Genomic DNA, 70,657 nt, shown 5'->3' with positions numbered 1-70,657 from the left:
AAAAAAAAACCCAATTGAAAAACAAGGCTTGAATAGACACTTCTCCAAAGAAAATAATACAATGGCCAATAAGCACATGGAAAGATGCTCAATATCACTAATCATTAGGGATATTCAATCAAAACTACAATGAGATAGTACTCCACACCCATTTGGATGGCTAGTATAAAAAGCAAAATCAAAACAGAAAACAACAAGTTTTAGAGAGGATGTGGAGAAATTGGAAAGCTTGTGCATTGCTGGTGGGCATGTAAAATGGTACAGCCACTGTGGAAGACTGTATGGTAGTTCCTTAAAAATTAAACATCAAATTACCATATAATTTAGCAATTCCACTTCTAGGCATATACCCGAAAGAATTGGAAGCAGGGACTTGAACAGCTATTTGTACCCCAATGATCATAGCAGCATTCTTTATTATAGCCAAAAGGAAGAAACAATTCAAATGCCCATTTAGGAATGGATGGGTACACAAAATGTGGTATATGCATAGAATGGAATATTAATCAGCATTAAAAAGGAATGAAATTTTGATAAATGCCACAACGTGAACATACCTTGAAAACACTATGCTAAGTGAAATGAGCCAGACACAGGACGAATATTATATGATTCAATGCATTTGAGATACCTGGAATAGTCAGATTTATAAAGAAAGAAAGTAGAAGGGTGGTTACCAGGGGTTGGGGGAAGGTGGGAATGGGGAGTTATTGTTTAATGAGTACAGAGTTTCAGTTTGGGATGATGAAAAATTTCTGAAGATGAATAGTGCTGGTGGTTGCACAATGATGTGAATGTGCTTTATGCTGCTGAATTGTACACTTAAAATGGTTATAATGGTAAATTTTATGTTATGTATATTTTATTACAATTTAAAGCATCTTCCATGAGCAACAAGAAAAAAGGGAATCAATATGAATTTTTTCAATATTAATTTCTTGATTTCAGTAATGCTACTGTGGGTTAGGACTCCACGCTCTCACTGCCGAGAGCCCAGGTTCAGTCCCTGGTTGGGGAACTAAGATCTCACAAGCCGCGCAGTGCAGCACACACACACACAAAATCTACTGTGGTTGTAAGAAAACATTAAAATGGGAAAACTCCTAGTGGTTGAAAGGGAATTAAAAAGCATTTAAAACAGAGTTTATTTTAACTTACTTATAGTCCTCTTACTTTATAAGAAGGGAATAATTAATATAATTAATGTCTTAAGAATTTTTTTTACATTTCCCTTCTTGGGCTTTCTTCCTCTTTCTCCCTTTATTCATTCCATTCTGACTATCTTACACCACCAAAGCTTACATTCAAGAACTGGTAATATTTCAAGGTCCTCTTTAATCCTGGGAATTAGTGCTCTGGGCACAGTTGTGCTGTAGGCAAACTTGTTGGTTGATTTCCTTCACCCAACCTTCCTTGTGTATTGCCCTGCTTGCAGCTAGCAGCTATGGTTTCCAGGGACACCAGCTTCAGGTTGATGAGATGGTGGGAGATGGACAAAACTTGGGGCCCTGACAATATTGCTGAGCTGCTAAACTAACCATTCCTAAATTCCGTGCTACCCTAGGACTTCCTATCATGTGAGCTAATGGATTTCCACATTGTTTATCCATTGCTATGGTGTTTTGGCTACTTTCAGTCTAGTGTATGCTAACTGATTCAGATCCATTTTTGGCCAAAGGATTGGGGTGAATTCTGATCAAGCTTTGGAGGATGAGTAGCTCACTGGGTAGAAGGTGGGGAAGAGTAATCTGGGTGAGGAAAAGATGTGAGCAAACTCAGAGAGGTGTGAAAATGCTTAACGTGATTGGATGACTTGGATGAGATGGAGTAAAGGACAACTGGGGTCAGGTAATAAGAGAGGAAGTAGATAGGCTGGGGCCAGTTTCTTGAAAAAGGTAGAATTTTTCCCTGTGGGCAGTGGAGCAATATCAAAGGTTTTTTATTTTTTATTTTTATTTTTTTAATATCAAAGGTTTTTAATCAGGGAAATGACTTGATCAGATCAGTCTTTGAGTACAAACGTAGTCGCCACTCCTCCTTTCTAAGATTCTAGCAATGAGAGTGCAAGTAAGAAAACAAGCAGTAGAAGAACTAATGTAAGTGAATATAGTGTTATACTTCCCTATAACCTTACACAGGCAATATACTAACACACACAGATATACACACATATGGAGAGTATATGTATACAGTTATATAAATATATATAACTGTGTGTGTGTCATTTGTGCATTTATATAGACAGAGAATGCAGCTTTGGATTATCCTATATATTTAATTCAGTCCTGGTTGGTTGGTTGCTTACCTCATGGTAAGAACCTGTAAGCTGGTGCTGTCGTTATTTTGACAAGCATCTTCCTGATTCCACAATGGAAAATCACTGATTTTCTGAGCTGTGAGTTCTGAATTCTGATGCCACTTCTATTATTAACTGTTTGAAATTAGAATTGAACCTTAGTTTACCTTACATAAAATGAGTGATCTAGGTTAGATGATCTCCAGGTCTGAAATATGTTAAACACCATATTACTTCATTGTGCTATAGTGACTTGCTTTCCTCCCTCCCTCCCTTCTTCTTCTTCTTGGCGGGGGGGATTGTCCATTAGGAATTTCTTTGAGACTCTGAATAAAGTTCTAAACAGTCACCTCGGAAAAAGTCACATATACTCTGTGTCAGCTAGAAATGTGTATTGAACTACAAGTAAAAGAATACCCAATGGTGGTGCCATAATCAAATGTGGGTTTACTTTACTCCCATTACAAGAAGTCTCAAGGTAAAGGGTTGCTGGCATTGTGTGATGGTTAATTTTATGTCAACTTGACTGGGCTAAGGGACACCCAGATAGCTGGTAAAGCATTATTTCTAGGTGTGTCTGTGAGGGTATTTCCGGGAGAGATTAGGATTTGAATCAGTATACTGAGTAGAGAAGACCATCCAATCTGTTGAGGGCCTGAATAGAACAAAAAGGAGAAGGAAGGATGAACTCCCTCTTCCTTCTGCCCTCAGACATCAGCACTCTTGGTTCTCAGGCCTCTGGACTCAGACTGAATTATTTCACCAGCTTTCCTGATTCTCTAGCTTGCAGATAATGGGACTTCTCAATTTCTATAATCACATGAGCCAATTCCTATAATAAATCTCCTCATCTATATCTATATAGATCCTATGGGTTCTGTTTCTCTGGAGAGCCCTGACTAATAAACATTGGTTCAGGGGCTTGACCACATCAAGGCCAGCATTTCTGAAACTGTGACATTTCCCTCGTACTTGTCACCCCTTGAGTGTAAAATGTCTGAAATAAGAGGGAATTGTGGCACCAGGGCAGCTGCTCCCTTTCATTAGGAAGGCAAAAATTTTTCCAGAACCATCTCCTCTCTCCCCATCAGCATTCCTCCACTTAATGTTTCAATGTCCAGAGAGTGTCATGAGACCAGTTCAGCATCAAAATCAAACATGAAAGAAAAAAAAAAAAAAAGGCAAAATAATGAAAGGAGAAAAAAAAAAAAAAGAGAGAGTCTGCCTGTCAGAGATTTTTGAACTCAATTTTGCATACAATTTAGGGAATTCAAAAATCTTCTGAAGCCCATTGTAGCCAGCTTCAGAATCCCTGATTTAACAAGTGGGTCACACTATCTCTGAGCCTCAGCTTTCAGATCCTCACTCCTCAAAGAAAAACTGAAGAGATATCTCACTATCTGGTTTGAAGCAGCAATGTGTTTAAAGGCCGGAGAATCAAATAAGATAATGTATTATGAAGTGTTTTGTAAACTGTAAAGCTCTGCTTCATTTTAAGGCATAGTTCTATTGTGAGAATTTTCTTTGTTACCCGTAGATCATACACCTTGATTTCCACGTGCATCTTGTGTGTATGTGTGTGTGTGAGTGTATAAATAAAATAATAAATGTAGGACAAAAAGGAAAAACACAAGCAAACCATTGCCAGGAAAACAGAAAATATTTTATTACTTTCCAGATTGAGAAATGATGAACTTATTTCAGTAGAAATCTATGACTCTCCTCAAGGAGCCCACTTCAGCATTCATGGCCCCCCAGTCATGGTAGCGCCTGTACTCCCCCGGCCTCAGCAGATACTGCCTTCCCCGGTAGTTGGGCAACTCATAGAGGACCCAGGAGCCCTCCAGCACATTGAGAGAGTAAATCTCATTGAAGTGGAAGCGGTCCTGAAGAGAGGAGCAGTCCTCAGTGATCTCTATCATCTGGCCTCTGTAATCTTCCCTCTCATAAAGTCTGATCCTGTGAGAGCCAGCCTGGCCCATCCGGAGGTGGAAAGAGGAGAAAAGCAAACCATGAAATGATTCCAACACATTCATGCCATTCAGTTTGGTGAGGACCAGCTCAAGCCATTTTCAAATATATGGTAAAAATGCATTATTTCTGAATCTTTGTATACTCTTCATTTTTAAAGGTGGAGATTCAGTACCTTTCCAAGATCATAAAGTATGACTAAAAATTAAGAAGGAAATCTCACTCTTTAATATATTCAGATATTTCCCAGGATGAACTGTTAACCACGCTCAGGACACTGTACCATAGAGAAACCCAAATCTTTAACAGCTTATTACTGTTTTTGCCATTTTGAAGAATTACTTTAAATTTTCAAGCATGTGTCTTTGAACAGTAAAGTCAGTTTATGAAATGAATTACTCTACATTGAGTTTAACATAAATCTTGGAAAAATCACCAAGGACTTAGATGCTTTTGTTTCTGTGGAAAGCAAAGTGAAACATCTGAAGTCTCTCAGTTACATACTTGATTTTCATTTAGTAATTTATGAATAGAATGAGGAAAAATGGGAAAGAAAAATGAGTAAGCCCAAGGACTAACTTTTAAAAAACCTTAGTGTTTTAAGACACGTATGAATTATATGTAGCCTGTGTGTAAAATCTCTGCATTGCTCTCTACTGAGAAAAAGTACTTTTTTATTTGTACAGGTGGGGAAAACCAAAACATGCAATTGAGAGGCAAAAAGGGGAAAGAGTCTTACAAGAATTAACCCTTGTAAAATTTTCCTTTTCAACTCCTGTCTGCTCAGAAACTAACTAGCACCTAATTATTTTTCTGTTGGATATTAGTGGTTTTTCTACAACTCCACTGTAAATGATTCCAGGTCAGGACCTCTATTTTATACGTGCCCGGGGCAGCCGATACATTCTTACTCAATAAATATTTGTTGATTAACTGGTACCTGGGCAACACTTTACTTTTGTTCAAGGCAAATTATATTGAACTAATATACCATAGCTTACCTTTTCCCCAAACTCTCAATTATTCTAAACGATCACTACTGCAAATGTTTAACCTTTGCTTGAAACTATCCATTCTGGGTCCAAAGTGAACCAGAATGATATGGAACTGGACTCACGTGGGGGATGAGGCGGCAGGAGCGGACGGAGTCGTTGAAGCCCATCCACTGCTGGTAGTCGGGGTAGTCGCCGCGCCGCAGGAAGTACTGGCTGCCCAGGTAGTTGGGCTGCTCATAGATCATCCAGCAGCCGCTGTCCACGCGCACTGAGTTGCAGCGGCCCAAGTAAGGCTGCAGGTTGGAGTGGTCGCTGCTGCACTCGTAGTGGCGGCCCTGGAAGCCCCGGTCCTCGTAGAAGGTGATCTGCAGGGAAGGGAAGGACAGGGCTCAGAGGCCTGGCCTCCAGCCCGGCTGCGGGCCCCTCCCGCCGGCGCGGGGCTCACCTTCCCCATGGCTGCTGGATGCGGCGATGCGAGTTCAGTGCGGAGGGGCGGGCGCGCGGGTCTATATAGCAGGAGGGCTGCTGCGTTGGCAGGAACGACACAAAAGGGGCCCCCGGGTGAGGAGGGGATTTTCGTGTTCTCTTTTTTCTCTTTGCTGTCAGAGTCCGTGGGGCTCATTGTGGGTTTTGGTCCCATTCTCTCTGGAGTTTCTATCACTAGCTGATGCTATTGAGACAGTTTGGGAAAAAAAAAAAAAGTAATTTGGGACATTGTCTATTTAATAATAGAAGTAGAGCTTCAGCCATTTCATATATATAGTCCACTCTTTTATTTGTACGGGTTGGGGAAAAACAAAAAAATATAAGCGGTGGAGCAAAAAAGTCAGAGTCTTAATATAGCAAATATAAATTAATCTGTAAGAAGTATACACCATAATATTGAATACTAATGGTTAATAAGGAAATGACCTGTACTGAATACTGAAAATTTCAAATTAGTCTTTTAAGAGAGCTTCCTCATTAAAGGGTGTAAGAAATTGGAATGTTTTACCAAGAAGGTTCACAAAATTTCAAACTTTCAGTGTGGTAAAAAAACAAAAACAGCAAACGCAGATCTTTAGTATTTGGTCTGATTTTGTTGCAGTCATACTTGGAAGTAGACTGAAGATTGGATGTTTTATCTTGCCTACTTGTAATTCAAAAGGGAGAATAGTTTTAAGATGATTCATTTCAGAAAGAAGAACTAAAAGGGAAATTTCTAAAAGCTTAAGGAAATAAGAAAAAGTAATACTTTAAAATTCAAAACCAGATTACCTCTTAGGTTATTATAAAAGAAAACCAAATTCCTAAGAAACCCATTTCTGGTAGGATCTAGATATACCTTTGTTCTACGGGGAACAAGAGTACACAGAGCTTTTGACTTAGAGGAAATTAATTGCACGAACACAAAGAGGAGCTATAGCTGGAATGGTGTAGGGAGAGGGAGGAATAAATATCTAGAAGCTTGGACTCTAGGAAGGCTTTAGACAGTATTTATCAGCCTGGAAGAGGATAGTCTGTAGGACTGAAAGAGCACTGGAGGGGAAGATGACCTACGCCTTTAGCCTCTTTGATGTTCAAAGAATTAGTCCCAGTCCTATGTTGACTCATTGAAATGCTTTGTCTTTACTTTGGGTCATAAATCTTTGTAAGTTGATATTTATCAATTAGACACCAACTCTGTATAATATGATGTTTCAGTTCTTGTTATCCAGTATGTAAAGGCATGTATTTGCAGAGTGACTTATGTTAGCCTAGTGGAATATATGCAGCCAGAATCTAAAGAATAAAAATCATTTTAATTAAAAATGAAAAAAATAAGAATGAAAAATAATAATAAATTTTAAAAAACCATCATTTTGCTCAGAGCTGTTTCTGTGGGGAGAGTGTTGATAGGTGAAAACAGTAAAACATGAGAACCCTAATGCAGAGTCCCAGAGAGCGTCTAGAGGAGCAGCATGGGGATGTCAGTGGCGACCACCACTTCAGCTGACATGCGGCTACAGCTGAAATTTAGGATCCAACTGGAGGACCAAAACAAGGGCACTTTGGGCTTGGCTTTTTCATTAAATGGGAAGAGGGAAGGCTTTATTTCTGCCTGGGGGAAGAAATAGGGAAAACCCCCTACACTTCTCATAGAATTGAAATGTGAATGCTGTGGGCCAAAAGGTGGCTTAATTACAATGCGCTACAGAAAATTCTGGGAGTGACAAATGTGTATAAAACCTAAGTCTCAAACTGTACTTAGTGTGCTAAGTGAGCATAGGTTAAGACCTGAGACTCCTTGCACCTGTGGCACAGAAGCAGAGCTCTACACCAGTTGCCTGGAATGAATGATGGCAATTGTCTTTGGAGGGAGAACAAGAGAGAAGAAACACCCTGTTGTCCTGAGCTCTGGTCCAGGAAGTAACCCTTTGTCACTCTATAAATATTCACATGGTTTCAAACAAAAGTGAAGAAAAAAGAGACTAGTTCAGGTTCAGATTTTGCTGCATGCAGGGTTAATGATTTGTGTAGCTAGTGTAAATAGTCTACAAAATGAAGTATATAAGAAATACCACTTTCCTTATTTTCTGTAACTCAGAATATTTTATGAATCTAAGTCTCATTCCACTGCGATGGAGAGAAAATGTAACTTTAGTCATTGTTGGGATTTCCTCTCCTCACTTACCCAGGCTCTATGGTTGGGTTTTGAGGGCTTACATGGTACCAAGGAGTTTCATGGTGGGGGAGGATTCACTGGAAACTACTGTGATGTCCATTGTTGGTGGCTCTCCCCAGCTTTCACACCAATGTGGAAATAAGAACAGCCTGAGGGCTGTGGACTTGGAGATGTATTTCGCTTGGCTGACACAGTGTTTAGATGTTTTTGGTGATGCTTTAGGTTGGTTCATTCTTTCCACAGTTCACCATACTACCCATTACTCCTTGTCATCTTAAAGAAGGTTGTTTCACTTACAGGTATACCTCATTTTATTGTGCGTTGCTTTATTGAGTTTTGCAGATACTGTGTTTTTTACAAATTGAACACTTGTGGCAGCCCTGCATCGAGCAAGTCTAGCAGGGTCATTTTTCCAACAGCATTTGCTCATTTAGAGTCTCTGTATCACATTTTGGTAATTCTCACAATATTTCAAACTTTTTCATCATAATTATATTTGTTATGGTGATCTGTGATCAGTGATCTTTGATGTTATTATTGTAATTGCTTTGGGGCACCATGAACTGCACCTATATAAGACAGTGAACTTAATCCACAAATGTTGTGTGTCCTGACTGCTCCACCGACAGACTATTCCCTATCTCTCTTCCCCGCCTTGGGCCTCCTTATTCCCTGAGACACAACAATATTGAAATTAGGTCAGTTAATAACCCTACAATAGTCTCTAAGTGTTCAAGTGAAAGGAAGAGTCACATGTATCTCACTTTTAGTCAAAAGCTAGAAATGATTATGCTTAGTGAGGAAGGCATATGCTTGTTGAAAGTCAAGATAGGCTGAAAGCTAGGCCTCTTGCTCCAAACAGTTAGCCAAGTTGTGAATGTAGTGGGAAAATTACTGAAGGCAATTAAAAGTGCTACTCCAGTGAACACACTAATGAAGAAACTGAAACAGCCTTATTGCCTATATGGATAAAGTTTGAGTGGTCTGGATAGAAGATCAAACCAACCACTACATTTCCTTAAGCCAAAGCCTAAACCAGAGCAAGGAGAACCTAACTCTCTTCAATGCTACGAAGATTGAAAGAGGCGAGGAAACTGAAGAAGAAAAGTTTGAAGTTAGCAGAGGTTGTTCATGAGGCTTAAGGAAAGAAGCTGTCTCCATAACATAAAAGTACAAGGTGAAGCAGCAAGTGCTGATGTAAAAATTGCAGCAAGTTATCCAGAAGATCTAGCTCATATAATTAATGAAGGTGGCTACACTAACCAACAGATTTTCAGTGTAGATGAAACAGCCTTATGTCGGAAGAAGATGCCATCTAGCACTTTTATAGCTAGAGAAGAGAAGTCAACGTCTGGCTTCAAAGCTTCAAAGGACAGGATGACTTTCTTTTCGGAGCTAATGCAGCTAGTGACTTTAAGTTGAAGCCAGTTCTCATTTACCGTTTTGAAAATCCTAGTCTTTTAGAATTATGCTAAATCTACTCTGCCTGTGCTCTATAAATGGAACAACAAAGCCTGGATGACAGAACATCTTTTTGCAACATGGTTTACTGAATACTTTAAGCTCACAGTTGAGACCTACTACTCCATGAAAAGGTTCTTTTCAAAATATTACTGTCAATAACAATGTACCTGGTCACCCTGGAGCTCTGATAGAGATGTACAATGAAATTAATGTTATTCTCATGCCTGCTCATACAACATCCATTCTGCAGCCCATGGATCAAGAAGTAATTTCGACTTTAAGTCATATTATTTAGGAAATATATTTCATCAGGCTATAGCTACCATAAATAGTGATTCCACTGATGGATCTGGGCCAAGTCAATTAAAAACCTTCTGGAAAGAATTTGCTATTCTAGATGCCATGAAGAGCATTCATGATCCGTGGGAAAAAATCAAAATATCAACAATAACAGGAGTTTGGAAGAAGTTGATTCCAACCCTCCTGGATGACCTTGAGGGATTCAAGACTTCAGTGGACGAAGTAACTGCAGATATGGTGGAAATAGCAAAAGAACTAGAATTAGAAGTGGAGCCTGAGGATGGGACTGAATTGCTGCAATCTCATGATAAAACTTAAATGGATGAGGAGTTGTTTCTTATGGATGAGCAAAGAAAGTGATTTCTTGAGATGGAATCTATTCCTGGTGAAAAGGCTGTGAAGATTGTTGAAATGACAACAAAGGATTTAGAATATTACATGAACTTGATAACATGAGCTTGATAAAGCAGTGGTAGTGGTTGAGAGGATTGACTCCAATTTTGAAAGAAGTTCTATTGTGGGTAAAATGCTATCAAAGAGCATTGCATGCTACAGAGAAATTGTTTGTGAAAGGAGGAGCCGTCAATCGATGTGACAAACTTCATTGTTGTCTTATTTTAAGAAACTGCCACAGCCAGCCCAGCCTTCAGCAACTACCACCCTGATCAGTCAGCAGCCATCAGCACGAGGCAGGACCCTCCACAGGCAAAAAGATTATGGCTTGCTAAAGGCTCAGATGATGGTTAGCCTCTTTTAGCAATAAAGTATTTTTAATTAAGATATGTACATTGGTTTTTTTTAGACACAATGCTATTGTACTCTTAATGGATTATAGTATAGTGTAAACATAACTTTTATATGCACTGGGAAACCAAAAATTCATGTGACCCATTTTATTGTGATATTTGCTTTATTGTCATGGTCTGGAACTGAACCCACAGTGTCTCTGAGGTATGCCTGTATTTACATCATCTCCCTGACCCTTGAAGGTATTGAGTTGCAACCTCAGACAAGAGTCTTCAAACTCTGCTCAGTTTCTACTAGTTTTTGCCAAATAAAAAAGCCTATGAATCAAAGCAATATTCTCAAGCACTCTTTCTTGGTCTGAACCACACTTTATTAGAAACTTGTGTATTTGAGGGGATTGAAATATTCTTTTTTAAATGTATTTTTTAAAAATATAAAATGATGTAATAATAGATAGTGCTTACTTTTGAATTTTTGTTTTGTTTTTAATTTCAAGTGTCCTTGCTTGGCAAAATAAAAATAGGCAGTCCTATGTTGGTTCCTATTTAAGGAAAATTGGTCTGGGAAATCTAAAATATTAAGAACCCCTTGATTTTAAAAATGTGAAAATATGATGAGCAATAGTTGGGGGGGGTCTTGTTTTTTTATAATATTGATACTTCAAAATCTTATCCTAGAGTTATTCCAGAAATTATCCCTCCAAGGGAGGAGGGACAAATTAGGGAGGAGTATGGGATTAAGAGATACAAACTACTATGTATAAAATAGATAAGAAACAAGGATATATCGTAGGACACAGGGAATTATAGCCATTATCTTGTAATAAGTTTTCAAGGACTCTAATCTGTAAAAATACTGAATCACTATGTTGTACACCTAAAACTAATATTGTAAATCAACTATTCTTCAGTAAAATAGATCTAACAGGAAAAGAAAGAAAGAAAGAAAGGAAGAAAGATAGAAAGATAGAAAGAAAGTTATCCCTCCATAGAACTCCCCACATTAGGATAAGCATAGCAGTAAAGGACATGCTACAGTCCCATCCTTGCTTCTTACTGTGGGACACTGGATGTGTTTTTTTTTTAATAAATTTTTATTGGAGTATAGTTGCTTTACAATGTTGTGTTAGTTTCTACTGTACAGCAAAGTGAATCAGCTATATGTACACATATGTGCCTCTTTTTTTGGATTTCCATCCCATTTAGGTCACCACAGAGCATTGAGTAGAGTTCCCTGAGCTATACAGTAGGTTCTCATTGGTTATCTATTTTATACATAGTATCAACTGTGTATATATGTCAAGCCCAATCTCCCAATTCATCCCACCTCCCTGGCCGTGTTACTAAGTTTAATTTAGCCCCAGTTTTTTTCATAAGTGTTGTAAATAAAAGGCTTAATTTGTCCAATATATAAGCTTTTTATGTGATTGAGCTAATTTTTTTTCACCTTCAAGATAATGTTCGTCAAATGGAGCTTATACTAGAAAACTATCATACTCTTCTTGTGTCACATGACATTTTCATTTTAAATAAAGTAGAATTACTCAAGCATTTTCATCCCTGTCTACTACCACTCTCATTAACTATAATGAATCTTTATTCTTCTCAGAATCCTTTACTAAAGCTGTATGATTCACCAGTAAAGGCACAAAACCGACTGTAAAAGTGATTGGAACCTGGTTCCTCAACATTTCTCTTTTGGAATTCTAAAGAAGAAAAAGTCCACTTCTTGTTGGATTGCAAGCTCCCTGTGATTTTGTGTGAGAGAAGAAAAGAGAGAGAAAATAAGACATTTATTAAATGTTTGGATTGTTATTAGAATTGCTATATGAGCGTCTTAAGCATGTTTAGCATAAGAAAAAGGCAGATTTTGTAGTTCTGGATTGTTAAAATTTCTCCTGACGGACAGGAGGTACATTGGAGGATTCCAATGGAGGCTTGTACCTCAAGACCAGTGGGCTCGAGAAAGGAATAAAGGGGCAGAAATTTAGGGGATGGAGGTGGGGGTGAGGTGGGAGGAGGGGCGAGAAAAAAGGAGGTCAGCTGGAGGAGGTCCTGATAGGGAAACAGTGACCTGTGCCTTCCTGGTCTCTCGTTCCCCAGCCAAAGGGCCAAAGGCTGGAACTGGCTACTCCTGAGATGCAACATTTTGTCTGCTGTGTCAAAAACAGTTTTTTTCCTATTCACAGGAAACTGTTTTCATTGGAGGTGTTGTTCCAAAACAGGAAAAAAAAAAGTGTCACAGAAAGGTATGTAATTAAGTTCTAAATGTGTATGTCATGCCAAGAAAACACTTTCCCTCCCCAAATGTTAAGGAATAAAAACACATCTCACGAGAAATATATAAATAAATATTGCTCCATTTTTCCTCCTAGAAATGCATCATGGGATGCCTTAAAACTTCTTAGCAACAGCACTTGATAAACAAGTGATTACATATGTGTTATTTAGTACTTGGGAAGTACTTGACCAAAAAAAAGTGATTATGTATTTATTGTTTGGTGTCAATATTTAGTATTATTTCTGTGTAGAGTTCTGTGGCAGTAGGGACAATGCCTTCTGTTTGTTTGCTTTGTTTGTTTTTTCGTCCCCAGTGCTGTACACGGCAAGCCTATGGTAGGTGCTCAGTAAATGGTGATGTCCCTAACTCAAAGAAGGTAGGCTCCTTGGTGGCTAATAATTGGGCAGTCCATTAAAAGGAAAAATAACTTGCACTATGAGTGGGCAGTCTCACTTCTAGGTCTCTATCCTCCAGAAACTATGGCGTGTGTCAATAAAGGTATATGTACGACGATATTCGTTGCAGCCTTGTTTGGAAAAGCAAAATTGGAAAAGCCCAATCACTAGTGAATAAATGGTTAAATAATCTAGGGAACCTCCGACAATGGAACACAATGCAGCCATTAACAGAATAAGGTACTGACCTAGATAGATGTCCATACCACATTACATTTTATTGATAAAAGCAAGTTGCAGACTAATATGTACAGCATGATTTCATTTTTGTAAAGAAATAAAAATATGTGTTTCATGATATAGCTATATAAATGAGGGAAAATTCAAGAAGGGTACCCACCAAATGTACAGAAGGGCTAGCAATGAAGTGTGGGATCAGAGGGACCCCTCCACTTCTTTTTTTTTTTTAAAGTTTGCTGTTCTTTCTTTCTTTCTTTATATTTATGGCTGTGTTGGGTCTTCGTTTCTGTGCGAGGGCTTTCTCTAGTTGCGACGAGTGGGGGCCACTCTTCATCGCGGTGCGCGGGCCTCTCACTGTCGCGGCCTCTCCCGTTGCGGAGCACAGGCTCCAGACGCGCAGGCTCAGTTGTTGTGGCTCACGGGCCCAGTTGCTCCGCGGCATGTGGGATCTTCCCAGACCAGGGCTCGAACCCGTGTCCCCTGCATTGGCAGGCAGATTCTCAACCACTGTGCCACCAAGGAAGCCCCCCTCCACTTCTTTCTTTATAGGATGTGTAAAGTAGTAAGATTATGGGAGACTTTCACTTTGGAGGGAAAACTTCAAGTTAAAAATAAATTAATTTTCTACTGATGAAAGAATTTTCATTTTTTTTTTTTTTTTAATATGCAGGGCTTCCCTTGTGAGCAAGCAGATTTTACTTCAAACAGAGGGCTCTAGAAATTATGGCTTTCTTCAATGTGCCTTTAAATTTGAGCCTGCTTTTTTGTAGTAAAGAACTTTTGTTTGTGGTACACTATATCAGGCAAATCTATTTAAAATATTAATGTGTATCTCATTAATTTATTTGCATTAGCTGGGCACTGTGAACAGCTGTGCAGTTTCTAAAATTCACTCAGTGTTTGGTCCAGCAGCTGTACTGGCCAAGAGGTGCACCCTGGTCAGGAGCTGTTTTAGAGTAAGAAGGAGTGTCTTCAGCTGAGTCCAAAAGTATGGCAATGGCTGATGGCAGCCCTGGCATTAGTTATATATTACTGTGCTTGAAAGAAAACAAAAGTGTAATTCCTTATATAGTCTAATCAGGCTTTTTCCAAATGGGCTGCCCTCACCACTCACCTGTGACTCTGTGGCTTACAACTACTTCTTGGGTCAGATGGAAACTCCTGGAATGCTGTTCCTTAGGCCCTCAACTGAATGCCTCCCTTCTCACCAGTCACCCTCTCCCATCTCTCTCCTTTGAACTGCCTTTATTTCTCAGACAGGTTCTCTCCTTTCTCCACCCCTACTCTGAGCCTTGTTCAAAACTCATCCTACCTTGATGCTCTTCTAGAACAGACCCCGCCACCTCTTATCCACTCCTCAGTCTTTAAGAGGGAGTATTTACAGGTGAATTAATGGGCACACAATGAAAGAAAAACAGAAGCCAGCGATTGCCAACAATACAGACTAAATACTTTATTAGGTTCCAAAATGAGAAAACAGTAGTGTGAAACTATTTCAGTATAAATCCACCACCCTCCGCACAGAGCCGGCCTTAGCATCCATGGCCCCCCAGTCTTGGTAGCGCCTGTACTCTTGGGGTCGCAGCAGGTACTGCCGGCCGCAGTAGCTGGGCATCTCATAGAGGACCCAGCAGCCCTCCAGCACGTGGAGGGAGCGGACCTCATTCAGGTGGAAGCGGTCCTGGATGCAGGAGCAGTCCTCGCTCAGCTCCACCATGAGGCCTTTGTGATCCTCTCTCTCATACAACCGCAGCCTGTGGGAGCTTGTCTGCTCGGTCCACAAAGAGAAAGAGCAGAAAAAGCAACCAAACAAGAGATGAACTTGGCAGGTTGGGGCATGAGATTGTCAGTGTCAAAACTGAGACTCTGAAATTGCTGTGAATGCTTCATATGGATCTGTGTTCTACTAGCATTTAACAAATGCTCATTTTCTATTTCTTATGTGAGAGATGGAATTTTTAAGAAGTTCAAGGTCTGGGTTAGAATCCATCATGAACTCAAATATCTTGATTCCTAATTCTTAATTCCATAATTTCTTGATTCCTAGGTGATAAACCTACATTTTGGGGGAAAACGGTAAGTATTTTGCCTATATTTTAATAAGAGTATTATCTCCCAAAGTTATATACATATACACATACATTTACCACTAAAACAGGATTTTAAAAAATCACACCCTTTGGTGGAAAATTTGTTTAAATAGTCTGAAACCAGAATTCAACTGATTTTCCAAATTAAGAAAAATTACCTTTTCCAAAATTGAAAGATAGCTTTGAATAGCCTATATTAACAACAGAGTTTTCCATTTTTACTAGTCTGCAGTGGAAACTATCTAATTTGTTCATTATCAATTCCTTTACTATAGGTAAAAATTTATTTGTTAGAAATACTGCCTTCTTATGCCTAAACAGCTTCCCACGTGCAAGTTTGTTTTATATCCCATTGTGATACTACATTTGTTACAGACAAGCTTTGACTGACCTAATGGCAGCAAAGAATAAAAACAAAACTGACTGTTTCCCTAAGTCAAGTCTTCCTTATATTCTCTGCTGTTTTTCTGCTGGGATCTACCTGGGCTTTGGCAGCTACCCAAAGCCCACTTAACCCTTAGGTGTATTTAAAGGAAAACCTCCCTCGCCCTAACATCCATCAATAACAGAGTGAGGACACTCAGGTGGCATGATTGGAATCAAGCTGAACTCACTTGGGGGATGAGACAGCAGGAGCGGACGGAGTCGTTGAGGCCCATCCACTGCTGGTAGTCGGGGTAGTCGCCGCGCCGCAGGAAGTACTGGTGGCCCTGGTAGTTGGGGCGCTCGTAGAGCATCCAGCAGCCGCTCTCCACCCGGATGGAGTTGCAGCGGCTGAAGTAGGGCTGCAGGTTAGGGCAGTCGCTGCTGCACTCGTAGCGGCGGCCCTGGAAGCCCCGGTCCTCGTAGAAGGTGATCTACAAAGGGAGTATAATTCAAAATTAAATCATTTGCTCCCCATAATAGATCTTGTACAGAGGCATTTTTCCCCCCTCCATTTTATTTCACTTGTGTTCCGTTTACCTTCCCCATGGCTGGTTGACACGGATGATGCAAGTTCAGTGTGATGGGGCCCCGGCAGCGCAGCGGGTCTATATAGCAGGACGGCTGCTGTGTTGGCAAGAACAACACAAAAGGGGCCCCGGGGGTGAGTAAGGGGATTTTATGGATCGCTTTTACATGCTGCATTCAGTGGAAATGCCTGTCTAGTCTGCCCTCATTCTCTGGTATATTCTAACGCTGTCCTGTTCGGGTTCTGGATGAGTCCCTAGAGTTGCTTTTATTTGGATTCTTAGTGTTTTATAAATTTATCAGCACATCAGTCTGAACTTTTGACCTGAAACTCATGTCTCTATACATATGATTCATGTATGCCCTGTGTATTATGGGGGAAAAAATCTATGTCTTTATGTAAGTGCCCCAGAATTCCAGAGAGGCTGTGGGTGAAGCAGAATGCCACAAGCACTAGTTTTTCTGGACCACAGAGACCACTGTATCTTAAAACTGCTTTCTTCACAGGACTTGTCAATCCAGTACAGGACACAAATCTGGATTCTGATTTTTGCTAGTTTTGACAATGCTTTAAGGCATAGCTTTTAACTTCCTCTTTGGTGAGTACGCTTCATATAACTGGAAACCAGCCCCTCGTAGCCGACTTGTGATAAGAACCAAAAGAAAGGTTTTTATGACCATTGAGTTCAAGACTGAGAATTATATTGCTTTATAGACTGCTTTCCCTTTACCAGGGGAAGGCAGTAAAGCTTCGTGGACTCAGAATGTCCACTTAGTAACCACATGAACTTGGCAAGCCACACAACCTCTCAGAGCAGGAGTTATTTCATAATACTTATCTCATGGGATATAGTATGTTGAATGAGAGAGAAAGAAAGAAAGAAAGAAAGGGCCGGCAGCCTCTAATATTTGGAAGCTGGCCTGGCCCTCAGAGCTAGGCCATATTTCCCTATTAGACATAAACAATCTCACAAAATACCAACTGAGGCAAGGTTACCCTGAGACCATGATGAAATGAGACAAAATAAGGCCACTTCATAATTTTGTCTAAGCATAGGCAAAAACAAAGCGAATGTGCCATCCACAAAATACCAGACACAGGCCCTCTCTCAGCCAAAATGATTAACTGCTACTTCTTTATCAATTGCAGCTTTATCCTTGTTCTTTGCTCCCTTCCCCATGAGTAGATCTATTAAGATATCCAATCATAAAATTACCCTTGCTGTCTGACAACATCCAATTTAGTGAACTCCTGCGTTTTACTTTATTTATTTAAAAAATTTATTTATTTATTTATTTATTTTTGGCTGTGTTGGGTCTTCATTTCTGTGCGAGGGCTTTCTCTAGTTGTGGCAAGCGGGGGCCACTCTTCATGGTGGTGCACGGGCCTCTCACTGTCGCGGCCTCTCTTGTTGCGGAGCACAGGCTCCAGACGCGCAGGCTCAGTAGTTGTGGCACACGGGCCCAGCTGCTCCGCGGCATGTGGGATCTTCCCAGACCTGGGCTCGAACCCGTGTCTCCTGCATTGGCAGGCAGATTCTCAACCACTGCGCCACCAGAGAAGCCCGGAATCTGCATTTTTACCTGGCAGCAGCAGGTTGTTCTTGGACCAATCTTTGAAAAAGACTACTCTGATTTATTCCTTCTTCTTTTCTTTTCTTTTCCTTTCTTTTCCTTGTGTGTGTGTGTGTGTGTGTGTGTGTGTGTGTGTGTGTGTGTATGTGTGTAGAGCTGTTTTACAGTGTTTTGTTAGTTTCAGGTGTAGCGATTCAGTTATACATATATTTATATCTCTTCTTTTTCAGATGATTTTCCCTTATGGGTTATTGAGTATAGTCCCCTGTGCTATATATGAGGTCCTTGTTGTTTACCATTTTATGTATAGTAATGTGTATATGTTAATCCCAAAATCCTAATTTATCTCCCCGCCCCACCGCCCTGCCACCCATCTTTACTTTTGTATTCTCACTAACTGTAAAAATGAACTGGCCCGTACAGTTTACTCAGTAAATGTCTGGGGGTATGAGCGTTATTCCCTTGTCTGAAATTCATCGTTGTAATAGTCCACGGGACCTCTTTCAAATGCTCAGCGCAACAGGCCTACACACTCACATCAAAGTTCAGCATTTGCAACTTTCAATGTGTAGGATGACACAAGCACCCTGCATTTGATCTATTTAATGGGCATTTATAATAGGCGAGATGAGTAGCAAAAGAGAGGAAACAGAACTGTGCTGTCCCCTAAGCCCTCTGCTCCTTCGTAATTCTAATTTTATGTCTCCTGAGACGCCAAATTACTGTTACAACAGCAGTGTCCAATTCCAGAGTTTTGCTAGTGTCTGAGGTCCAGTCAACTGTTGACCTTACTACCCACATGTTTGCTTCCTAGTATTGATAATTAATGTAGCATCTGTATCATACACGTGCTTGGTTAAATGAGAAGAGGTCATTTGGTTGGCGGCCATGTAGACCAAACTCTCCCAAACAAGGAGACTGGGTAAGGACCCGGAGATCACCATCATAACACCAGCCTCTGGTTCTCTTTCTTGGCTTGTCTTTGATGGCCATTCAGTAACTGACATGAAGACAGGAAGCAATCATTGACCCACCTCTGCTTAACTCCTATGGCATTCCTCTTGGAACAAATGGATTTTCATGTTCAAAATGTGAAATAAAATTCATATTTTATGGCAAGGCAAGAAAAATTTCAACATAAAAATTCTTTTCTGCCCTTTGGCCTCTCCTCTCGCCCCAACATTGTTTATCTGCATTATACATCAACCAAACCTCCTCCATCATCAAGAATACCTGCTCAACCATAAACAGCAATGTTCTCCTAGCACCAACAAGGCAACTCCTTAAAAGATAACATTCCTTCTTTTTGTTTTTTTAAGTTAAATATTTATTTATTTTTGGCTGCATTGGGTCTTCCTTGCTGCACCCAGGCTCTCTAGTTGCGGCGAGCAGGGGCTACTCTTGGTATGGTACGTGGGCTTGTCATCGCGGTGGCCTCTCTTGTTGTGGAGCACAGGCTCTAGGCACATGGGCTTCAGTACTTGTGGCGTGCAGGCTCTAGAGCTCAGGCTCAGTAGTTGTGGTGCATGGGCTTAGTGGCTCCGCAGCACGTGTGATCTTCACAGCCCAGGGATCGAACCCGTATCCACTGCATTGGCAGGAGGATTCTTAACCACTGCGCCACCACCGAAGTCCCTTATTTTTCATATATGGTCATAGTACTTTACTCCCATTAAAATGATGGGAGGCAGGGACTACTCTGGCCGTCCAGTGGTTAAGACTCCGTGCTTCCACTGTAGGGGGTGTGGGTTCAATCCCTGGAAGGGGAACTAAGACCCACATGCAGCATAGCCAGAAAAAAAAAAATGATAGGAGGCAGAGTTTTCCTATGTGCATGTGGTTTTTGGTAAAAATCCTGAAAATTTTGTACAAAGCACATATAGCAAAGAGACAGTGAATTCTATTGGGAAATCTCATGGAGGTATGAGGTATTGGAAATGGGAGAAAAGGGATGGAGGCTGTTAGAAGGATAAGGAGTGCAGTAGGTAAGAGGACCAGTTCATTTCTTTGTTTGTTTATGGAGCTAAAGTAAGAGTCTAGATGAGAATGGCTTTCCTTATCAATTAAGACTTGGACTATATAGGGAAGATGGTGGGGATAACCTGGAGGGATAACTTGAGGTGTTTCAATAAGTACTTGTTTATTATTGTAACTGTAAAGATATCTTTGTAAGATTAACCACAAATGGGTTGAGCCCAGTTGAACTGAACTTTGAGCCTACATGGCCTAGCCTTTAAAAGAATGCTGGCAATAATATCCTCTACTTAATTCCCCTTATAAGAGGTTGTTCCCCATCTTGAAAACATATGTTATCATGTCTGGCCAAGTGCCATTATTGCTTTTGAAGTCCTAATAGATTAAAAGAAAGGCAGGACTCTATTAGTGCCAGAAACACAAGCTAAATCTTTTATTAGATTCTAAAGGAGAAAAATGGAGAATGAAAATACTTCAGTAAAAATCTGTCACCCGTCTTAGAGAACCAGCTTTGGCATTCATCGCCCCCCAGTCAAGATATCTCCTGTACTCCCCCGGCCTCAGGAGGTACTGCCTTCCCCTGTAGTTGGGCAGCTCGTAAAGGACCCAGGAGCCCTCCAGCACGTTGAGGGAGTGGATCTCAGTGAGGTGGAAGCGGTCCTGAAGAGAGGGACAATCGTCTGTGATCTCTGACATTTGTCCTCTGAAGTCATCTCTCTCATAGATTCTCATTCTGTAAGTGCCGGTGTGCTAGGGTGGCAGACAGAAAAGAAAAAGTAAGTGAACACAAATAGAGAGAAATTAAAGTTCCCTTAGTCCAAGTCTGCTTTCACCACAACCATGTTGCGGAGTTAAGGAGCCTTCCTGGTCCCCATCGCCCAGCCGTGAATCTCACGGTGGATGGGCTAAGCTAGGAACAGAACTTAGCAGCTCTTCAACTGCTATGCACCAGTCTCTGTCCTTGGGAATTTAGGTTTGTCTAAAATAAAACTGATCATTTTAGTGCTTGTTATTAGAGAACGTCCCTCTCAAAGGAGAAAAGTGAGCGTCTTTGGAAAGTGAAGCCTCATTTGATATATTACCCTTGTTATAAAGGAATCAACATTTAGCTATTTTCTGTAAGACTAACGTTTTGGTTCCCATGCATACTATGGATTATTAAGCTCTTGTAAAAAAATAAGATGACACATCTTCCCTACCTCTGTTTTCATAACTTCATTTGCAGTTCAAATTTCAACCTATGTGACTCTTAAGCTTCCTTTCTGGCCTCCTACCCTCCACTTCCTCATTCCCTCAGCAGCAGGAATGGTCTTCTTGCAGCTCTGTTTGGATGACACCGTTATCTCATGCTCCTGCACTTCTACACATTCTTCTAAGAACTCTGCCATCACTCTCTAGGAAAGACTGAATCTCAAAGTTTATTTTTGGATGTGGCCTTTCCTCTAATTTCTACCTCTAGGTGAGCTAATAGGTACTGCCTACAAAATCAGAATAGAAGCCAGGGGGCCTGTCTTCTCTAGCAGGATAATCAAATAGAAAAGTAAGCCAAAGCAAGCAAAAGTATTTTTATCAATTAAACAGAACCAGATTGTATTTATAAGTTGTGATCTATTGGATTTCTGAGTTGATATGGTTTGGAATGACCACTTTAAGAAATTATATCTTGAAAAAAAAAGAAAAGAAATTATATCTTGTAGTGGGAGTAGTTTGGGGTTAGCAGAGGCAAACTATTATATATAGAGTGGATAAACAATAAGGTCCTACTGTATAGCCCAGAGAACCATATTCAGTATCTGGTGAAAAACCATAATGGAAAAGAATATAAAAAAAAGAATGTATGTATGTATAACTGAATCACTTTGCTGTACAGCAGACATTAACAGAACATTGTAAATCAACTATACTTCAATACAAAAAAAAGGAATTATAACTCGAACAGATGATAACTTCAGTCTCTTCTATGTTCTGCTTTTTGTTAATGAGTCTTTTCATTTTTGATTCCGTTTAAAACATGAAACACTGGGAATATGTGATTTTAAGAACACCACCACAGAGTTCATGAAGAACGGCTTGCTATGTGGGACACCCTTCTAGAACGGACTGCGTGCATTGGGGTCACTCCCCCTTTCTGCTCTCCAGGTGGAACGATTTGGTTGAAGGATGACAGTTTTTAATGGCTTTGATTTCCAAAGAGAGGAAGGCAAAGACAGAGCCACACTCACTGGGGGGATGAGGCGGCAGGAGCGGACGGAGTCGTTGAGGCCCATCCACTGCTGGTAGTCGGGGTAGTCGCCGCGCCGCAGGAAGTACTGGTGGCCCTGGTAGTTGGGGCGCTCGTAGAGCATCCAGCAGCCGCTCTCCACCCGGATGGAGTTGCAGCGGCTGAAGTAGGGCTGCAGGTTGGGGCAGTCGCTGCTGCACTCGTAGCAGCGGCCCTGGAAGCCCCGGTCCTCGTAGAAGGTGATCTACAAAGGGAGTATAATTCAAAATTAAATCATTTGCTCCCCATAACAGATCTTGTACAGAGGCATTTATCCCCCCTCCATTTTATTTCACTTGTGTTCCGTTTACCTTCCCCATGGCTGGTTGACACGGATGATGCAAGTTCAGTGTGATGGGGCCCCGGCAGCGCAGCGGGTCTATATAGCAGGACGGCTGCTGTGTTGGCAAGAACAACACAAAAGGGGCCCCGGGGGTGAGTAAGGGGATTTTATGGATCGCTTTTACATGCTGCATTCAGTGGAAATGCCTGTCTAGTCTGCCCTCATTCTCTGGTATATTCTAACGCTGTCCTGTTCGGGTTCTGGATGAGTCCCTAGAGTTGCTTTTATTTGGATTCTTAGTGTTTTATAAATTTATCAGCACATCAGTCTGAACTTTTGACCTGAAACTCATGTCTCTATACATATGATTCATGTATGCCCTGTGTATTATGGGGGAAAAAATCTATGTCTTTATGTAAGTGCCCCAGAATTCCAGAGAGGCTGTGGGTGAAGCAGAATGCCACAAGCACTAGTTTTTCTGGACCACAGAGACCACTGTATCTTAAAACTGCTTTCTTCACAGGACTTGTCAATCCAGTACAGGACACAAATCTGGATTCTGATTTTTGCTAGTTTTGACAATGCTTTAAGGCATAGCTTTTAACTTCCTCTTTGGTGAGTACGCTTCATATAACTGGAAACCAGCCCCTCGTAGCCGACTTGTGATAAGAACCAAAAGAAAGGTTTTTATGACCATTGAGTTCAAGACTGAGAATTATATTGCTTTATAGACTGCTTTCCCTTTACCAGGGGAAGGCAGTAAAGCTTCGTGGACTCAGAATGTCCACTTAGTAACCACATGAACTTGGCAAGCCACACAACCTCTCAGAGCAGGAGTTATTTCATAATACTTATCTCATGGGATATAGTATGTTGAATGAGAGAGAAAGAAAGAAAGAAAGAAAGGGCCGGCAGCCTCTAATATTTGGAAGCTGGCTTTGCCCTCAGAGCTAGGCCATATTTCCCTATTAGACATAAACAATCTCACGAAATACCAACTGAGGCAAGGTTACCCTGAGACCATGATGAAATGAGACAAAATAAGGGACTTCATAATTTTGTCTAAGCATAGGCAAAAACAAAGCGAATGTGCCACCCACAAAATACCAGACACAGGCCCTCTCTCAGCCAAAATGATTAACTGCTACTTCTTTATCAATTGCAGCTTAATCCTTGTTCTTTGCTCCCTTCCCCATGAGTAGATCTATTAAGATATCCAATCATAAAATTACCCTTGCTGTCTGACAACATCCAATTTAGTGAACTCCTGCTTTTTGTTGTATTATTTATTTTATGTTTTTTTGGCCGCGCCGAGCAGCATGTGGGATCTTAGTTCCCCAACCAGGGATTGAACCCGTGCCCCCTGCAGTGAAAGTGCGGAGTCCTAACCACTGGACCACCAGGGAAGTCCAACTTCTGCCTTTTTAGGCACCTCCCCAAGTCACCCAACCAATGTAGAAATCCTATCATAGTTCTTTCTAAGCCTCTTACGGAGACAGTCCATACTTCCCTATCGTGTATGTTCTCTCCGTCACTGTAACCAGTAACAAACCCCTTTGTTTCACAACAGGTGTGTCTGGTGGCTTTTGGCTAAAGGACATTGACCTGAATAAATGGGATTATGTGTTTAATGTGTTTGGCACATACTTGGCACAAATGAGCACTGAATAAACGTTTGATATTAGTAATAGTGAGACATTATTAAGGATGACTTCAGCCCATTTGTCTCTCTCAAAGATGCCTGAAAAATGTCTCCACCACAAAGCCATTTTGTGGTAAAAATGTAGCTATGGAAGGAACTTTAGAAATCATCTAGTGTTTTTCAAATTCCAGGATGCATTAAGAATCACCTGTGCTTATTAAAAATGCTAATTGCCAGGCTCTACCCTCTTCTGAGACTCTGCATCATTAGATCTGGAAAAGACTCTAGGAATCTGCATTTTACCTGGCAGCAGCAGGTTGTTCTTGGACCAAACTTTGAAAAACACTACTCTGATTTATTCCTTCTTCTTTTCTTTTCTTTTCCTTTCTTTTCTTTGTGTGTGTGTGTGTCTGTGTGTATAGCTGATATACAGCGTTCTGTTAGTTTCAGGTGTAGCGATTCAGTTATACATATATTTATATCTATTCTTTTTCAGATGATTTTCTCTTATGGGTTATTGAGTATAGTCCCCTGTGCTATATATGAGGTCCTTGTTGTTTACCATTTTATGTATAGTAATGTGTATATGTTAATCCCCGCCCCACCGCCCTGCCACCCATCTTTACTTTTGTATTCTCACTAACTGGAAAAATGAACTGGCCCATAAAGTTTACTCAATAAATGTCTGGGGGATATGAGCGCTATTCCCTCGTCTGAAATTCATCGTTGTAATAGTCCACGGGACCTCTTTCAAATGCTCAGCGCAACGGGCCTACACACTCACATCAAAGTTCAGCATTTGCAACTTTCAATGTGTAGGATGACACGAGCACCCTGCATTTGATCTATTTAATGGGCATTTATAATAGGCGAGATGAGTAAGCAAAAGAGAGATAACAGAACTGTGCTGTCCCCTAAGCCCTCTGCTCCCTCGTGATTCTAATTTTATGTCTCCTGAGACGCCAAATTACTGTTACAACAGCAGTGTCCAATTCCAGAGTTTTGCTAGTGTCTGAGGTCCAGTCAACTGTTGACCTTACTACCCACATGTTTGCTTCCTAGTATTGATAATTAATGTAGCATTTGTATCATATACGTGCTTGGTTAAATGAGAAGAGGTCATTTGGTTGGCGGCCATGTAGACCAAACTCTCCCAAACAAGGAGACTGGGTAAGGACCCGGAGATCACCATCATAACACCAGCCTCTGGTTCTCTTTCTTGGCTTGTCTTTGATGGCCATTCAGTAACTGACATGAAGACAGGAAGCAATCATTGACCCACCTCTGCTTAACTCCTATGGCATTCCTCTCGGAACAAATGAATTTTCATGTTCAAAATGTGAAATAAAACTCATATTTTATGGCAAGGCAAGAAAAATTTCAACATAAAAATTCTTTTCTGCCCTTTGGCTTCCCCTTTCCCCGCCGCCTTGTGTATCTGCATTATACATCAACCAAACCTCCTCCATCATCAAGAATACCTGCTCAACCATAAACAGCAATGTTCTCCTAGCACCAAAGAGACAACTCCTTAAAAGATAACATTCCTTCTTTTTGGTTTTCTTTTTTAAATAAATAAATATTTATTTATTTATTTTTGGCTGTGTTGGGTCTTCGTTGCTGTGCGCAGGCTTTCTCTAGTTGCTGCGAGCAAGGGCTACTCTTCGTTACGGTGTGCGGGCTTCTCATCGCTGTGGCCTCTCTTGTTGTGGAGCATGGGCTCTAGGCAGCGTGCTTTTCAGTAGTTGTGGCTCACGGGCTCTAGAGCGCAGGCTCAGTAGTTGTGGCACACGGGCTTAGTTACTCTGCGCCATGTGGGATCTTCCTGGACCAGGGCTCGAACCTGTGTCCCCTGAATTGGCAGGTGGATTCTTAACCACTGTGCCACCAGAGAAGTCCAACATTCCCTCTAGAGCTTGTAAAGGGTCACGTGACCCACCACAATGGCGCTTAAATGTGGATTATGTAAACTGTCGATAATATGTCATTTAATGTACAGCCCTCTGTCTCAAAAAACTTATATATACACTGTGTCTTGACTTCTAACAGGCGGAACAGTTCTCAGAGCTTCCTGAGATGCTCTTCCCAGGTTATAATCCTCAAATTTGGCTCGAATAAAAGTTTCCAATTCTTTCTTAAATTGACTGATTAATTTTTCATCGACAAGAACAATACGTCTTGGGACTTCCCCGGTGGTCCAATGGCTAAGACCCCATGCTCCCAATGCCGGGGACCAGAGCTCGATCCCTGGTCGGGGAACTAGATCCCACATGCATGCTGCAACTAAGAAGTCCACATGCTGCAACGAACATCCCACGTGCTGTAACTAAGACCCCACACAGCCCAAAATAAAAAAACAAAAATAAAATAAATATTTGAAAAAAAGAAACAAAAACAATACGCCTTCTTGTTTAAGCAACAGGTGGTTGTGACTGTCAGTTTTGCTTTAACAAACCCACAAAGAAGAAAATTTGAACTCCAAAAATCCAGAGGGGATGGAATAAGGCACCTGCTTACATCAGGACCTACCCCTTGACAATAGGGAAGGAAAACTGGAGAGGGAACCCATAGTGAGGAGAACATTTTGAGGGTGTAGCTCAATAGAGTGGGGTCTTGACACTTTTATGGAATAGCTGCTACTTCAGTTTCTGTGGTTGGTGGAACTTTTGTAAGGTTAGTCCAGAAGACACTGTGGATTCAAAGGGAGAAAAGAGGAAAAAAAGGGAAGAAAAAGCTTTAAAATCTGGACTTATAACAAACTAGGATATACAGGAAATACTAGTGTGTGTAGGGTATGTAGGCTGATACCAGGGTTATCTCAAATTGTTGGTTCATCTTCACGGGGAGAAGGTTAGTGGGATCCTGTAGGGTATCCCTTCTCTGCTTTCACCTCAGACACTCATCTCTTCAAGGTCCCAGTGTTTGGAGAGAGGATAGAGAGAAGGAGGAAGGGTAGATTAGGAGTTAGTTTGGGCATAATGTCTTTCCCTGGCCACTCCCCACTGTTGACCTTTTCTTTAAGTTGGGATTAGAGGGTGGATAACATTCTCTTTTCCTGTGCCCCAGGAAGGGAAGCAACTTGCAAACTTGATCAATGAGATCCAGGGTCTCTAATTTTATGTGCCTTCATTTCAGGTGTTTCAGGATAATTTCCATGTCTGATGTCTGTGATTTTAAGCCTACTAGGCAAATAATGTAAAACTTGGCACTGCAAGAAGCTTTTGGCTTTCTCATTCATGTTTGCTGTATTATTATTGACAGAAGACCCTGGCTAATGTCTCCAGGAAGCCAACACTAGTTTTGGGAGTTTAAAGGTTAAAGAGCTGAGATTTAGGAACAATTAATATCAAATAATACAAGAATCTATTTTCCAGGGACGGAACCTTTATAAAGAGCCTTACCATGTGCCTCAGCTTGCCTGGAACGGTCCTGGTTCATGCCTCTTGCTCCAGTGTAATCCTTAATAGAACACACTCACTCTCAAAAATGACTCAGGATAAGCAACAAATTATATGCTTGCTCTGGTAATAAGCCACTTGGGTGGTGGTTATGGAGCCCTTGAATGCGTGAGATGGAAGGAGACTCTACAGAGAATGAGCAACCATGTGGGTACATCTAAGGACAGAGAAGAGAGGAGCAAGGAAGGGAAAGACCAGGCCACCCAGCAGCAGGTTGGAGCTTGCAGACTAGAGCAGGGTCATCCAATATTAAACTTGATACTGTTGTGCTATTGTGATCTAAACTTGCATCTCTCCCCTCACAACCTCTATAACAAAGCTGGCTGCACACATTAATGCTTTATGTGAGAAATGGTTCAGGAGTTCAAGGAAAAGGCACTATGTCTCCACTTTGGGTCAGTGTGGATCCACTCAATGACAAGGCAGGAGTTCAGAGTGGAGAGTAACTGGAAAAAGCATAAACAACTCGTCTCCTCTCCAGAATTCCAAGAAACATTGGGTATATGTGTGTTGGAAGAAGTGGGTACATAAGTCTCCCACCTGCTGTGAGATGAGCTTTGAGCCATTTATTAGAATCTCAAAGGATGGGGTACTTCAGATGAATTTTGACCTGAAGCTGTCAGCTTCATTGGGGAACTTTATAAGAAACAGTGCTAAGAACTGTATTTAATTATCACAGGATGTTATTGAGGACGTTGTTTACTCAGTATCTTCTTTACTAGGACCCACAAGAAAATTTTCTTTTAGGTTTCAGTACTGGGAATTAATTGAAGAATTAATTTATTTGTCTTATGGACTCTGTCAGCCATGGAACTGATCATGTTTCCTTCTACGTCTTGGCTGCTGGATCCAAATCTGGTTCTAACTTCAGCCACCAAAGTGCGTTTATAGCCCCCAGTTTGGGCTCAAACTTCACTCCTGGCTCCATCTCTCTCTCTCTCTCTCTTGCTTTTCTTCTGACCCAATTTTTTCATTCCCCTATTTTTAATTTATTTAATTTATTATGTTGTAATTTTTTATTAGTGACCTTAATCTATGTTTTTAAAGTAAAGAAAACAAATCAACCAAACAAGCAAACTTCTCCAGAAAATTTTAGTGCCCTTTTTGGATTTAGTATTATTTTTCTTTATTATTATTATTATTATTAGTTTGGCTGCATTGGGTCTTCATTGCTGCGTGTGGGCTTTCCCTAGTTGTGGCCAGCAGGGGCTACTTCTCATTGCGGTGCCCGGGATTCTCATTGCGGTGGCTTCTCTTGTTGCGGAGCACGGGCTCTAGGTGCATGGGCTTCAGTAGTTGCAGCACGCAGGCTCAGTAGTTGCATCATGCAGGTCCTAGAGCGTGCAAGCTTCAGTACTTGTGGCATGCGGGCTCTAGAACTCAGGCTCAGTAGTTGTGGTGCACAGGCTTAGTTGCTCTGCGGCATGTGGGATCGTCCCAGCCCAGGGATGGAACCCGTATCCCCTGCATTGGCAGGAGGATTCTTAACCACGGCACCACCAGGGAAGTCCCTTATTTTTCATATATGGTCACAGTACTTTACTCCCATTAAAATGATGGGAGGCAGGGACTACTTTGGCCGTCAAGTGGTTAAGACTCTGTGCTTCCACTGTAGGGGGTGTGGGTTCGATCCCTGGAAGGGGAACTAAGACCCACATGCAGCGTGGCCAGAAAAAAAAAAAATGATAGGAGGCAGAGTTTTCCTATGTGCATGTGGTTTTTGGTAAAAATCCTGAAAATTTTGTACAAAGCACATATAGCAAAGAGACAGTGAACTCTATTGGGAAATCTCATGGAGGTATGAGGTATTGGAAATGGGAGAAAAGGGATGGAAGCTGTTAGAAGGATAAGGAGTGCAGTAGGTAAGAGGACCAGTTCATTTCTTTGTTTGTTTATGGGGCTAAAGTAAGAGTCTAGATGAGAATGGCTTTCCTTATCAATTAAGACTTGGACTATATAGGGAAGATGGTGGGGATAACCTGGAGGGATAACTTGAGGTGTTTCAATAAGTACTTGTTTATTATTGTAACTGTAAAGATATCTTTGTAAGATTAACCACAAATGGGTTGAGCCCAGTTGAACTGAACTTTGAGCCTACATGGCCTAGCCTTTAAAAGAATGCTGGCAATAATATCCTCTACTTAATTCCCCTTATAAGAGGTTGTTCCCCATCTTGAAAACATATGTTATCATGTCTGGCCAAGTGCCATTATTGCTTTTGAAGTCCTAATAGATTAAAAGAAAGGCAGGACTCTATTAGTGCCAGAAACACAAGCTAAATCTTTTATTAGATTCTAAAGGAGAAAAATGGAGAATGAAAATACTTCAGTAAAAATCTGTCACCCGTCTTAGAGAACCAGCTTTGGCATTCATCGCCCCCCAGTCAAGATATCTCCTGTACTCCCCCGGCCTCAGGAGGTACTGCCTTCCCCTGTAGTTGGGCAGCTCGTAAAGGACCCAGGAGCCCTCCAGCACGTTGAGGGAGTGGATCTCAGTGAGGTGGAAGCGGTCCTGAAGAGAGAGACAATCGTCTGTGATCTCTGACATTTGTCCTCTGAAGTCATCTCTCTCATAGATTCTCATTCTGTAAGTGCCGGTGTGCTAGGGTGGCAGACAGAAAAGAAAAAGTAAGTGAACACAAATAGAGAGAAATTAAAGTTCCCTTAGTCCAAGTCTGCTTTCACCACAACCATGTTGCGGAGTTAAGGAGCCTTCCTGGTCCCCATCGCCCAGCCGTGAATCTCACGGTGGATGGGCTAAGCTAGGAACAGAACTTAGCAGCTCTTCAACTGCTATGCACCAGTCTCTGTCCTTGGGAATTTAGGTTTGTCTAAAATAAAACTGATCATTTTAGTGCTTGTTATTAGAGAACGTCCCTCTCAAAGGAGAAAAGTGAGCGTCATTGGAAAGTGAAGCCTCATTTGATATATTACCCTTGTTATAAAGGAATCAACATTTAGCTATTTTCTGTAAGACTAACGTTTTGGTTCCCATGCATACTATGGATTATTAAGCTCTTGTAAAAAAATAAGATGACACATCTTCCCTACCTCTGTTTTCATAACTTCATTTGCAGTTCAAATTTCAACCTATGTGACTCTTAAGCTTTCTTTCTGGCCTCCTACCCTCCACTTCCTCATTCCCTCAGCAGCAGGAATGGTCTCCTTGCAGCTCTGTTTGGATGACACCATATCTCATGCTCCCACACTTCTACACATTCTTCTAAGAACTCTGCCATCACTCTCTAGGAAAGACTGAATCTCAAAGTTTATTTTTGGATGTGGCCTTTCCTCTAATTTCTACCTCTAGGTGAGCTAATAGGTACTGCCTACAAAATCAGAATAGAAGCCAGGGGGCCTGTCTTCTCTAGCAGGATAATCAAATAGAAAAGTAAGCCAAAGCAAGCAAAAGTATTTTTATCAATTAAACAGAACCAGATTGTATTTATAAGTTGTGATCTATTGGATTTCTGAGTTGATATGGCTTGGAATGACCACTTTAAGAAATTATATCTTGAAAAAAAAAAAAAGAAATTATATCTTGTAGTGGGAGTAGTTTGGGGTTAGCAGAGGCAAACTATTATATATAGAATGGATAAACAATAAGGTCCTACTGTATAGCCCAGAGAACCATATTCAGTATCTGGTGAAAAACCATAATGGAAAAGAATATAAAAAAAAGAATGTATGTATGTATAACTGAATCACTTTGCTGTACAGCAGACATTAACAGAACATTGTAAATCAACTATACTTCAATAGAAAAAAAAAGAAATTCTATCTCGAACAGATAACTTCAGTCTCTTCTATGTTCTGCTTTTTGTTAATGAGTCTTTTCATTTTTGATTCCGTTTAAAACATGAAACACTGGGAATATGTGATTTTAAGAAAACCACCACAGAGTTCATGAAGAACGGCTTGCTATGTGGGACACCCTTCTAGAACGGACTGCGTGCATTGGGGTCACTCCCCCTTTCTGCTCTCCAGGTGGAACGATTTGGTTGAAGGATGACAGTTTTTAATGGCTTTGATTTCCAAAGAGAGGAAGGCAAAGACAGAGCCACACTCATTGGGGGGATGAGGCGGCAGGAGCGGACGGAGTCGTTGAGGCCCATCCACTGCTGGTAGTCGGGGTAGTCGCCGCGCCGCAGGAAGTACTGGTGGCCCTGGTAGTTGGGGCGCTCGTAGAGCATCCAGCAGCCGCTGTCCACCCGGATGGAGTTGCAGCGGCTGAAGTAGGGCTGCAGGTTAGGGCAGTCGCTGCTGCACTCGTAGCAGCGGCCCTGGAAGCCCCGGTCCTCGTAGAAGGTGATCTGCAAAATGGGAAATGTGGAAGCATGAAGCGATTTGCATCCCCTCTGAAGATGCCGCGACGCGGCAAAGATTGAGCATCAGGTACCCAGCACTTACCTTTCCCATTCTGGAGAGAGGGAGCAGGAGGTGTTCGCTGGATGCAGTGTGGGTCTAGGGGGAGGGCCGCTGTATAAATAGCAGCCATGACTGCTGCCTCCGCAGGAAATCACACAAAAGGAGCCCATTTCGGTGAGTAAGGGGATTTGCAAGCTCTCCGCTCTCCCTCCCCCTGGTCACTGGGGTTAGCTGAATGTTTACTCTTATTCTTTCTGGTAGGTTCGGGTTGTTCTAATTCACAAAAGCTGCTGTTGCCACCGAAATGAAAAGTCTTTAGCGTTTAGAAGGATGAGCGAAATTCTATCCCCATGCTTTTATTTTATAGCCTGGTCTGCTTAATTGACTCCTTAAAGGTAATTAAACTAAACCACGTGTTCTGCTCAGGGACTGGTGTTTAAAAACAAAACAAAACAAAACAAAACAAAAATACTTCTTGAAAACCAGAATTTAAATAATAAGAAATCTTAAGGAAGAGGGAATCAAGTAATCTGTGAAAATGCTTTGAAAAGCATAAAGCGTAGTTCAAATTCAAGATTCTGTGATCATCGATGTTGTTGTTTGGGGGCCTATCTTGAGTAAAATTGATACTTGACTGGAAATTTGTGGGCTCCCTGAGGCCAGGAATTCTCTCTTTTTCCTTTCTGCCCCTGAGCCCTAGAGCAGGGGCTGGGCACATAGTAGGCCCTCAGTCCTTGGCTTTGACCTGAAAGAAAGCAGATTGCTGTGGCCTTCCTGTCTCACATCTCCCTTGGAGCCCACATCCTTCCTTCTGCTGGTGGCTGCCCAGAGACTTGCTCGCTCTTTGGGGTCCCTGGGCTCCTTCAAATGTCCTAAGATCTATCTTTCCTCTTCACCGTGATAAACTCTTGCTCACTTGATAAGGGTGATTTGAGTTAGTGTAAGGAGTAATGTAGAAACCCTCAAGGCACCACACCCTCTACTTCCTCAGACTTTTGAGATGCTAGACAGTACCAGACAACAGAGCATCTTGATACCAGGCCAGACAACAGAGTATCTTGATAGTATGGATTTCACAGTGTGATATGGGGACCTCTAAGGTCCCCAAGACACTTTCAAGGGGTTCATATGGTCAGAACAGTTTTCATAACAATACCAAGATGTTATTTGCCCTTTTCACTCTTATTCCTTCACAAGTGTACAGTGGAGTTTTTCCAGAGGCTATATGACATTAAAGAGATTTGGTAAAATGTAAAGCAATTCCAGTCTTTTCATTGTTTTTGCTTTGAAAAATATGGTTATTATTCATAAAATATGTTATTTATGTTAACATGTAATAGGTTTACTACCTAAGGCTCTTCCTATAAAAAGGGGAACCCACAGTGAGTAGGAGTCCCCCTATTGGAATAGAACCAACACAGTATCCAGCAGATACCCAGGCCCTGGCATGACCCTCCATGGGACGATAAAGAGTATAGGTGGTTACAGGCTGGCTCCAGTCTATTTCATAGCCTATGTCATGTGACATTGTAGAATTCATCCTGACCTCTTGCAAAACTGGTGGCAGCACTAACAGAGCCCTGAGGCAAACAATTATATTAAGACATTTTAGGGATCAAATAAAATACTAGAAATAAAGCAGGCCGTCCCTCGGTATCCGTGGGTTGGCTCCAGAACTCCCGTGGATACCAAAATCTGCAGATGCTCAAGTCCCTTATACAAAATGGAGTAGTATTTGCATATAACCTACACAATCCTCCCATATACTTTAAATCATCTCTAGACTACTTATGATACCTACTACAATGTAAATGCTGTGTAAGTAGTTGTGAATACAGTGTAAACGATATGTAAATAGTTGCCAGTGTGCGGCAAATTCAAGTTTTGCTTTTTGAAAATTTCTGAAAATTTTTTCGAATATTTTAGATCTGTGGTTGGTTGAATCCATTGATGCAGAACTCGTGGATACAGAGGGCTGACTGTATTGGCTCAAGAGGTTGGTGAGAGAGACAGCTTTACCTGCTGACTCCAAAGTCATGGGAAAGATTGAGTCAGAGGCCTACACACAAGCCCTTTTACGTGTATAGTCAGCTTCTGATGTTAGAGCGTCAGGGATCTGGACTGGGTCAGGCAAGGGGTGAGTGGTGCATTCGGGGCCTGCATCATTGCTTAGTGGAGGAGCAAGTGCTTGCAAAAGACCCTACCTGTGACCACCTACCTGCCTAGCTCATGCCTTGCATTCACACTGCTTCTTCTAAAGCTCTCTCTCTCTTTTTTTCTTTCACAGTACTTACAAGCACCATGAAATTCTTGAATAGGCACTATTTCTGGTGAACACATTCAGGGAACAATGGCAGCATCCATCCATCCATACTCCTGCAGTTACTGCTTGTGTAATCTTTGGAAAGCCACTTACCTTCCCCAAGCCCCAGTTTCCCCATTTGTAAAATAGGAATGACAATGAAAATCAAAGGAGATAATGGACTTGAAAGCACATGGTAAATTGCAAAGTAATACCAGTGGTTAAAAACATTATATCATTCATATTTTAATAAATGCTAAAGATGCCCAAGGCTGAATCAGGAAGAAATAGAAAATATGAACAGACCAATTACCAGTAATGAAATTGAATCAATAATTTTAAAAACTCCCAAAAAATAAAAGTGCAAGGCCAGAGAAATAGTTGAGGGAGATTAAGAAGTACAAATTTTCAGTCACAAAATAAAGGAGTCCTAGGTATGAAATGTACAGTGTGAAGAATATAGTAAACAAGTATGTAATGTCTTTGTATGGTGACAGATGACAACTAGGCTTATCATGGTGATCATTTTGAAATGTATAGAAATACTGAATCACTATATTGTGCACAGGAGCTAACATAGTGCTATAGGTCAATTATACTTCAAAAACAAACCAACAAACTCATAGAAAAAGAGACTTGATTTATGGTTGCCAGAGGTGGGAGGTGGGGGTAGGTAGTGGTGGTCAAAAGGTACGAACTTCCAGTTATAAAATAAATAAGTACTAGGGATGTACGAGTAAATACGTACAACATGATAAAGATAATTAACACTGCTGTAAGTTATATATGAAATTTAGTAAGTGAGTAAATCCTAAGCGTTCTCATCACAAGGAAAAATATTTTTTTTCTGTTTCTTTAATGTTGTGTCTATATGAAATGATGAATGTTCACTAACCCTATTGTGGTAGTCATTTCATGATGTATGCAAGTCGAATCATTATGTTTTACACCTTAAACTCATACAGTGCTGTATGTCAATTACATTTCAAAGAAACTGTGAAAAAACCCAAACCAAAAAAAGAAGTTAATAATCAGTGCTTGCAATTAAAAAAAAAAAAATGCTGAAGTCGATAATAGCATTCCTTGCTACATTAATAAAAAATAAATGTGTTTCTGGGCTTTGATGTCATAGCCTTCATTTTTGCTTATGGTATGGAGACTAAGTATGATCAATTGGTAATTTCATATACTGGAATGCTTTGATCAAATTTAGCAAAGATCCTTTGATAATTTTGATTTCACAATCAAATGATGACTGTCATTTATGTGTGATCTGGAGCAAGATGCTAAGAGAAGGACTGACGTATGTGACGATCGTGCAGTCAGAGCAGATGGAGTGGTTGAAGTCCTCCTAGTGCTGGTGGTGGATGAACCAGCCCAGACCGGCCAGCCCTTGCTGTCCACCTGCATGCAGTAAATTGCTGTGGTTGAAGCACGGCTGCAGGTAGGCGTGGTCGCTGCTGCCCTCATAGGAGGGAATCTGCAATGCAACATGCCAACAGTAAGGGAAGTCCTCTCAAGAACACGTTGTCGTGAGTTCATTGACCAGCCCCTGTTGTAAACCCACTTCACTGTGGTTGGTGGACTGCAGATGCAGAGGCCAGGGGTGTCATCATCTGTAACAGAGGCTTAGGGGTGTATGGGCTGGTGTGTGTGTATGTGTGCGCATTTCAGATCTAACAGGTGATTTAGGCCTGATTTGGCTAACAGTAGAATTTTCCCCCCTTTCTCATTTCTGTGTCACCAGTGAGGTTTTTTTATGTGTTTACTTTTAGTTTTCATTACATTATAACTGTATCCTTTCTCTTAAAGTGCTTTGGAGGTCTTTGAAGCAGTATAGAAAGGGAAAGTTGATATGTAATGAACAAGTCACAAGAAGTGTCCTCACATTATTTTATTGAACCCTTTTTTGGTTAAGTAGAGAAATAGTACGAGTAGACACAATTCATACTGAAATGTGTTTTAAATCTTGGCAGTGCAGAAGGGAGATTTTTTTCCCCATCTTGCCTCTAAATTCAAGATGTCTGATGATCTGGGCCTATGGAAGGAAGCTGTTCCTAATACTGGAACACCTTCCCTTCTTAGAGGCTTATCAAATTCCATCCAATCTTCAAGGCAGTCTAGGTTCCTCTTCTCAGGATGGCTCCTCTTACAACCAGCTCTTACTTGTCTCTCCCTTCTCTGAACGTTTACATCCACTTCATTAATACCCAGCTTAGCACTTAAGCATTGCCTTTATCATATAATGTCTCCTTTTCTTGGTTTAATGTCTTTTTTTTTTTACATCTTTATTGGAGTATAATTGCTTTACAATGTTCTGTTAGTTTCTGCTCTATAACAAAGTGAATCAGCTATACATATACATATATCCCCATATCCCCTTCCTCTTGTGTCTCCCTCCCACCCTCCCTATCTCACCCCTCTAGGTGGTCACAAAGCACTGAGCTGATCTCCCTGTGCTATGCGGCTGCTTCCCACTAGCTATCTATTTTATATTTGGTAGTGTGTATATGTCAGTGCCACTCTCTCACTTTGTCCCAGTTTACCCTTCCCCCTCCCCATGTCATCAAATCATTCTCTACATCTGTGTCTTTATTCCTGTCCTGCTCCTAGGTTCTTCAAAACCTTTTTTTTTTTTTTTTCAGATTCCATATATATGTGTTAGCATACGTATTTGTTTTTCTCTTTCTGACTTACTTCACTCTTTATGACAGACTCTAGGTCCATCCACCTCACTACAAATAGCTCAATTTCGTTTCTTTTTATGGCTGAGTAATATTCCATCGTATATATGTGCCACATCTTCTTTATCCATTCATCTGTCGATGGACACTTAGGTTGCTTCCATGTCCTGGCTATTGTAAATAGTGCTGTGATGAACATTGTGATACATGACTCTTTTGGAATTATGGTTTTCTCAGGGTATGTACCCAGTAGTGGGATTGCTGGGTTGTATGGTAGTTCTATGTTTAGTTTTTTAAGGAACCCCCATACTGTTCTCCATAGTGGCTGTATCAATTTACATTCTCACCAAGAGTGCAAGAGGGTTCCCTTTTCTCTACACCCTCTTCAGCATTTATTGTTTGTAGATTTTTTGATAATGGCCATTCTGACCGGTGTGAGGTGATACCTCGCTGTAGTTTTGATTTGCATTTCTCTAATGATTAGTGATGTTGAGCATCCTTTCATGTGTTTGTTGGCAATCTGTATATCTTCTTTGGAGAAATGTCTATTTAGGTCTTCTGCCCATTTCTGGATTGGGTTGTTTGTTTTTTTGATATTGAGCTGCATGAGCTGCTTGTATATTTTGGAGATTAATCCTTTGTCAGTTGCTTCATTTGCAAATATTTTCTCCCATTCTGAGGGTTGTCTTTTCATCTTGTTTATGGTTTCCTTTGCTGTGCAAAAGCTTTTAAGTTTCATTAGGTCCCATTTGTTTATTTTTGTTTTTATTTCCATTTCTCTAGGAGGTGGGTCAAAAAGGATCTTGCTGTGATTTATGTCATAGAGTGTTCTGCCTATGTTTTCCTCTAAGAGTTTTATAGTGTCTGACCTTACATTTAGGTCTTTAATCCATTTTGAGTTTATTTTTTGTGTATGGTGTTAGGGAGTGTTCTAATTTCATTCTTTTATATGTAGCTGTCCAGTTTTCCCAGCCTGGTTTAGTGTCTTCAACAAGGTAATAAGCTTAAGGGTAAGGGCCATGTCACACTTCTCTATCCCCCATGATTATTTACTAATTAATTATATGGATAGAGTCCTGGAAACAAGAAAAACAGTTAAGCAAGTGATGCCCATTTTATTGCACATGATTCTGATTTTATTTAGGAAAACAATAACTCGCCCACATGAGGTCACCTGTGTGGATGTTCAGAGACACAGCCATCATTCTCTCCCACTCAGTCCTCTACCACGTCCCCTGGTTCTGATAGCCTCCACTCCTGTCTGGTCCTTGGTGACCTGGGAAAACTTGAAGGGAGGTAAAAATGGCCCAGAAATTGGGCAGGCTGGCATAGGCTGGCAGCAGGGAGGCCTTCCTGAGGGGAGGGGAGGTGTTAGAGCACCACCAGAGCTCTCCCGTGAAGGTCTCAGAACTTACCTTTAACTGCTAAAGGAGAGACACAGGAGAGATGGCCTGAGAAAGCAATCAAAAATGAAAGAAAAGGTGATGAGCAACATTTTTGCGAAGAAAAATAATGAGATTCCCAGCCATTTCCTTGCATTTTAGAAGATGGATGGGTCAATGGAATAAGACACTGGGTCCTGCATGCTGCAAGACATGCTTTGTTCTGTCTCTTTGTAGTATCGGCCAACACCCCAGTCTAAAATATGTGGGAGATTAAGGGACTGAGCCAATGAGCCTTTTAGCACAAATATTTGATTCCAAGTTTAAAGTTATATACAAGTTTTTTGTTTTTCCTTTAAAAAGAACTGCAAAACTTGTCTTAAAAAAGACAGGTCTTATTTAATTTTTTAAAAATTTAAAAAACAATTTAAAAACCATTTAAAGTTCTTTAGGAACTCATGGTTAAACAAACTCATATACCAAAATACATAGACTTGCATGTCAAAATATTTGAATGGATCTAATATAACCCTGGTTTCTTCCAAAAACAAAATAGTTCACTTAAGAGCCATTAAGGGACTTCCCTTGTGGTCCAGTGGTAAAGAATCTGCCTTACAATGCAGAGGACGTGGGTTTGATCCTTGGTCAGGGAACTAAGATCCCACATGCCACGGGGCAACAAAGCCCGCGTGCCACAACTACTGAGCTCGTGTGCCTCAGCTAGAGAGCTTGTGTGCCACAGCTACAGAGCCCACATGCCCTGGAGCCTGTGTGCCACAACTAGAGAGAGAAAAAAACACAACTAGAGAGAAGCTCGCGTGCTGCAACGAAGAGCCCTCGTGCCTCAACTAAGACCCAACACAGCGAAAAATAAATAAAAATAAATAATAAATAAATAAATCTTTAAAAAAAAAGAGCCATTAAAGTTACCTGAGGCCTATTAGAAGGCTCTGTGGAAATAGTTCATTACGCTCCCTGCCTCCCTTCCCCCATACAAATGTTTTAGTTTGTCAGCTGGGTTTTCCTGAAGCGTTTGCAGACTTCTTTCTCTGGTAACCACTTATGTGTCTCCCAGATGAAACCTCTTGAGTTCATCAGCACATCATTGACATGACCCTGCTGAAGGAAGCCACATCTGCTCTCACTTAAGTAGGTAGGATTGAACCTGCAGCAAACTTTACAGCACTCACTTGGCTCATGATGATGGAAATAATAATAGTTAATAATGACAGCCTACTGTACGAAGAGTGTTTAGTGTGTTCTAGACATTGTACCAGGAATCTTATATAGAGTGCATCATGTAGCTAACACAGCACAATTATTATCAGGACTTCCCCAAATATTTGAGAGATCCAGGGCAAGAGCATAAATAGAGGCCCCCTCCACCACCCCATGGACTGCCCTCCTCCCTTCTCACTCCCTCACATGTCCAAGCTCCATCCACATGCTCCACCCCCCCATCCCGACCATGCCCCCCAAACAGCTGCCCTTTGAGTACCAGTGTCCTTGGGTGAGTGCGTGAAGACTCTCTCTTAGATTTTGGAAGCAAGGGTGTAAATGGAGGAAATTCTGGAGCTCCAGGTATAAGGAGTGTGGTCTAGAAGACGTGTGGGCATGTCCTTGTTGTTCCACACATTCCCGTCCTGTGGGGAAGACTGTATCTGGAGGAGGCCAGAGGAGGCTCTCTGAACACCCATTCCAGGCCAGGGTCCCCAGTTGACCAAGTCTAATTACATACTGATCACTATGAGAAACAAATTCAAAAAGGTACACACAGCTAGTAAGTAGAGGCACTGTGAATTGAACTCAGGTGTGTCAGCCTTGAAGTCCTAAACTAATTGTTTCTGCATATAACAATGACTTGTTTTAGAGGTTATGTTTCTAGATGTGCATAGCTTATATTTTCCCTAATTATACACTTCTCATAGTAGGTTCAATGTCATTCTTTTTTTTTTTAATTTGTAAAGGGTCTAGCATCAAAATAGCCTGTTCTCCCTACCAACCTTGAGAATATTTGGCTTTAACAGGAATTCTGGTAAATTCTAGTGGATTCTTCAATTGACTGATTGCTGCCAGGCTGATTTCTTCAGCCTGGCTCTAGGATCTCAGCATTAACTGACTGCAAAGGGCTCCTTAATCCCTGAGTCACTGATTTGTGTGTAGCCTTCTAAGACAGCAGTAATGGGTGACTATTAAAAGGACGTTGAGGATGTTCACATTTCCTTGAATTAGAGATTTTTTTTTAGAAAATAGCTAATTTACTTTGCCTCCCCCCCTTTTTTTGAAGTCCATGTATATAGCATAACAAGGTAAAACTGATGGAGTGATGACTACTATTTATTGAGCTTCTTTACAGGAGGCATCTCATTTATTCCTCATAAGAACATGCAAGTGGGAAAACTGAGGCTTAGGGAGCATAAGTAACTTGCTCAAGGTCACACAGCCATTAGGTGGTCAAACCAGAAACCATGTCCATGGACCTCAAGGCCTACATTGGTAACCACTGAGATGCTCCACCTTGAAACCTAATACAGTCGTAAAGAATCAGAGCTGGAAGGAAACATGGAGCTCCTCTTGTCCACACCCCTTATTTTATAGAGAAGAAAACTTGTGGCACACTGAGCTTTCTTAGATAAAACGCCGTTTTCTAAACCCTTAAGTTCACTAGATTAAAGCAAAACAAAACAAAACCTCAGGTTAAAATTATTCTCAGTGAGACATCTGACCTGGGTTTTCCTTTTTTTTTAAAAAAAGCAGAGCTCATATTTCATTAGTCACCCAACAAAGGACAACACACTATGGTTTAACTAAGCTAGTGGCAAAACAACAAATCTTTCTGTATATTTGGTATTGGTAAGAGCCACAGCAGTTTAATAATATGTGTATCTTCATATTTATAATTTATACCATATGTTCCTTCAGCAAGAAGGAATCTTATTCTAAAAGGTTATTTGTTACTTAAGGTTCTGTGTCGGGCGTTATTACTTTTAAACAGCTTTGTTGAGATATAATTCACATACCATATAGTTTACCCATTTAAAGTGTATAATTCAATGGTTTTAGTATATTCACAGTTATGTGCAACCATCACCACAGTCAATTTTAGAGCATGCCCATCCCACAGTGAGAAGTCCTGTACCCTTTAGTTTTTGTTGCTTTATCCACCCATCCCCCACACCTAAGCAACCCATGAATCCACTTACTGTCTCTAAATTTGCCTATTCTGGTTATTTCATATAAATGAATCCTATAATATGTGGTCTTATGTGACTGGCTTCTTTCACTTAGCATAATGTTTTCAAGGTTCATCCATGTTGTAGCATGTATCAGTACATCATTCCTTTTTATGGCCAAATAATATTCCATTGTTTGGCTATATCACATTTCATTTATCCAATCATCCACTGATAGACATTTGGGTTGTTCTCACCTTCTGGCTATCGTGAATAGTGCTGCTATGAACATTCATGTATACTTTTTTTAAAAATAAATTTATTTATTTATTTATTTATTGGCTGCTTTGGGTTTTCATTGCTGGGCGTGGGCTTTCTCTAGTTGCGGAGAGCGGGGGTTACTCTTCGTTGCAGTGCGCACGCTTCTCATTGTGGTGGCTTCTCTTGTTGCAGAGCATGAGCTCGAGGCACGTGGGCTTCAGTAGTTGTGGCACACGGGCTCAGTAGTTGTGGCTCGTGGGCTCTAGAGTGCAGGCTCACTAGTTGTGGCACACGGGCTTAGTTGCTCCACGGCATGTGGGATCTTCCTGGATCAGGGCTTGAACCCGTGTCCCCTGCATTGGCAGGCAGATTTTTAACCATTGCACCACCAGGGAAGTCCCCATGTATATGTTTTTGTTTGAACACTCATTTTCAATTCTTTGGAGTATAAACATCAGAGTGGAATTGCTGAGTCATATAACTCTATTTAACTATTTGAGGAAATACCAAACCGTTTTCCACAGTGGCTGCAACATTTTCCATTCCCACCAGCTATTTATGAGAGTCCCAATCTCTCCACGTCCTTACTAACATTTGTTATTTTCTGTTTTTTTTTTTTTTCCTAAAATTATTATAACCATCCTAGTGGGTATTAAGTGCTACCCCACTGTGGTTTGATTTGAATTTCCCTAATGACTAATAATGCTGAGCATCTTTTCAGTAGCTTCTTGGCTATTTGTATATCTTCTTCATAAAGATGTATATTCAAATCATTTGCCCATTTTTTATTTGTGTTGTTTATCTTTCTGTTGTTGTTTTAAGAGTCTTTATATATTCTGGATACTAGACTCTTAACAGATAAAAAGTTTGTAAATATTTTCTCCCATTCAGTGGGCTGTCTTTTCACTTTCTTGATAATATCCTTTGATTCATAAAAGGTTTTAATTTTGATGAAGTTCAATTTATTATTTTTATTGTTATTGCTTGTGCTTTTGGTCATATTTAAGATATCATTGCCTAATAAAAGATCACAAAGATGTATGTCTCTGTTTTCTTCTAAGGGTTTTATAGCTTGAGTTCTTTGATTATTTTGAGTTAATTTTTATATGTGGTATGAAATGGGGGCCTAACTTTATTCTTTTGCATTTGGATATCCAGTAGTCCCAACACCATTTGTTGAAAAGCTATTCTTTCCCCATTGAATGGTCTTAGCACCCTTGTCAAAAATCAGTTGAGCATAGACATATGGGTTAATTTCTAGACTCTCAAGTCTATTCCATTCATCTCTATGTCTACCCTGTGCCAGTACCCTGCTGTCTTGATTACTGTTGCTTTGTGGTAAGTTTTGAAATTGAGAAGTGTGAGTACTCCTACTCTGTTCTCTTCTCAAGAATGTTTCGGCTATTCTGGGTCCCTTGCAATTCCATATGAATTTTAAAATTAGCTTCTCAATTTCTATGAAGAAGTTAACTGGGACAGAGCACTATTTTTGCTTATGTAAATTTGTGAAAAGAATTAGCATTCTGGGAGAGCAGCTCTACTCTAGTGGAAAGAAATGCCAGAGGTATGCAGGATAACAAATATTCTTACTTCACTCTGCATAGTTGAGTCTTCCATAATTGAATCTTGATAAAAGTTCATATTGGAGTCCAAAATAAAGATGAGTATACTGTACTGCTGAATTTGAGGAAACCCTGATAATACATTAATTTCTTACATTTATATTTGTACAAACATTTAAAGATAACAAATTGTGTTAACAATCTTTCCCCAGCTGTTCATCATAATTATCCTGGAAATTAGCGAGACAGGAATTTATTATCACCTGTAGTTTTCAATAAGACAACTTAGGCACAGAGAGAATAAGAAATGACTTGCTCGAAGAGATAAGCTAGGAAGTGGAGTAACCAACCATCCTAGTTTACCTGAGACTGAGGGGCATTTTATTAGTAAGTAGAAGAGGCAGGATAACAACTCAGGCCCTTTAACTCTTTTTATTTTTATTAATTAATTAATTAATTAATTAATTAATTAATTAATTTTTGGCTGAGTTGGGTCTTTGTTGCTGTGCGCGGGCTTTCTCTGGTTGCGGCGAGCCCCAGGCCCTTTAATTCTTAATTTAACACTTCTCCTCCCAGATGACCTCATCATGCGTATTTGACCTTCTCTACTTTGGGAATTCTGCTTAAAACTTCTCTTTTCACTCAGCTTTTCTTGACTAATCTTACCTGAAACTTCAGCTGCCCTAACCTCTCCAGCAATCCTTTGTCTTTGGTATCCCAGCCACAACTGGTTCTATATTTTCTCCTGTATATGGGTTTCATAGTTTTTCATTATGTTTCTTTCCTCTCTCCCTCAGATCGTGGGTCATAGAGGCAGACAGTGTTTCTCCCTCCTTCCCATGACATGAGTGGGGACTTCATAATTACTGCTGCCTGACCAGCAGGAAGTAAGTAGACATTCAAGACACTTGACCTTCAGGGTCAGATAAGTTGCCAAGGGTCACCATTTATTAAAATTCAGTTATCATTTAAGATGAACAAGAATCACTTAGTGCCAGGAACACAATCTGTATATTTAGTGCAACTCTATGTGGATTATAATAAGAAAAACACAGCCCAGTACAAATCGATGACGCATCTCAGAGAGCCGACTTTGACATCCAGGCCTCCCCGGTCGTGGTAGCTCCTGTAGTCCCCCGGCCTCAGCAAGTACTGCCACCCCTGGTAGTTGGGCATCTCGTAGAGGACCCACCAGCCCTCCAGCATGTGGAGGGAGTGAAGCTCATTGAGCTGGAAGCGGTCCTGCATGCAGGAGCAGTCCCCCATGAGCTTGGACACCAGGCCTCCATAGCCATGTCTCTCATACAGCTTTATCCTGTGAGAGCTAGTCTGTTGTGACAATAAACCAAAGATGAAAAATAAGTTGTGGGCATCCTTGATGTCAGTAAAAGTGACTCAATCAGCCTGCAGCTTCATGAAGCGTGGTTTTCAAACTATCCTGTCATATGTGTATCATTTCCTTACATGGTTGGTCTAACAAATTAGGGAGAGTATTTAAAATAAATCTGACCTGACCAGTGGTCTATCCTGTGGAAGAAACAAGAATTGAAATTGAAATAAAGTCAATAAAAGGGATTCCTTTGTAAAAAAAAAAAAAACCAACTGTCACAATCGTATTTAGTTGAGTCTGCAGAGAGGATTTTAACTCCCTTTACCATTATGACTGTGTATCACTGAATCCTATCAAGCTTGGTTTTTGTTTTTTTGGTTTTTTTGTATTTTTTTTTTTTTTTGGCATATGGAAATTTATTACTATCCTGCTTTCATTATCAAAACTTATGATCTTGGTCTTTCCTTCTTGCCTTTGTATAAGGCCAAAAGAGAGACATTGGCTACTTTGACAACCTTAAAGCGGACTCCAGGAATGTCACCAACAGCATGACCTTTGCGACCAAATCCAGCAACCAGAACTTCATCATTTTCCTTAATAAAATTCAAACAACCATCACTGGGTACAAAGGCGGTGATTTTTTTGCCATTCTTGATTAGTTGAACCCTGACACACTTCCTGATGGCAGAATTTGGCTGTTTGGCTTCAACCCCTACTTTTTCAAGCACAATTCCCTTAGCATGAGAAGCACCTCCAAAAGGGTTGGCCTTCAGGGCTGTGCCCAAATGGGCTTTCTTGTACTGTTTATCATGCCACTCTGGTCTCGTCGGTGGCTACGGAGCTTCCTGGCAGTACGAAGACCGCGACACTTGCCCATCCTGCCAGCGCCACGGGCCTGAGCGAAAGATGTATTTTTTTTTAATTGGAGTATAATTGCTTTACAACGTTGTGTTAGTTTCTGCTGTAGAAAAAAGTGAATCAGCTATACATATACATATATCCCCTCCCTCTTGAGCCTCTCTCCCCCTACCATCCCACCCCCCTAGGTCATCACAAAGCACTGAGCTGAGCTCCTCAAGCTTGTTTTTAAATATTTTTATTTTGGAATTTATTTATTTAATTTATTTATTTTTGGCTGTGTTGGGTCTTCATTGCTGCGCGAGGGCTTTCTCTAGTTGTGGTGAGCAGGGGCTACTCTTCGTTTTGGTGCGCAGACTTCTCATTGCAGTGGCTTCTCTTGTTGCGGAGCATGGGCTCTAGGCACGCGGGCTCAGTAGTTGTGGCACACGGGCTTAGTTGCTCTGCGGCATGTGGGATCTTCCCGGACCAGGGCTCGAACCCATGTCCCCTGCATTGGCAGGCAGATTCGCAAACACTGCTCCACCAGGGAAGCCCCTCAAGCTTGTTTTTAAGTCACTTTTGCACTCATCACTTACAACAATTCATATTTACTCTGAGTCCACATGTCCAACATTTTGCCAAGTCACTTGTAAGTTGAGTTTCTTGCCTCAAAGAAGTTTCTATCTTACTTGTGCCTCTTTTTGCATCTGTAAATTTCTGTAACCGAATTTTGGTTTCACTTCTTGAATCTGCTTGTCACGACACATAATTTGGTGTCATCAGAAAGTAGAAATACAAATTCCACGTGATTAAAAAACATTAAACAGCATTTTGGTGAGAACCATGGCCCATTAAATCCTAATTAATGATCTTTTTCTGACCCTTTTAAAAAACTAGTTGATAATGACTGCTGAATACAAGGAGCCACTTGCAAGCAGAAACATATTGTTCTAGTTTCTAGATCCGTAGGTCATAAAGAAGGTATTGAAAATAATCGCCAATACAGTCAGAATACATTATACTTATGTTGTTCTCCCATAGTCTGTCAGTGTTCATTAAGAAATAATGATCTAGATAGATTTTTTTCTTTACTGAACAAGGTAGTTTTTATTTAGAAATTAAGGATCAGCTAGATACTTCCAAATTCAACTTTAGAAGCTATATTGTTGTGATTTCTTGTGCCTAAAAACAATCTGCCCATTTTTAATGCTTTATTGAAATGAGTCTAAATGTTTCCATATGAGAGCATAGTAAAGGCAATCAATTTTTTTTTAAATGCTTGAGAGTTGGGCTTTGCTATTTCACTGTGAACACTAGTCCTGAGTTGAAACAAACTGACTTTTATAAACAGGAATTTATGGCCATGGATCAGTGATGCTTTCACATGAGTCGTGTTGAACTAAGAATCACGTAAGGAATTGTGTGGCAGGGGCGGACGGAGTCGTTGAGGCCCATCCACTGCTGGTAGTCGGGGTAGTCGCCGCGCCGCAGGAAGTACTGGTGGCCCTGGTAGTTGGGGCGCTCGTAGAGCATCCAGCAGCCGCTGTCCACCCGGATGGAGTTGCAGCGGCTGAAGCAGGGCTGCAGGTTGGGGCAGTCGCCGCTGCACTCATAGCTGTGGCCCTGGAAGCCCCGGTCCTCGTAGATGATGATCTGCAGGTGGAAAGCAAGGTGACAGCAGGGAGTCAGCTGGGAGGTACATCCCCCCCACCCCACAGTAGACACTCAGCAGGCACGCTGTGGCGTATGTTTATGCAGGAAAAAAAAGATTATAACAGTGAATGTATAAGCCCAAATGTCAATCATGGTTATCAATGAATGGCAAGATTATAGGTCTTAATTTTATGTTTTTATTTCTCCTTTTTGTTGTTTTCAATTGCTTTAATTTTTTGTTATATAAATATATATTACTTTCATGAGATGAAAAAATAAAATCAATTTGTAAATGTATAACTTTGAGTTACTGGTGAAAAGCAGCAAATTTTGTAAATAGCCACATTTTGTCTTGAGATTAAACATTTCTCCTTGGGGTAAAAAGAAAGAGGTCTCCCAAGACTCTCTGAGATTCTCCAGGAGTAGGAAAATACACAGAATCCTCCCATTCCCCTCTCCCCTCAACCCAGCTTCTAGGGTTGCTTTTTGTTTTCAAAACTAGCATCATGTGGACCTAGAGTCTGTCATACAGAGTGAAGTAAGTCAGAAAGAGAAAAACAAATACCATATGCTAATACATATATATGGAATCTAAAAAAAAAGAAAAGAAAAGAAAAAAATGGTTCTGAAGAACCTAGGGACAGGACAGGAATAAAGACGCAGACGTAGAGAATGGACTTGAGGACACGGGGAGGGGGAAGGGGAAGCTGGGACGAAGTGAGAGAGTGGCATGGACATATATACACTACCAAATGTAAAATAGATAGCTTGTGGGAAGCAGCCACATAGCACAGGGGGATCAGCTCGGTGCTTTGTGACCACCTAGAGGGGTGGGGTAGAGAGGGTGGGAGGGAGACACAAGAGGGAGGGGATATGGGGATATACGTATATGTATAGCTGATTCACTTTGTTATACAGCAGAAACTAACACACGATTGTAAAGCAATTATGCTTCAATAAAGATGTTAAAAAACCCCAAAAACTAGCATTGTGATTTGCCTGAGTTTTCCCTCCCTGAAGCAACACTGTTTCATAGGACCCAGGTGACTGCTTGAAAGCTTTTCCCATCGCTGCCAACCTATTGGTTTAGAAGCACTCTTCAGATATTCAGGGGTAGAGGATGACCCCAATCGCCAACTCTTTTGTCATCCCGTGTGTATGTAGAAAGATGAAATCAAACACCTTCATGGTTCACGACCCATGGAGGGACATCCACCTACAGCTGGCAATATGTCCACAATGCATTTGTGAAAGTCCTCAGGCAGCATGTAAAGAAAATGTGCAGATGCTAAGAGGAGAGACATTAATAGCCACAAAGAAAAAGTGTTCCCTTGCAAGTAGCAGAGCTAGACAAAAGAAAACTGGGCAGAGTCCTATGAAGTTAGACAGTATACCCGGAGACCAGAGGATATACCTAATGTGGCAGGTGTACTGGTAAACTTCAGTTACAGCTGTAATTGAACCAGTGTGGAAAAGGCTGCATTGGTCTCCCCAGCTACAAAACCACATCGGAATACACCACCATTTTCAGCAAAAGTCAACAAATCACACACCAGTTTTGGCACATGTTAAAGAAAACTGTTCTGCAGAAAGGTGACACATCAAAACCTTAAGGTGGTATAATTTATACTTACATTCATTTGGTCAAATTGTTACTACATGTATTTATAAGCTCAACTATGCGCCTAATCAGAATTTTGGAAATGTGTTGAAAGACCAGACCATTTTCATTTCCTAGTAGTCCTTATATTTTACTGAAAGAAAGCCTGGACCTGTTTTTCTTTTAAGGCTTTATTGAAATAAGTTTAAATATTTCCATGTGAGAACATAGTAAGGGCAATCGATGACAGGTTCATTTTACTTTGGATTGAAACTTGGAAAACTGCCTCCTACTCCACCATTCTGAAATGTTCAGTGCTAAACATTTGTAAAATGTCCTACAAAGCCAGTCTGCTCTGACACAGAAATAGTATATATTCTCCAAATCCTCCAACCAACAATCTTCTAGTCATAATGAAGTAGCATAAGATACATACTTGTTTTTTTAACCACAATATGGCCAAACAATGTGATTCTAAGAAAGCTCAACACCCGAAATAACACTTCAACGCACTTTGTATCAAAAGCTAAATGCAAAGAAAAATATGCCAGCAAGAGTTGAAATTTTAAGATGATGCAGAGACTTTTTTTCTCCCAGAGACTTTATTATGAACTCCCATGGTGAAATTCCAAGTTTCTAAGTGACCTGTAGAATAAAAAGATAATTTTTGTATCAAGCACATCAGTTTAACATGGACACAGATATTAGCTTTCAATCTATAGGGAGTTAAGGTCAAATATCAGATACCAAATTACTGACAAAGATGAATTAAAATAAAAGTGGGTGCAAAAGAATTTACATGGAATTTTTCTTAGACATTTGGAAATTGAGTTATATTTCTCATTTAAATACAATATATGATCCCACACGGGAAAAATATATAAAAAAGGACAGTATTGGTCAATTGACAAAATTGACAAAACAATTGACACTGAATCAATTGACAAAATTGATACATAGATGGTAAAGTATCAATGTTAAACTTTCTGAAGTTGATAACCATCCTGTGGTTATTTAAGAGAGTAACTTTATTCTTAGGAAATACACTCTGAAGTATATAGGGGTAAAGTGATATGGTGTATATAACTTCAGATGGCTTAGAAAAAGTTACATATCTATATACTGAGAGAAAGAGAAACAAAGAGAGAAGAAGAGAATAAAAGAGTGGGACAGAGACAGAGAGAGAAAAATGCTAAAGATAATGAAGCAAAACGTTATGTTAACAATGAGCAAATCTGAGTAAAATGTATATGAGAGCTCTTTGTACTATTTTTGCAACTTTTCTCTAAGCTCAAAATTATTTCCAAATTTAAAAAAATAATAAAAATAATACTTCTTTTCACTAACCATGACCAAAGCAAATCATTTCTTTGCCCCTTAGCAGTTGTGTATTGTGCCTGCACCATACTATTTTGAATTTCTTATATATTGCTTTGAATTTAAACTTATATTGCCCTCTTTCCATTTCTGATAGAGAAGTGTTAGTCTCCAACTATGAAAATGGAATCATTGATTTCTCTCTGCAATTCTAATGGTTTTTACCTCACATAGTTGGATGTTCTGTTGTTTGATGCACACATGTTAAGGATTGTTATGTCTTCTTGGAGAATTGACCCCTTTATCATTATGTAATGCCCTTCTTTATCCCTAATAACTTTCCTTGCTTCTAAGTCAGCTTTGTCTGAAATTAATATAGCTACTTTTCTTTTTTTTTTTATTAGTTCTAGCGTGATTTATTGTTCTCCATCCATTTACTTTTTTTTTTTTTTTTTTGGCTGCGCTGTGCAGCTTGCAAGATCTTAGTTCCCTGACCAGGGATTGAACCCAGGCCACCGCAGTCAAAGCACCAAATCCTAACCACTGGACTGCCAGGGAATTCCCTACATCCATTTACTTTTAATCTATATTTGTCTTTATGTTAAGAGGGTGTCTTATAGGCACCATATAATTGGGTCTTGTTTTTTGATCCACTCTGACAATTTCTGTCTTTTTTTCTTCTTCATAATTGTATTATGAAGATTTTCATACAGAAACGTGAAAGAATTGTACAATGAAGATACATATGCCCACCACCTGGATTCTGCAGTTAAGAGTTTGCTACATATATGTATAACTGAATCTCTTTGCTGTACACCTAAAACTAACACAACATTGTAAATCAGCTGCACTTCAATTAAAAAAAAAAAAGAGTTTGCCATATTTGCTATATTTTCCTTAACATACATCTTTAACACATCTGCAGTGAGGGGAATGCTCTGTGCTGTCCAGATACAGTAGTATGTGGCTATTGAGTTCTGTCTTTTAATTGGTGTATTTAGACCTTTGATGATCAAAATGATTATTGATATAGTTGAATTAATATCTATCTTATTTGTTAATGTTTTCCATTTGTTGCCCTTGTTCTTTGTTCTTATTTGTCTTTCACTCTTTTTCTGCCTTTCCAAGGATATGGTATTACGCATACCCATTTTGACTAATAAATGAGCTACTAATACCAATACAGTACAAAAGAAATCTTGAAAACTGTTTTCCAGAATACCTGGATTTTTAAAAAATAATTTCTCTTTTTCCCTTATTGAAGAAATTCAGTGACTGGAAATGAATCAAAAATTCTGAATAAGGCATTGATATCTTGCAGTTAAAAAAATGTTCATCAGCTAAAATACACAATACAGTATCCATAAGCCACGAATGAAAAGACTAAGAAGCTTAAACATATAAATGAAAAATTTCTTCAAACAATAAACTGTGAAAGCGTATTTTTCATACATTTAATAAACTATTTCTTTAATTTATTTATTTGTTATTTCTAACAAACCAGATAGGTGTGCGTGTATGTATATGTATATGTACATGTATGGCAAATATTTGAATTGAAAATTATTAACAGTTGTTATTTCTGAGGAGTAGGACAAGGATGTGGGAAAGTGAGGATTCTTTTACTTTTCATTATCTATTTTTTGTACTTTTGAAATTTTTACTGTAAGCATGTATTACTATTATAGTTGAAAAACTACTTTACAACTCGATCAAAAAATGGGCGGAAGAACTAAATAGACATTTCTCCAAAGAAGACATCATACAGATGGCCAAGAGGCACATGAAAAGATGCTCAACATGACTAATTATTAGAGAAATGCAAATCAAAACTACAACGAGGTATCACCTCACACCGGTCAGAATGGCCATCATCAAAAAATCTACAAACAATAAATGCTGGAGAGGGTGCAGAGAAAAGGGAACCCTCCTGCACTCTTGATAGGAATGTAAATTGATACAGCCACTATGGAGAACAGTATGGAGGTTCCTTAAAAAAACTAAAAATAGAATTACCAAATAACCCAGCAATCCCACTACTGAGCATATACCCAGAGAAAACCATAATTCAAAAAGACACATGCACCCCAATGTTCATTGCAGCACTGTTTACAATAGCCAGCTCATGCAAGCAACCTAAGTGTCCGTAGACTGATGAATGGATAAAGAAGATGTGGTCCATATATACAATGGCATATTACTCAGCCACAAAAAGGAATGAAATTGGGTCATTTATAGAGATGTGGATGGACCTAGAGACTGTCATACAGAGTGAAGTAAGTCAGAAAGAGAAAGACAAATATCGTATATTAACGCATATATGTGGAATCTAGAAAAATGGTACAGATGAACCGGTTTGCAAGGCAGAAATAGAGACACAGACATAGAGAACAAATGTATGGACACCAAGCGGGGAAAGGAGGTATGGGATGAATTGGGAGATTGGGATTGACATATACATACTAATATGTATATAATAGATAATTAATGAGAACCTGCTGTGTAGCACAGGGAACTCTATTTAGTGCTCTTTGGTGACCTAAATTGGAAGGAAATCCAAAAAAGAGGGGATATATGTGTACATATGGCTGATTCACTTCGCTGTACAATAGAAACTAACACAACATTGTAAAACAACTATACCCCAATAAAAATTTTAAAAAAAGAAAAAGAAAAACTACTTTAGAAAGTACATAACCCAAGAGTTGGAAGAGATGCCTAAAGTACAAATAATAAAGCATGAAAAACCCTCACGAATGTGGTTTCTGCTGTTTGATTGTCAAGAAGGGGCCTTAGGAGAGGGATTCATGTCAGGATCTGATCCTACTGCAAAATGGGCACTTATTCTTTTGACACTCCTGGGCTCACAAGCATCGATTAGCCTATAGAAATGGCTGGTCCCTAAAATGAGCCTCTCAGTCAGTATGGGTAGGGCACAGCGGTTTGAAAGCACTCACCTAAGGACCATTCACTTACTGCCAATTCACTAATCAGTAATAATTACTGAATATTACTGCCTGCAAAGCACTTTATATACATGTAGGAAATAATAAGGAAATAAAAGATCTGCTTCCATCAAGAAGCCAACAGTCTTCAACGGTTATGGAAAAGAACATACAAGGAATGAAATTATACATTCAAAATAACATACCAATGAGTAGTCTTGAGAGCCAGATTTTCAGTACCTAGGTGTATAGATGAGCCTCAGGGGGCTACGAACCCCTGTCTCAGAGATCTATTTTTTCATGGTTAAGTTTAAGGTCTAGATTATCAGTATATGTGTGTATATGTGTGCATGTACGTGTATGTTATTTCTGGAGTTGTTATTTCTGGAGTTATTACTGTTTTTTGATTTTCTGTTGTTCTGTTTTACTTTCTAAAGCTTGCTATCCCCAAACTGACATCTTAAAAATTAACATCATCTTACTCAAAAAGATCTTAAGTAACAAAGATATGGTTCCAGAAAAGCTACACCTTCAAATCTCATTATAACAAAGGCCTTTAAAAGAAAACTCAATATCATAAATATTTCCTAATAGCATGATTTTTGTCACTAGAATAACACGTATTAAAGCCCTGATTTGACCAAAGATTTCAGGCAGTTCTTAAAGCATTTGCTATGATAAGGTTACATTTCTAATCAGTCAATAGTTTGCCTCAGAAAATCTGAATAAATCCTGAGCCCTGTGTGACCCAGTCTATTCAGAGATTCACCTTTTAAAAATGTATAGTATAGCAACCAAACTACATAAAAAGGAATTTCAATTTTCACTTGTGTTTCTTGAAGCAAACCCAATTCATATCCCAGTGATTCTGTTTTCAAAATTCCCCTTTCCCTTTCCTGCCTTACAACCCTCCAGCTGACCCAGAGTCTCTCATTCAACAAAACCCTAAAACATCCCAGCCAGCCAGTCTGTACCACTTTTCTGATCCTTTCCCTGCTCAGCTTTGGTCTCTCTGACTTTTAAAATTTCCTTTTCACTTTGCACATTGCAATTGAGAACGCAGAGCTGGAACGGCAAAGAACCCTACTTTCTTTCTCCTTACTTTCCAGCCCTGTCCATCTCTGACCATTCTCTGAATTCTGAAGCATAAACACCCAATGAATTAGATGGGCAGGGCAGAAGCAGCAGAGATGCAAAGCAGGCAAAGATAAAATTTTCATTAGTGAGAAAGGGACCAAGAATAGGAACATATGACATAGATATTAATACAAATCCTCTCCTCAACACACTTATTTGAAACAACAGAATAATAGCTGATCAACTGTGGATAGTATTTCTCAAATGCTAAAAAGATTATAATGGTCAATATTTATTTAGGATTTACTCTTTTCTAATCTCTTTTTTTTGTTCTAATCTCTTAACATGCATAATATCAGTTAATCATTTCAACGACCTTAAGAGGTAAGTAACATTATTCTTCCCATTTTGCAGAGGAGGAGAGGTTAAGCAACTTGCCCGAAGTCATACAGCTGGTATATTATATAGCGGGTTTTAGTTTCAAACCCAGAGCATCTAACTCCCAAAGGCCAGACTTTTAGCCACAATATAAGTAAAGTACTCCCCAAACACCTGGTATCAGTTCGGTTCAGTTTGCATTTTTAGACCTACTTTGTTCTTTGGCTGTGTGTCCAAAGATAAATTATTTTATGGTTTCCATTCTGTGACATTTGCTTCCTTTGTAGAGCTGCTGGTGGCATTTTGATTCGTTGCTCCCCTTCTTAACTTGACACCTAGAGACACATGTAGTAATCACGTCTGTATAAAAACATTTTTTAAAATGAGTCCACCTCAGTTTTAGATCCTTCCCTTCTAGGGTGCTTTGCTTCCATCGCCAAAATTTCTGAGCAATGACTTCCCTGATTTCAATGATGGAGGGAAATCAAGTCATAAATGCTCCTGATTCTTTTAAATTCCACCAGACAGAATGATGTTATTACCATAACAACTTTGACCTTACTTTGTAAGTAGTACATCTCCTAGTTTTACTTAAATTTTTCTAAGCCATGGAAGTTAACAGGCTTACTCTGTTTGCGGCCATATTCTGCTGCTTTGGGTGCTGTTAACATGGCAAAAGGGTGCAAGGAGAGGTGGAAGGGTGGAGCTCTGGGAACCTGAAAAAAAAAAACAGTTCTACTTTTAAAAGCTACACCCACTTCGTGCTGTCAGCAGCTGCTGGTTATAGCACTTGTTTCAGGACTCGGCCTGTTTCCCCAACCCACCATCCTGACACGTTACTAGTAGTTGAGGATCATGTTTCATGGGTCATGCACTTTCCCACGCTGCCTTTTGTTGCCCTTCTTTGCCTAGAATGTTCTTTCACACAATGATGCTCTTCACATGGTTCCCTTTACCTGGAATAGCTTTTTCCTCCTCTTCTGCCTAGAGGCTCCTACTTTTCCTTTGAGATGTGGCTCATACATCACCTTTTCTGGGAAAGTGGCCCCGATGTCTTCCCACCTCCCCTCTCCGGTGCTGGCACCCCACCCCCCCCATCCCATCCTAAGGCCAAATTATTATTATTATTATTTTAATTAATTAATTAATTTTTGGCTGTGTTGGGTCTTCGTTTCTGTGCGAGGGCTTTCTCTAGTTGTGGCAAGCGGAGGCCACTCTTCATCGCGGTGCGCGGGCCTCTCACTATCGCGGCCCCTCTAGTTGTGGAGCACAGGCTCCAGACGCGCAGGCTCAGTAATTGTGGCTCACGGGCCCAGTTGCTCCGCGGCATGTGGGATCTTCCCAGACCAGGGCTCGAACCCGTGTCCCCTGCATTGGCAGGCAGATTCTCAACCACTGCGCCACCAGGGAAGCCCAAGGCCAAATTACTGACTCACTCATCTGTGAACTCAAAACACGTCGTCACATAGAACACCCCTAGTGTGCAATAGTTATAACCCGCTGTCTGCTGCATTGCACCGGAAACTTCCTCAAGGTTAGGACTGTCTCTTCAATCTTTCATTCATTCAACAAGTTTCCAGTGAGCACTACTGTGGGTCAGGCCCTGTTTTAAGAGCTGTGGTTGGTAAGACAGACAAGGTTCCTGCCATTCCAGGGCTGAGTGAGGAGAAAAAAACCAATAAACTATTAGACAACCAGGGTAACTACACACTGTGATAAGTTTAATCAACTAAACCAGAGAACGTGCTAGCAAGTTACTGGGCAACCACCACCTCTCACAGAAAGGACAGAAAATTTGGATTAAACAATAAATGAGGTCGTGCTGTCTTTATAGACAGGACAGCTTATAGCCACCTCAGCCGGGCACGTCTAGATTTGACCTCAGCCTTTTATTCAAATGGCAAACATATTTACTGAGAGTTTGTGTCATATCCAGCATTGTAAAGAATTAAACATAAGCACGAATGATGGCTTCTGACCTCAAGGAGCACGTAATCTATTCAGAAAGATGACCCTAAAACACAGACAGTAATTAAAAGGAGGCTTTGTATCTGTGTGGAGCAAGGGTGGTTGTGATAACAGCCATGCAGGATGGTACATGCCGCGTGTAAGAAAGAGAACCAGCTCGTATGGCATCCCTGATGCATTTTCTACACTTAGAAGGCTCAAGACAGGCTTTTGCAGGGAATTCCCTGGTGGTCCAGTGGTTAGGACTTGGCACTTTCACTGCTGTGGCCTGGGTTCCAGGGAACTAAGAGCCCGCAAGCCGCGTGGCATGGCCAAAAAAAAAAAAAAAAAAAAAAAAAGACAGCCTTTTCCTTGTTCACTGGAGAAGAGAGAACCCGAGGATTTTAAAGGTCACTTCCAGCTCACATATTCTATGACTCCTGATGATCTGATGATTCATGCAAGCAGTTAATATAGCTTCCTGCGTGGTTTATAAGAAAAATTATTTTTCAAGTAGGATGACATTGAAATCCTAAACCTAGAGTTAATCATATGCTCTTTTTTTACTTCAAAGTTACTTACTGCTATCTTCAGTGTACCACACAGCTAGCAAGTGACAGAGCTGGGACTAGACACCAGTCTGTTTACCTCTAAAGAGCTTGCTTTGGACTCTGGATGTAAGTCTGGATAGAGTGAAATGATGGATGGTCAGACACTAGGGTGTGGAAGGAAGAGATTCTGGTGTTCTCTAGTTACCTGCCTTTGTCTTTTTCCTCTCTCTGTTACACCAGTTTTCACTCTCTCTGCCCCCCTTTCCTTTTCCCCTCTTTCTCTGTGAAAGGGAGCTGAAGAATATTTTTATTGTTTGCTTTATTTGTTGAAGGAAGATTTATGCTCCTTTTTCTTCAGTTTAAAATTGACTAGGACCTCTTATATTTATCTGAAGCTAACTGCAAATAACCCTCACTTGTGTGAAGTTCTTAGTTAAATTTTTTCCCCCATGGGTCCATGTTCCTCAGCAGAAAAATGGCTCCCTCTCAGCCAAAACCAGCTCCCTATTGGGAGTAGAACGCGAAGCTTAACAGAATTGAACAATTCTGAGTCCAGGAGGCCTTTCTGTCACTAGGTGGCAGCAAATAGTCCTGAAGAAAGCCATCAAGCCCACACACAGTACCCATGTGCTACCAAAGTGGCCAACTCCAGCGGCCAGAAATTCTACATAATCTGTTTAGTATTCAACAGAGCTTTAAGCTCTTGCGTGGGAAGGATTTTAGCTGTTGCTTAGGAGACATTTTATCTGAAGGAATCAAAAGTGATTCATATACATGCAGCAGTTAGAGAGGAACCTTTGTCAGTAACTATTTTTTTTTTGAACAACCACACCTCCTAGTTAAAACCATTGTTTTGAAGTTATGTTAAATCCCAAAGGACTGTTTTAAAATAGCTCTTACAATTTAATCTTTGAAATGCTCCGTTTCCATTAAGAGGTCCTGCTAATTCTTTAAGATGTGGAGGGGGTGCCTGAGTAGAGCCGACGTGTAGCCACAAGAGAAAGGCCTGAGCTGGCATCCTTGAGGCAGTGAGGAGCTTGTGGGGTCCACAGGGGTAGATGATCCTCAGATGCTTATATCTGTAGCTCACATCATCTCATACCCTTTGTGAGAATTTGTTATCTAAAATAGGCAAGGTTTATAATGTTTTAATAATACAATGGATGCTTGATGAGCTATTTAATTTTTGAATATTTAGAGACGTGGTTCTTAACTAGCTGTGAGTTTGCCTCTTAGTGGACATTTGGCAACGTTGAAAGACATTTTTAGTTGTCACATCACGGGGCAGGAGTGGGAAGCTCTTGGCATCTAATGGGTAGAGGCCAGGGATGCTGTTAAACATCCCACAATGCACTGGACAGCCCCGACTCCACCCCCTACACACACAACAAAGAATTATCTGACCCAAAATGTTGAGAAACCCTGACTTAGAGGAATATAGAGGAAATCAGATACACCCCCTTCCCCCTGGGTACCAGAACCTTAACCATAGCTATTATTTTGAGGTTACCATGTGCCAACCACTAAGGGCTTTACGGATATAACTCACCTCATTTCCCACAGAAACCCCATCTTCTGGTCCCTGTGTTTACAAATGAAATCCAGGCTGATAGAGCTTAGAAGACTTGCCCAGGATTAATCTGCTGGTAGCCGGTAGAGCTGGGGTTCGAACCCAGGCTACCTGGCTCTAGGATCCTCATACTTAACCCTCACACAAATGGCCTTTCACGTACAGGACACTCATATTCTGTAACAATAAACAAACTCAGGTCTTTGAAGAAAAGCCCCTGAAATCCAGTCCCCCTAAAACCGAGTTCCTCTGCTGAGTTATGATTAACCTCTCTATCCAAAACATTATTCCGTTTCTTGTCCAACACCTGTTCCCCTCAAGATTGAGGAGTTCAAAGAAAAGGGGGGATTGACACCAAGCAGGACCCTGTGGAGCTCTCCTGGACACCAAATCCTTTCCATGTCCCCCATTTTGTGTTTGTAGAAAAAAAGCATCAGACATTCCCTGAGTTCCAAAGGGCAGATTCAAACAGTTACCAATGAGGGGAGTGACTGAACGCAGAGAGAGAACAGTAGTGCAGAGATGGGGGCTGGTCTTGGTTCCTCTTCAGGGGATGTGCATGGCAATCTGATACGTATCTCTGAGTTCCTCTATGGGAACTAAGGCTCCCACCCAGGTGGAGGAGGTCACTTCAGGCTGAGCACGGGCACACGGACCCCAGACTGGTTGGAACCAGAAGGCTGATGATTGAGAGTCCCAGAACACCACCCAGTTACCTCATCACCAACCAATCAGAGGAGGGTTACATACTCTGCAGCCCTCCCCACAAATTTTGCCTATAAAAACGTCTTCCCTGAAACCCATCAGGGAGTTCGGGTCTTTTGAGGCTAACCTGCGCCGTTCTCTTTGCTCAGCCCTGCAATAAACTTTGCTCTGCTCCAAACTTAGACGTTTCAGTCATTTGGTCTCACTGTGCATCAGGCACGTGAACTTGAGTTCGACAACACCCCCTCTCTGAGGATACGATTTATTTCCCTGCAGAACTGGTCATTAGGTAGCCTACCTGTACATCTGGACTTTTTGTTATCGGTGACTGATTGTGAAGACAGAGACTGTGAAGAACAGAGAAGGTGCTGAATAAAGGCTCTTTAATGAATGAGTGAAAGTCCGGATGGATGGATAGAGATTGGCCAGCCCACTGTAAACAGTGCGGCTTCCTGTTCTGGCCCCTTTAATGAATCTGGCTCATCTGAGCTACTCTGACACCCATGTTTGCAAACCTTCTTGATGGGTAACCCAGCTAAGACTGGAGGGGTTCACGGTGCCGTTCCCTCCAGGATGTGATTTTCCGTATTTGCTCTCTGGCCATTTGAGCTGAGACCAACCAACCAGAGGTGCCTGCAGCCTGCTCTAGACCTCTCCCAGGCACAGAAGATGAAGGGGCAGAAAACACAATGTCTGAAGCAGAGGATCTTGGGCTCAGATATTTATATGTATGTGTTGGTGGGGAGGGTTTGAGGAAAGGGGAGAAGAGGGCAGCCTGGAAGGGAGAAAGCTGCAGAAAAAACAAACAGGAATGAAGCAGCATGGTTTGCTTGTCTCTGTAAGAACACAAAAGAGCTGGGCTTTCTTTAAAAGCCAAGAACAGCTTGGGTCTCTGAGGAGCACTGAGTCTGGGGTGGCTTATACCTCAGCCAAGGTAGAATGTCAGCTCCAAGATATGAGATCCATGAGAAAGTCATCTTTTCTGACTCAGCCATCCTTGTATCCCTGCACCTACAACTATATTGAATGAACAAGTGAGTGAATGAATGAATGAATGAATGGATAGAGTTGAAACCAGAGTGATCAGAGAGGAGGTGCTGATTTCCTCTGTAATCAAGGGAACTTGAGTCTCAGGACCAGGCCAGCTTACATATGGATGAAGGCGAGAGGGCCATTGGATTCAGTTACAACACTTCTGAGTAAATGCTTGACTCCTAAGCTGGCCCTGGTGGACTCTTTACTTTATAGGACCCCACTGTCTGCAGTATGGTCTGCAGGTAAGAGAACAAAGGATGCAGGCATTCCTGTGGCCGTAGCCCTGCCCCTGCCCTTGCCTCCCTTCCAAATCCTGGTGGGGGGCATTGAAAGCAACTGTGTGAGCAGAAGTCCTCATGTGAGGGTGTGGGTTTTCCGTGCTTCTCTCCCTGACTCCCTCCCATTACACATCCTTGCCAATCCCACCCCATCTGCCCTTTCTTCTTCCCTTTTCTAGAAGTATCTAAAGGGATCAGTAGTTCACCTCTAAATAGAAGCCTATATTTTAAATGTTTACTAAAGGTTCATACATTCATAAACAGCAAAACCTGAACTGACCATAAAGATCATTCAGAATACTCCATTTTTGTTTTTGTTTTTTTAAGATTAGTATATGGAAGCCCAAAGAGGGAAAGGGACCCAGTCAGAACTCACCCTGGGTCTCTGGACTCCCAGATCGTTAGTGCTTCTATTAGACTGACTTCCAAGTAGTCTTGTGGGCAGGAGAAATGTGGCAGCAGTAAACTAGATAATTTCTCATGAGAATGAATGTTGTAGATCTTATCCTAGTGCTAGAAGTTATAGTACATCATACAAGAGGAGCGCTTGGACTTACCGGATCCACATTATGAAAGGTGTAAGTGAGAAATTCTGTTAATCAGAGACAGAGGCAGAATCTAGACTCTAAGCCTGGTGCTCTATTGGCTGCCTCTATTTGGCCTTCCATAAACTGCATTTGGTATTATGAATATCGTCCTCTACATAAGGAAAACATCTTACATTTATTACCCAGGTAAGATATGGCTACATCTGGTTTTATCCATCATGATATAAAACTGTTATTTCATGCCTGGAAATGCAACATTATGAATTCATAAAATAAAGAAATTCTCTCTAAAAATCCCTTATATTGATAGTCTCAGGTCGTCCCTACCTTGGTAGCACCAGAATTGGTAGAAGAATCAGCCCCATAAATTTTAAAGACTTCCTCAATTGGGATACTGTTCTGTTAAACAACAATGACAATAACAAAAATGTATTATCATACCATGGCTTTTCTTTTATTACAAAACAAAGCTATTATAGCTCCCATATATCCAGTACCATGCCTGGAGAGCATAGGCACCAAATAAATGACTTCTAAATAAATGGATAAATCACAGTATCCTAATACCAATTATCTATGTGTTATTTTTTCCCCTTAAATAAATGTTTTCACAATACAATATAGAAGTCAGTCTTTTTATTAATCTTTAAAAATAAAAATTTAATATTAGTAAATTCTACATATTTAGAAACATTGGTTGAAAAAGTAAGATAAATATTCATTAATATGAAAATGCACATTGTAGATACAAAATCTCCATGTATGCAAATAATGTTCTTTTCCTTACCATTAAGATTCCAGCATAAGATGATAAAATCATTGCTTCTCGTTCTCTGTGGTTTGGATATATGGGTCTACCCCGAAATGGCATTTTCCTAAGGGGGAATATGAATAAATAAGAATGGAGGGTTTATTCTTGTTTTGTTTGACACCTGCTAAGGTTGTGACAATAATCATAAGTAATAAGTAATTACCAACAGCTGTGTGCTATGCTATTCACAAAATTGATATGATTAATCCATCATCAGTAAAGTGTACACTGTGAATTTTGAATCTTCCAACAGCGGTGACGAATTTGCCCTCATCTATCCACATTTCTGCAGCTATCAAACCCTGGCAGACTGGCCACTATGGTGGAAAATTGTGGTTTCGCCAACCTATATCCTTCCCCCTTCTTGTGGCAGTTTGCCTGGGGGTAACTGCCTTAACCCCCTGTAAGCCTGTAAGCTTCTAGGGAAGCTGATGACACCCCTAGCTTCCAAGGATGGAAAACACACTGTGGCCTAAGTTAGCTAGCACCCCCAGATAAGTCAGAGCAAACAGAACCATTGAGACACAGTTCTGTGATCTGTAAAAAGTCCATTCTCCCCTGGCCTGAATGTCGTGATAAAGTGGGCTGAAACGAGGAATAGCGTCCATCCAGAGGAAATAGCCAAGAGGTAGATCCTGATGACTTGGTTTGAGTTTTGAATTAAGCCATGCCTAATGAGGACCTAGCCGTGGACTTTCCAGATACAGAGGCAATAAATCTCTCCTCCCTCTCTCCTTTTTTAAATTTATTTAATTTTTTGCTCAAGTCCGTTTAAACTGGATTTTCTGCTTATTACAACTAAATACTGATACAACCATTCAGCACCAGGTGTGTGTTCTAAAGCCACAGAGCAGAAAAAACAGCTGGTCTCCAGAACAAGCGATTCAATCCTGGCCTCATTAGTTTCATGATCTTCCTAACTGAATGGGTCTGCTCGGCACACATGGGAGAAGACGCCAATAATCCCGGCAAGGATTCAAACAGTGGTGATTCAAGCCGCTCAGCTCAGGTGCACATCTGGTTAAATGCTTAAGAAGTTGTGTCTAATAGTTCTTAGGAAAAGATTGCAGCCTTACCCACAGAACTGATCATTTTTTTTAAAAAAAGTCAAGGCACGTACACGATAAAGCACAGTTGTATTTCTAAGGCAGAACATTCTATGCAAGAAAGATCTGCATCTGACAGAAACCAACTCACAGAGATGCAAAATAGGTAAGCATGCATACGACTTCCTCGAATCGACAACTGTGAAGGTTTCTTCAGGTTTCTAGTTGGAGAGGGATACGTACCCCATAGTATTTTTAAATCTGAGTGCCTTGTGGTGAACTTCCTCTGTCATTACTCAGTTAAAAAAAAAAAAACTATTCAACTTACACTTTCTTCCACTCCAGCCAAGTTAAGTCTTCTGAGTGATCCAGCCACTGCAAAGCAACATTGATGGCCAAGTCATAGTGTGCCTGGAAACAGGAAGCACAGACAGCAAAGGAACGGGCTGAGACATTGGCCGAAGCACGTGCTAGGCACAATGACAATGGCACTGCTAAGCCTATTCTACTCGTTTGTCATGTCCACAAAATTGAGGATCACCAGCTGTGTCCAGTAACCTGATGCTCAGGCAGAAATAACTAGTGTTCTTCAGGCATTACATTTACCTCCCACTAGAGCAGTGTGTGTGTATGTGTGTGTGTGTGTGTGCGCGTGAGCCAGAAATGAAAAGATAGATTCATGGAATACTAAACTGGGAATCAGGGAATTTGGGTTCAAATCTAGGTATTGCCAACAACTCATGGTACTATATCCTTGGGTGAGCAATTGCTGTTCTCTGGGCCGCAGTTTCCTTGAATTTTAAAATAGAAAAAGGGGAAGATAGAGAAGAGGGACACAGAGAACAATTTCTAATTCTGTGGAACCTCAGAACTGAGTGCCCAGGGTCACAGGGGAGGTGGTGTGTCCATCTGAGGAGTTGGGGGAATCCTGGGAGGCTTCAGAGAGGAGGCGTCAGTGGAGCTGGGGCTTGGGGGATGAGGAGAATTTCTACAGGTGGAGAAGGACCTCCCAGGAGGAGGGTCCAGCGGAAGCAGAGAACTGGAGGTAGACCAAGTGACTTTCTAAGAGTCTTATATGTGGTAAAAAGCTGAGGACCAATTCCATGTTCATTCCTATCCTCCCCACTACCTTTTCCTGATAATTTCTAAGCCTATTTGCCATTTATCTATCAAAACATTGCTTTTCTCCTCCCCACCCCCAACCCCAGAAAAAAGAAGGTCAGTTTTGTTTTTGTGTTTGTAGATGGGTTCCAAGGTTCTATGTAACTCTAACATTGTGTAAACAATGTAATTATAACAATGTAATTATTTCTTTCAGGGACTGAACCAAAGTGAAAAGGAAGGAAGGGAGGGAGGGAGGGATGGAGGGAGGAAGGAAGGAAAGGAAGAAAGAAAGGAAGAAAGAAAGAAAGAAAGAAGGAAGGAAGGAAGGAAGGAAGGAAGGAAGGAACGAAGGAAGGAAGGAAGAAAGGAAAGAAGGAAAGAAAGAAGGAAAAAAAGAAAGGAGGAAAGAAAGAAGGAAGGTAGGAAGGAAGGAAGGAAGGAATGAAGAAAGGAAGGAGGGAAGGAAGGACCATGCTCACTTGTTGAAACCTAATACAAAGATTGATGCCTGGACCAGCATGCCTGGCATCACCTGTTTGCTCATTAGAAATGCAAATTTCCAGCCCCAGCCCTGAACCCCTTAATCAAAATGGTCTTGTAATAAGACCTCATTAAAGTTTGAGAAGCACTTATCTAATTGATTTAATTTCTCCATTTAATATGTGCACAGAGAAGTAGTTTAGAACACCAAGCCTTAACTGCTCGCTCATTCAGCTCCAGAGAAATCAGACAGGGAAGGGGAGGGGGCAGGGAAGGACAGGTGATTTCTTCTTCCTCATTAGTGCAAGAAGAGTAAATGGGTAGCATAAAAAAGCTGAGGGTTTACTAATCTCTTTTGAATTAGATCTTTACATAGCTTCCTTAATTTATGTAAAGTGAACTTTGATTACATAGTATGAATCTGAGTTTCAACATGTAAAATATAATAAAAAAGGATTTTTAGAATTATTCAATTATTTGGTTTTCACCATAAATGGTAAAAAATTATATTTGAGAACTACACGGTAGTTAATCTAGTCAACAAGCTTTTAACATCATGTCTGTCACATTTAATCTTGTGCTCGTTTTGCTTTTAAATCTTTTCTCTCCTAATAGTAAATAAAGAGCAAAAGTCTCATGACTTTAATTTTCTCATTCTTCTTGTTTCAGTTTAATGAGTTGAAAAGACCACATGGACAATCCTAGGTTGAGAAGATGAGGAAGAGGACATTCTGAGGGGATCAAGATTAGCCTTGCTTATGATAGATATTAGATCCTTGTTCTGTCCCCATAATACACAAATGACACAGATGTGACTTGTGGCAGCATGCCTTTCTTTACCATATCATCTAGAAAGGTGAGTTGCCTTCTTCCTTTTGGGTCAAATTCATTTTCCCGAAGTCTGATGCCAATATAATCTCCCCTTAAAAGCAAGAGAGCAGGATTGAACCAGCGGGAAAGACATGGGAGCACGGTCTGCAGAAGAACATTCCTTCCCCACCCCTCCCTCCTCCACCAAATACAAGCGAAGTCACCGATGGCTCTGGTAGCTGAGTTAATATTCATTTTGATTTAAATGGCCATTCTGCAACCCTGCAGGTTTAAAGTGTCTAACCATCATGAACAAATCATTTTTATAGTAATATTAAACTCACATAGAACCGAATTTCTAGGAAAGCAGGGAGTATGATAAATCCCCAAAGGCAGAACAGATTTTACAAAACCGAAAGGATTGAGACCCACTATTTAAAATAAAGATTCCCTTGCTGCCCTTGCTAAATTCAGGCAGGATGTCCAAAGTTGATAACTTCCAGATATATGATATTCCGTAAAGATGTGTTCTTTTGCCTGAAGGCTTTTTTCCCATTAGAATACAAATACCGTTAGGAGGAGTTATGTGTAAAAACATATTAGTGATTCCACTTTAGTGTATCCTTATCAGATCCTTTCCTAACAGACTTTTAATAAGGGGAGGGTAGAATAAGGGCCCTGGGAGGTGAATAGAAAGGAGTACTACCCTGGGAAAGTCAAGAAGAGGGAATGGATATAGGAAAAAGGACTCTGGGGTCTCCAAGGTCGATCTCACAATGTTACATAAGGACAGTTCTGTTTGTCAAGGTCTTTACCAAACACTTTGGGCAAGTTCCTATGCTGGGGATAAATTTGCTTTGGGGTTCTAAAAGCCCTTCTTCTTAGTCATTAAGTTATTCTAAATTGATAAAAATTCTTGAAATTTCGCTTTGTAATTCCAAGACACTTTAAAGTAGCCTAAATAGATTCTTTGGGTAAAATTAAACTATATATATATATAAAAAATTATATTTATATCAGTTTTGAAATGCCAGTCCTTTGGATGAGATATGTAGAGGAACTGGCATTCCTAATTATGGTTTGTTCTTTATTATGTTGACCTCCAAACACATACATGTAAACATGTGTGAATTCATACATAGTTTATTGCAGCATTTCTTAAAGAACTTGTTAAAAGATAATTATCTTAGTAGGCAGAGAAAGGGCATTTACTGGGGACTATGATAAGGTCTCTAATAAAAGGGTATTATTATTGTGCCTATAATCATGAAATAGAACATAATAACCTTTTCCTCCTCTTTTTATATGGTCTGTGATTTTCACCAACCTCTTACCAAAGTACCAAGTCAAAGAAAAGCTAGCACAGGAGGAAAAAAATTTCCATGGGAAAACTTAATGTTTTCTTTATGTGTTTAAAACAAAGTTCAGAGGGCAGAAAATGGAGATGAATTATTTAATCAATAAGCCTGACAATAGAAGAAGCAGAGTCTGCAATTTAAATGCTGGGCCCTTGGGTACATTTTTCCAGAAATCTCTCCTATATCTTTTACCAATCGGGCCCTTTGAAAGGCATACCCTGCCCAGCACAGGCTGGGACTGTGGGCTCAGATCTTAGACTCTAGAATGTGGATGCCTCAGATGTGCACGCTGCTGGCAGAAACATCCTCCCAAGAGATTCAGCATCCTGCTTTGCACCACATGTGAGGCCTCTTGGGCAGGAGACAGAGGCCAGATCATCCAGTTTCCTCCTATAGCCCAGGAACAGATTCTTCCTTAGGTTTTTACCCCACTGCCAATATCCAGACCATCTATGACATAAACCCCACCAAATGCTCAGTGCAGTAAATGTAAGTTATTCTCAATCAGACTTACAGGAGTTTTTTCATTTCCTTCTTTAGTAGTCTTCTTTCCATGATTAAAGGCTTATCCAGCTGAGCAGGTATCTGCAGCTACACTGCACCTGTTTTCCTTTGGAAAGACCCAGCCTCTCTGAGCCTAGAAGCTACAGCAGCAAATCAGAGAGAACTTGAGTTAGGGATGCTATCACTCCTAATACCAGTCATGGAGTCCTAGGCTCTGGAAGGGATCTGAGAGTGTGCAGGCCTCTTATCCAGCAGGTTCCAGGTCAGAAAGCTGTCTGGAGGCCAGTGCACTGTACCTTGAGTTTATCTGACACCTCTTGTTCCTTCCACACTTTTCCAATATTCATCACTTACTTATTCTTGCCATAACCTTGCAAGTATCAATAAAACAGACACAGCTCATGTAATCGTGGATGAGACTATCTAGACAGAACCATCTAAATAAAGATGGTTTGTGGTCTGATTATGTTTGAGTTCTGTGTGCCTTCAACATAGTGACTCTCTGTGAACCTACCTGGTTCCTGGCTCATGATGGAGGTTTCTATAGAACCCATGTACAACTTCCTATGGCCAGCAGGTCCCAGTAAGAACGTGTGGTGATGGCAAAGGTGAGGCCATACCTTCAATTCTCACCCCCACATTGAACCAGAAATTGAAGTTCAGGTGATGGGGTCAAATGGGGCCTGAAGTCACAAAAAGGACTTAATTTTAGAAATCATCACTATTGAATGGAGTGCCCAGAGAGAGGTATAAATGGGATATCAACTTTATCTGCAATGTTTTATTTCTTAAAAAAGATTTAAAGCAAGTTGTAATGGTTAATTAATTTTATGTGTCAACTTGGCTGGGACACTGTGCCCAGATATTTGGTCAAACATTATTCTGATTCTTTTTGTGAAGGTGTTTTCTGGATGAGATCAGCATTTAAATCAGTAGACTTTGAGTAAAGCAGATTACTCTCCGTTATGTGGGTGGGCCTCATCCAATCAGTTGAAGGCCTTAAAAGAACAAAGGCTGACCTTTCCTGAGCAAGAAGGAATTCTGCCAGTAGACCGCCTTCAGACGTGAATTGCAACTCTTCCTTGAGTCTCAATCCTGCCGGCCTACCCCATCAGATTTTGGACTGGTCAAGCCACCACAATCACATGAGCCTATTCAGTAAACTAATTTTTCTCTTTACGTATATATACACATCCTGTTGTTTGTGTTTCTCTGGAGAACGCTGACTAATACACATATAAGAAAATTGTTAACATTTGTTGTCTCTGGGATGATAGGTCCATAGATGTTCATTATATTACCTTCCGTACTTTTGAAATTATGCACATGTTTTTAAATCACTACTCTGAAATGGTTGGGGAAAAAAACTTTAGAATCTTTTTTTTAATTGTAGCTATAAACATTAAACTTTATTCGATTCAGCTCTCCAACAATAATCGGAGAGGAAACAGGATGCCACTGATTTAAATAAATTCTTCACCGAATTGGTTTAATTATTTTGGACCATTCTTGCTGCGGCTACATCTGCTAAAGCCTTGGATGGGATGTAAAAAAGGGAATAAAGTCAGAGCATTCCATAGGAACGGCTTAACTATAAAGATAGTAATGTTGCGCCCTATAGGAGAATCAATTGGGAGAGGACACTGCAAGCCAGAAAGGTTGCCCAGTGGCCTAGACAAGGAAAAGTGCTGCACCTGGGGAGGCCAGACGCCAGAATGTGGAGTCCACTCCACCACTGACTGCTGTGGCCGTGACCGTGGCCAAGCCTCCTGGCACTTCTGCACCCCAGTCTCAGGTGTCATCTGAAACGTGATGAACCTGGTTAACATCACCCAGAGCACCTTTCACCCTAACATTCCACAACTCCATAAGGGCTGGCATGTGCTATCATTCTTCTAACTCAAAAATTTAAAAAACATTTGTTGGTAGAACATTTGTCCTACCTCACTTCCTTGACTGGGGTGGGAGAGTGGCACTTCCCTTGCTTAGATGCCTTTTTAAAAAGCAAAAGATTTAGCATTTGCTCTAACCTATTCTTGTTTTGTAATTCTGAGCCAGTCCTTTGAATTTCAGAAACACCAATTATAAAATGTGAGTCTCTTGGTTGTTGGGACACCTTCCTCTTAGACCCATTCTTCCTCCCCCTTACCATTCAATGTGGCATAATATGCAAAGATTTTTTTTTTCTGGCCATACCACATGGCTTGCGGGATCTTAGTTCCCTGACCAGGGAATGAACCCACACCCTCAGCAGTGAAAGCACAGAGTTCTAGCCACTGGACAGCCAGGGAATTCTCATAAAGATTTTTAAAATATGAGCATCTTCCATTCCCACTAGGCTGGAGGTTAGGAGACCCTGTGAGGCTACCTTGGACGAGTTCATTTTCCTCTCTGTGTTTTTGTGTTTCCTCCTCTGTAAAAAAAGCACTGAATGATTGAAGAGGTTTCTGCCAACTATCCAGTTCAGTGACTTCCATGCATTGAGTATCTGTGCCTGGTTGAAAGAGGACCATTTGCACAGACTCTGTTCAGCTTAGATTTGAATTCAGCCAGTTGCCCCTCTTTTCTGTCTATAGAGTTTTAATGAAAACAAGACTCTGGCTGGAAATACACATAAAAGAGCTGCTGGAAAGATGTCAGCTGCCTCATGCATTAGCTGTTTCACAGAAATCAACCCCCCCAGAAGTCACAGCCCCCATTTTCTATAGGAATATCGTGCCCTGAAGCAAATCTGCACACTCCCTGCAGGTCCCCGCTCTGCACCCCCACATCTATGGTACAGGTCCTTCAGACCGTGTTCTATTAACACATTCCCCCTTCAGAATCTCTCACCAACCGAGTGATCTCAGTGCTTCTGTTCTCTCCCTGTTTCCCGAGGCGTGCTTGAGCATCCGCTGGGCTGGGGCTCACAGGCATCTGGAAAATAGATGCTTTTTGTTTGGTTGCTAGGAAACGGTGACTGAATGAAAATAGTTTGTTTTTTAAATACACCCACACTCCCTGAAGGGGGAGAAAAAGTCTTACATTTGGGACAGGAGTGTGATCCTGACCTGAAGTTCAGAGATCTTTTTATCTGAGCAGGCTTCAGTTTCCCATCTAAATGATTCATGGAAAGCAGAGAGCATGCCAGCCGTCCACCTCCCCCAGGGGTTTTTGTAGCGCTCGGCTGCAGACTCAGGAGTCAACTGACCAAGCGAGGATTTCTGGGGGAGCCAGTGAGCCTCTGGCTCCCCACAGGTAGGCTGATTCTACTTGGTGACCGTAGACATGAGGCAGGGGAAATCCTGAACAACTGTCACCATTTCTCTCCTGCCAAGTGGTCTCCCTGCTCACACACTTGCTTCCTCATCTGGAACACTTCCTCCCTTGCCTACAGCTTGCTGATGATTTCCCGTTGCTCTTAGAGTAAGATCTAAACTCCTAACCGTGGCCTGTGAGTGAGTGTCCTCCACGCCCTTGGACAGGGACAGACTG

At 40.7% G+C, this 70,657-nt stretch overlaps 6 protein-coding genes and 1 pseudogene across 8 annotated transcripts; all 7 read right to left on the bottom strand.

Annotated features, from left to right (window-relative positions):
* Positions 1-3,996: 3,996 nt before the first annotated feature.
* On the bottom strand, positions 3,997-5,716 carry LOC137764769 (gamma-crystallin D). Its single transcript, XM_068543807.1, has 3 exons — positions 5,708-5,716; positions 5,385-5,627; positions 3,997-4,269 (listed from the first exon to the last, which is right to left on the bottom strand). The coding sequence occupies exons 1-3, from the start codon at positions 5,714-5,716 to the stop codon at positions 3,997-3,999; spliced, it is 525 nt and encodes a 174-aa protein (XP_068399908.1).
* A 9,111-nt stretch (positions 5,717-14,827) lies between these two features.
* LOC137764768 (gamma-crystallin C) lies at positions 14,828-16,394 on the bottom strand. 2 transcript variants are annotated; one of them, XM_068543805.1, is made up of 3 exons: positions 16,386-16,394; positions 16,037-16,279; positions 14,828-15,103 (listed from the first exon to the last, which is right to left on the bottom strand). In XM_068543805.1, the coding sequence occupies exons 1-3, from the start codon at positions 16,392-16,394 to the stop codon at positions 14,828-14,830; spliced, it is 528 nt and encodes a 175-aa protein (XP_068399906.1). The 2 variants fall into 2 exon arrangements, with proteins under 2 accessions (XP_068399906.1, XP_068399907.1); XM_068543806.1 differs by having other exon boundaries at positions 14,828-15,100.
* Positions 16,395-20,396: 4,002 nt separating this feature from the next.
* On the bottom strand, positions 20,397-22,502 carry LOC137764767 (gamma-crystallin B). The gene is made up of 3 exons (XM_068543804.1): positions 22,494-22,502; positions 22,145-22,387; positions 20,397-20,672 (listed from the first exon to the last, which is right to left on the bottom strand). Exons 1-3 carry the CDS (start codon positions 22,500-22,502, stop codon positions 20,397-20,399), a joined length of 528 nt encoding a protein of 175 aa, XP_068399905.1.
* A 7,388-nt stretch (positions 22,503-29,890) lies between these two features.
* LOC137764766 (gamma-crystallin B-like) lies at positions 29,891-31,983 on the bottom strand. 2 transcript variants are annotated; one of them, XM_068543802.1, is made up of 3 exons: positions 31,975-31,983; positions 31,629-31,877; positions 29,891-30,166 (listed from the first exon to the last, which is right to left on the bottom strand). In XM_068543802.1, the coding sequence occupies exons 1-3, from the start codon at positions 31,981-31,983 to the stop codon at positions 29,891-29,893; spliced, it is 534 nt and encodes a 177-aa protein (XP_068399903.1). The 2 variants fall into 2 exon arrangements, with proteins under 2 accessions (XP_068399903.1, XP_068399904.1); XM_068543803.1 differs by having other exon boundaries at positions 29,891-30,163; positions 31,635-31,877.
* Positions 31,984-44,331: 12,348 nt separating this feature from the next.
* LOC137764603 (gamma-crystallin A-like) lies at positions 44,332-48,187 on the bottom strand. The gene is made up of 3 exons (XM_068543668.1): positions 48,179-48,187; positions 46,877-47,119; positions 44,332-44,625 (listed from the first exon to the last, which is right to left on the bottom strand). The coding sequence occupies exons 1-3, from the start codon at positions 48,185-48,187 to the stop codon at positions 44,332-44,334; spliced, it is 546 nt and encodes a 181-aa protein (XP_068399769.1).
* Positions 45,023-45,527, bottom strand: LOC137764765 (small ribosomal subunit protein uS12-like; annotated as a pseudogene).
* A 6,498-nt stretch (positions 48,188-54,685) lies between the features above and the next one.
* Positions 54,686-67,234, bottom strand: C5H2orf80 (chromosome 5 C2orf80 homolog). Its single transcript, XM_068543800.1, has 7 exons — positions 67,194-67,234; positions 65,352-65,433; positions 63,256-63,338; positions 61,858-61,945; positions 61,398-61,469; positions 55,065-55,152; positions 54,686-54,771 (listed from the first exon to the last, which is right to left on the bottom strand). Exons 1-7 carry the CDS (start codon positions 67,232-67,234, stop codon positions 54,686-54,688), a joined length of 540 nt encoding a protein of 179 aa, XP_068399901.1.
* Between the last annotated feature and the right edge of the window lie 3,423 nt (positions 67,235-70,657).

This window comes from Eschrichtius robustus, chromosome 5 (genome assembly GCF_028021215.1).
Source record: "Eschrichtius robustus isolate mEscRob2 chromosome 5, mEscRob2.pri, whole genome shotgun sequence".
Lineage (NCBI taxonomy): Eukaryota > Metazoa > Chordata > Mammalia > Artiodactyla > Eschrichtiidae > Eschrichtius > Eschrichtius robustus.
The sequence above is the reverse complement of the archived record's forward strand: the minus strand, read 5'-3'. Positions and strand labels throughout refer to the sequence as shown.

Excerpts from the sequence above, each read along its gene's own strand:
- LOC137764769 (XM_068543807.1), bottom strand. Across the intron at positions 4,270-5,384 it reads CCTGCCGCCTCATCCCCCAC|GCTGGCTCTCACAGGATCAG; the intron begins GTGAGTCCAGTT and ends CGGATGGGCCAG.
- LOC137764768 (XM_068543805.1), bottom strand. Across the intron at positions 15,104-16,036 it reads CCTGCTGTCTCATCCCCCAA|CAGACAAGCTCCCACAGGCT; the intron begins GTGAGTTCAGCT and ends TTGTGGACCGAG.
- LOC137764767 (XM_068543804.1), bottom strand. Across the intron at positions 20,673-22,144 it reads CCTGCCGCCTCATCCCCCCA|CACACCGGCACTTACAGAAT; the intron begins GTGAGTGTGGCT and ends CTGCCACCCTAG.
- LOC137764766 (XM_068543802.1), bottom strand. Across the intron at positions 30,167-31,628 it reads GCCTCATCCCCCCAATGAGT|CACACCGGCACTTACAGAAT; the intron begins GTGGCTCTGTCT and ends CTGCCACCCTAG.
- LOC137764603 (XM_068543668.1), bottom strand. Across the intron at positions 44,626-46,876 it reads CCTGCCACACAATTCCTTAC|ACTAGCTCTCACAGGATAAA; the intron begins GTGATTCTTAGT and ends TTGTCACAACAG.
- C5H2orf80 (XM_068543800.1), bottom strand. The coding sequence starts at position 67,234 with ATGGAAAGAAGACTACTAAAGAAGGAAATGAAAAAACTCCT. Across the intron at positions 63,339-65,351 it reads TCACCTTTCTAGATGATATG|GCACACTATGACTTGGCCAT; the intron begins GTAAAGAAAGGC and ends TCCTGTTTCCAG. Across the intron at positions 54,772-55,064 it reads AGAATATGGCCGCAAACAGA|GTGTCAAGTTAAGAAGGGGA; the intron begins GTAAGCCTGTTA and ends ATGTGTCTCTAG.